The 72,089-nt window shown below is 33.3% G+C and overlaps 1 long non-coding RNA gene across 1 annotated transcript; it reads right to left on the reverse strand.

Annotated features, from left to right (window-relative positions):
- Positions 1–29,704: 29,704 nt before the first annotated feature.
- On the reverse strand, positions 29,705–32,892 carry LOC139856162 (uncharacterized). The gene is made up of 4 exons (XR_011761696.1): positions 32,676–32,892; positions 32,434–32,505; positions 31,656–31,992; positions 29,705–30,112 (listed from the first exon to the last, which is right to left on the reverse strand). It is a non-coding gene; the product is annotated as an uncharacterized lncRNA (long non-coding RNA).
- Between the last annotated feature and the right edge of the window lie 39,197 nt (positions 32,893–72,089).

The following is a 72,089-nucleotide window of genomic DNA, read 5'->3' on the forward strand; positions in this document are numbered from 1 at the left end:
GAACAAAAAGTCAAACGGGAGTTCATCGAGTAAATTGAAGTTTTTGAGATTGTTTCTGTGGAAATTGATGATTCATAGAGCTTCTATGAATCATTTACAACATAATTTATGTTATAATCTTTCCTTAAAATATCCTTAAAATTGAAATCAACTTTTGAGTTTTATTTTTTTTCGTTAAACAGTCAGGTCTGTTTCTTTATTTTTTTTTATGAATTCGTTTTCTATAAATACAAATGGTTAATCATGTTCCTACTGAACAATTTAATAAGTGAATTGAGAGAGTATCGATCTCTGATAGATTTATGGATTGAAGAAGAAGGAAACAGTTGAAAAGGATAAAATAAATATAGGTGAAAATAAATACAGATAAATGATTACAGAGGGATGGTTGAGTACTTGATGGGTGTTCGAGGGGTCGCGGGTTCGAGTCCCGATCTGGTTGCTATTTTTTTTTTAAAAAAGGCCTATTTTGAGGTAGTTCCATGTTTTATTATTATTATTATTATTATTATTATTATTATTATTATTATTATTATTATTATTATTATTATTATTATTATTATTATTATTATTATTATTATTATTATTATTATTATTATTATTATTATTATTATTATTATTATTATTATTATTATGACTATTGTATTAGTGTTATTAGTGTTATTATTATCATTGCTGTTATTATTATTATTACTATTATAAGTATTATGATAATTATTATTAGTATCATAATAAGTGATATAACAATTGTTATTATTATTATCACTATAAGTATTATTAATGTCATTCTCATTAATAAATTATTATTTTAGTACCACTATTATTATTATGATTATGATTAGGATTATTAGTATTATTATTATTCCTAGTACTATAAGTATTAGTTATTATTATTATTAATAGCACTATTATTACCATTACTATTATTGTAAGCATTATTATTGTTATCAATATCATTCTTATTATCATTGTTAGTAAAAGTATTATTACTATAGATACTATGGTTATTGCTATTATTATTACCATTATTATTATTATTATTTTCATATTAACAATATTATTATTACAAATAAATATTTTCTATATAAGAGTATATTTATTACAACTACCATAATATTACATATAATTACATATATTAAAATTATTTATATAAAGATTTACATATACCAAATTATTGATTTTTAACATAATATTAATCATATACATATATATAAAACTATATAAATATTAAATATTTTAAATATATGTACAAATTAAATATATAAGATCTAAGATATAATATATAAATTGTTCGACTATCATTATAGGTGTTAATATATATATATATATATATATATATATATATATATATATATATATATATATATATATATATATATATATATATATATATATATATATATATATAATGATATAGGTTCGTGAATTCGAGGACAACCTTGCACTTGTTCAATGCCATCATATGCATAATTACTACGAAATACAGTATTGTGAGTTTATTTGATTCCCTTTTACTCTTTACATTTTTGAGACTGAGAATTCAGGCGCTGTTTTTTTTACAACTGCTTTATTAAATGCTTTTGAAATATATTTTGAACTGCGAATACATGAACTACTTTTATAACTGTTTTACGAAATAGACACAAGTAATCGAAACTACATTCTATGGTTGAATTATCGAAATCGAATATGCCCTATTTATCATGTCCGATGTTTTCCCGGAATGATGGCGAATTTATCATGTCCGATGTTTTCCCGGAATGATGGCGAATTTATCATGTCCAATGTTTTCCCGGAATGATGGCGAATTTATCATGTCCGATGTTTTCCCGGAATGATGGCGAATTTATCATGTCCGAAGTTTTCCCGGAATGATGGCGAATTTATCATGTCCGAAGTTTTCCCGGAATGATGGCAAATTTATCATGTCCGAAGTTGTCTCGGAATGATGAGAATATTCTATATGCAACTTGTTAAGGTCGATTACCAGGTGTTCAATCCATATGAATGAATTTTATGCATGATGTTTATGGGAAATGGGAATATTAAATCTTGTGGTCTATTAAAATGATGAATTTTATTATTTTTGATAAACCTATAAACTCACCAACCTTTTGGTTGACACTTTAAAGCATGTTTATTCTCAGGTATTAAGGAAATCTTCCGCTGTGCATTTGCTCATTTTAGAGATATTACTTGGAGTCATTCATGACATATTTCAAAAGACGTTGCATTCGACTCGTTGAGTTCATCAAGATTATTATTAAGTCAATTATAGTTGGATATATTATGAAATGGTATGCATATCGTTAACTGTCGATGAAATGAAAGATTGTCTTTTAAAAACGAATGCAATGTTTGTAAAATGTATCATATAGAGGTCAAATACCTCGCGATGAAATCAACTATTGTGAATCATTTATAATGTATATGAACGGGTCTTTTCAGTTGGTATCAGAGCAGTGGTCTTAGCGAACCATGTCTTACATTAGTGTGTCTAACTGATAGTTGTTTAGATGCATTAGTTGGTCTGGACTTCGACCGGGTCTGCATGTCAAAAGTTTTGCTTATCATTTCGTGTCAAAAATTACTTGCTTATCATCCTTAAAGTCTAGACACGTCTTACTGCATTTAGTGCATCGATAGTGTATAGACAAAATTCATATCTTAGCGTATCTGTTACTATAGACTTTGCCTGACAGCTTCCATAGATTCCTCTGTAACTTATGGGATTTTAGTATTATATATGCATATGTAAATTATGTATTGCAGGATACTAATCTACATCCTATAACCTATTTCATATCGAAAATCCTTCATTTGATCGTACGAGATGGATCCCTCAACCAGTTCGAGTTCCTCGGATTTCGACAGCTATTCCGACATGGATATTCACCTAAGCTCTGAAAGCAGTGTAAACGAACTGGATCAACCAATTAGCCATCATCAATTCTGGATGAATTGGGGATGAGTTCGTAGTCGACTCAATCAATGGAGATGAGAAGAAGGCGATACTTTCGATCAACCAAATTTCCCTCTTGACGAAGAACCTGAAGCACTTACCGGCGAACCAATTCGAAACACCATTTTCACTCTCATTTCCCAAATATCTTGCTACGAACATATCATATCTCAGATTCTAAACTTTATTCATTCGCTCGTTCCGACCGATAATCATCCCGGAGTAATCGAAGAAGTCAACGAGCTTCGCGCCTGAGAAATGATTTTGGAGAATATGGTGCAAAACTTATCAGTTTCAGCAACATCACCGACACCAACAGAACCACTAGCAACAGAACCCGTACCATCAACACCACACGCCACAATATCATCTATACCCCTAGCATGATCTTCGTTCTACATACCGTTCTACATCATTTATTTTCGTTCTACATGGAGATTATGTAATCTTTAATGTTTTAGAGATTATGTATTCTAATTCTAACCGTAAATCAGATGAGTTTAATATCATATTAACTCATTAAATCCATGATTACATATAAAGAAAATATATATATGTAAGTATATTTTCATAAAGATTGTAATTAAAAATTCTTTCGTACAAAATGTTAATGGTGAAAATATTTTAACGGGTAGGTAATACCCGAGGAATATTTAGATTTCACATTAATAAGTTACACTGTACATTCTTCGAATCTGATTCAACAGTCATTTACTATCCTACTTACATCCACAGATACACGTATCTTTTCACCACAGAATAACCATTTTCATTCAATTTCATATTTGGATTTTGACTTATCAGAATCCAACAAGTGGCATAATGAAGAAAACATTGGACAAAAATAAAATTTGTTAGAAACAAACAAATTAACTATGAGAAATTTTGTTAAGAAACCATGCTAACAAAATACTAGCTAACTGTTAATTCCTTATTACAATTTATTTATCGCAATTTATTTATCGCAAGTTTTAATTCTCTCAATTTTATTTATCGTCATTTAATTTCTGTTATTTATTTTACGCACTTTAAATATCGTCGGATAAATCGGGACACATATACAATGTTTTGACATATCATATCGACGCATATATATATATATATATATATATATATATATATATATATATATATATATATATATATATATATATATATATATATATATATATTATTTGGAATAACCATAGACACTCTATATGCAGTAATACTGGATTTAGCTATACAAGGTTGAGGTTGATTCTCAAATAATATATATACTTTGAGTTGTGATCGAGTCTGAGACATGTATACGGGTCACGATACGTATTAATTAATTCGAATATTATATATTAAACTATAAATGAATTATTGAATTACTAATTGTGGACTATCGAATGTGGACTAATAACATTGGAAAATTAAAATGAATTAAAATATTGATTATAACATATGAAACTAAATATTTCTTCAAGTTTTCCACTTAATTTCATCTTAAACCTCAATTGTATCTTGACGGTTACAATCTGCGTTCAAGCCTTTCATGATTCTTGAAAACACCTCAATCGAGAGGATGAACCAACCGCACTTCATCTACAGAAGGAAAGATTTATGCATATAGTATGCACCTGAAAAACTCTCGGAAACTGAGTAAACATTTAACACGTATCTGTGCTAGCTCCTTTGGCATTGCTATTACCGAAAATAACATTGCAATTCTTTTTCAAATTAGCCAAATTTGTCACAGCTCCAACAAGTCAACATTGACCTTTCATTCGAATAAGTCTTATTATAACTTTGATATATACGTTTGCCCCTTCATCATCGTTACCGGAGAACCGTTTATATTCCACCACATTAGCAGTAAACTTACCAGCAACTTCATTACTCATTAGCTTAAGTCTCTCCGAAGAACCCTTTATATTTGTTCGTTAAAACCTATTCATATACTCATTCACATCTTATAACGAGAGTTACCACATCAATTACCAAGAAATCAGCAATCAATATTTTAAATTTCGTAACGTTTCTTCATCAACAATTATATGTATACATATAACATTTATCTCTTAGAATTATGATCTTCCATTCTGAAATTCTAAAAAGCACCTAACCGACGAATCAATACTCTAAATGTTGAAAAAGTTGAATGAAGCAGGAAAAACTGTAAACGACCTTAATCGTCGGAAGTTTGATGATAAAGGATAGTATGTTGGCAAAGCTCAGAAAAGTTTGAACTAGAAAACAGATTGAGCAAACTATAATGGAGACTGTGGACAAATCACAAGGACTAAACCTGTACTTAACGAATTCAGATGATTCTATATCTGATGAACTCTTCAGCGAATACCTTGCTCTTTATTTATTCTAAATCCTTGCGAAAGGATTTTCTTCATCAACCTTCGATCTTAGAAATTCCAAAATATCGTCATAAATATCTTCGATATTTCTGAAGATATTTTTATAACTATCCTTATCTGAAATCAGTTATCTTTTCACGCTATCTGTATTATACCATAAAGGAAACTGTTTAGTTTCTATATTCTGTAAACCTTCAAGTTTAAATTATGAATGATTTTGAAGCAGTGTTGGGAACTGAAGCATGAGTTAGTATAATATAATGACACTTGATCAACGTGATTATATTACAGTAAGTCATGCTGAGTTTCTAATGAAACGTGATGATTCACAGACCTTAACGTCATCAGGTGCCATGTTACACGACTCTTACATTCTATCTAATCTATAAACATATCGAGAACATAATTTCTTGATAGTTCTATCTTTTCTCTTAAATTCTGGTAATTTAACCAATCAAGATCGTGCTATTACAATCTCTCTCTTAGAACATTAATTATGTTCATTTCGAAACTTTATACCTACGAATTCTGGACCATTATCCACTTGACTTAAAGTCGGGAAGAGAAAACAAAAGGATAGAACTCCAAAATATAAAGGAAATGAAGCGGGTGGATTTATATAGAAATATCAGACAGAACAATCGAGATAGATTACCGCATTTAATCAAAGAGAATCCTCATTTTCTTAAATCCTGAGGAATCAGATTTTTTTCAGATTTCAACGATTTCTTTAAATCCCTTGAATTCAAGAAATTTACTGTGACTATGTCAAAAGTTAAATTTCTATCTCAATCTTTTGTGACAACTTCGCTCGTACACCTCACATAATCGAATCGTTTTATCTATATTAGTCAATAATGATGAAACTCTATTTATCAACTCATATGCGTCAAGAAAGCATACTTATTGTCAGCCATGACCATCCCAATCAAATTTCGGGACGAAATTTCTTTAACGGGTAGGTACTGTGACGTCCCAGAAATTTCCGACCAAATTTAAACTTGGTCTTAATATGAAATCGACATGATAAGCAAAGTCTGTAATGTTGAATTCTCAAAAACTTTGAACTGTGTTCATGTATACATTATACCTTTGACTATTCCCGACGATTCACGAACACCGATGTATAAATAAATATGTAAATATATATGAAATCTATACATATGTAATATTGTAATAAATACATATAATTAATTAATAAATAATAAGGAATCAATAAAATTATATAGTAAAAGGTATTATAAAAAATAATAAACTTAATTACAAGCTGAATATAATTATTATATTATTATCATTATTGGTATTATTGTTAAGTAACATTATCAATTATATTATTAAATAGATTGTTATTATATATATATATATATATATATATATATATATATATATATATATATATATATATATATATATATATATATATATATATATATATATATATATATATATATATATATATATATATATATATATATATATATATATATATATATATATATTGTAATGTATAGATATTAAATATTAAATATATGTTATTATAGATATAACTATTAAATATTACATAACTAATAAATTGTAATAATAAATGTAACTACAAGTTAAAACATAAATATTATATTAACAATGTATTATTACTTTCATCAATATAAATAGTAATATTAAAATCTATTAAGAAGATTATATATATGGAAGTAAAATACATGTAAATTGTTATGTTAATGTTATTTATTATTATGATTATCATTAATCACATTGTTATCATTATTTTATTTTTAGTATCATTATTATTTACTATTATGAATGTAATTATTATTATTATTAGTAATATAATTACTATTAGAATAGAAATATAAGTCTTATTTATATAAGTGTTATTAGTATTATCATAATTAATATCATTTTTATTAATAATATTATTATTGTTATAAATTTTATAATTATCATTATCATATTAATAATAATATTATTATTATTATTACTATTATATTATTATTATTTATAATATTAAGTGTATTATTATTATAGTTATGGTTATTAAATATTAAAATTTTATAAAATATATAGATATATATAAATACTTATATATAAAATTCAGTTATATATTATATATAAAAATAGTTATACATACATATATATATATATATATATATATATATATATATATATATATATATATGGTTATACGGTTATATACAGTTGTTATTATTATTAATAAATTTATTTATTATTAATACTAATTTATACAAAATATAAAATACAGATATATAGATATAAACTACGAGGATATATACAGATTATATACATATACTGAATAATACACTCATATATAAATATAATTGTCGTATATAAACACTCAAATACAGGTATGTTACGTATTCTGTTTACTATCGTTTTCAAACTTAATGAAAACTTTGTCCTCTGTCTCTTGAATCGTACGAATTAGGAACCTGATTAACATGAACAACCAAAAATCTGCTAAAGTCGATCTGCTTTTGCATTCTGACAGAATATTTCCTTTGTCGAGCCAATCAACTACAAAACTATTGTTAATTGATTCATTATAGTGGTAATAATATCTCTTATCCTCATTTAAACCTCTAATAATGCAGTACGATGGAAATCAGATCATTTAAACAAAGTTTTTTTTCGAAAAACCATCGACTGCCCTGTTTTCATAACTTTTTGCTCATAAATCGAATTCTAATAAATTGTCAAAAAATAAAAATGCAGTCACGATATGATTCAATCATGTAAACTATCTGCAAAGTTTGAGGATTCAATTCCTTTTCTTGATTTTTAATTTTGGAGTCAAAGGGTTATGAACAAAAAGTCAAACGGGAGTGCATCGAGTAAATTGAAGTTTTTGAGATTGTTTCTGTGGAAATTGATGATTCATAGAGCTTCTATGAATCATTTACAACATAATTTATGTTATAATCTATCCTTAAAACAGCCTTAAAATCGAAATCAACTTTTGAGTTTTATTTATTTTTTCGTTAAACAGTCAGGTCTGTTTCTTTATTTTTTTTATGAATTCATTTTCTATAAATACAAACAAATATAAATGGTTAATCATGTTCCTACTGAACAATTGAATAAGTGAATTGAGAGAGTATCGATCTCTGATAGATTTATGGATTGAAGAAGAAGGAAACAGTTGAAAAGGGTAAAATAAATATAGGTGAAAATAAATACAGATAAACGATTGCAGAGGGATGGTTGAGTACTTGATGGGTGTTCGAGGGGTCGCGGGTTCGAGTCCCAGCCTGGTTGCTATTTTTTTTTTAAAAAGGCCTATTTTGAGGTAGTTCCAAGTTTTATTATTATTATTATTATTATTATTATTATTATTATTATTATTATTATTATTATTATTATTATTATTATTATTATTATTATTATTATTATTATTATGACTATTGTATTAGTGTTATTATTATCATTGCTGTTATTATTATTGTTACTATTATAAGTATTATGATAATTATTATTAGTATCATAATAAGTGATATAACAATTGTTATTATTATTATCACTATAAGTATTATTAATGTTATTCTCATTAATAAATTATTATTTTAGTACCACTATTATTATTATTATGATTAGGATTATTAGTATTATTATTATTCCTAGTACTATAAGTATTATTAGTATTAGTTATTATTATTATTAATAGCACTATTATTACCATTACTATTATTGTAAGCATTATTATTGTTATCAATATCATTCTTATTATCATTGTTAGTAAAAGTATTATTACTATAGATACTATAGTTATTGCTATTATTATTACCATTATTATTATTATTATTTTTATATTAATAATATTATTATTACAAATAAATATTTTCTATATAAGAGTATATATATTACAACTACCATAATATTACATATAATTACATATATTAAAATTATTTATATAAAGATTTACATATACCAAATTATTGATTTTTAACATAATATTAATCATATATATATATATAACTATATAAATATTAAATATTTTAAATATATGTACAAATTAAATATATAAGATCTAAGATATAATATATAAATTGTTCGACTATCATTATAGGTGTTAATATATATATATATATATATATATATATATATATATATATATATATATATATATATATATATATATATATATATGTATATATATATATATATATATATATAAATGATATAGGTTCGTGAATTCGAGGCCAACCTTGCACTTGTTAATGCCATCATATGCATAATTACTACGAAATACCGTATTGTGAGTTCATTTGATTCCCTTTTACTCTTTACATTTTTGGGACTGAGAATACATGTGCTGTTTTTTTTACAACTGCTTTACTGAATGCTTTTGAAATATATTTTGAACTGAAAATACATGAACTATTTTTAAAACTGTTTTATGAAATAGACACAAGTAATCGAAACTACATTCTATGGTTGAATTATCGAAATCGAATATGCCCTATTTATCATGTCCGATGTTTTCCCGTAATGATGGCGAATTTATCATGTCCGATGCTTTCCCAGAATGATGGCGAATTTATCATGTCCGATGTTTTCCCGGAATGATGGCGAATTTATCATGTCCGAAGTTTTCTCAGAATGATGGCGAATTTATCATGTCCGAAGTTTTCCAGCAATGATGGCAAATTTATCATGTCCGAAGTTGTCCCAGAATGATGAGAATATTCTATATGCAACTTGTTAAGGTCGATTACCAGGTGTTCAATCCATATGAATGAATTTTATGCATGATGTTTATGGGAAATGGGAATATTAAATCTTGTGGTCTATTAAAATGATGAATTTTATTATTTTTGATAAACCTATGAACTCACCAACCTTTTGGTTGACACTTTAAAGCATGTTTATTCTCAGGTATTAAGAAAATCTTCCGCTGTGCATTTTCTCATTTTAGAGATATTACTTGGAGTCATTCATGACATATTTCAAAAGACGTTGCATTCGAGTCGTTGAGTTCATCAAGATTATTATTAAGTCAATTATAGTTGGATATATTATGAAATGGTATGCATATCGTCAACTGTCGATGAAATGAAAGATTGTCTTTTAAAAACGAATGCAATGTTTGTAAAATGTATCATATAGAGGTCAAATACCTCGCGATGAAATCAACTATTGTGAATCGTTTATAATGTATATGAACGGGTCCTTTCAGCTAGCTTTGCGCTTCGTTCCTAGCTGTGGTCGGCAGTCGACCATTGAATGCATTTATTTTTTCGCGACAGGTGCCTGTATAGAAAAAATAAATGAAAAGTGGACATATAGAAAAAAGATCAAATCAAAACCTTTTAACATGTATGTCCCACGGATGGCATCAAATGATCAAGCATAGAATGATCGGGTCGGGTTCGATCTATGCTTGACATCATTAACAGGGGATTTAAGGGTCAATTGAGTTTAACCCTCCGGTCCGGAGTACCGTGAATAACCCCTTGCGAGATGATGATCTCAACAGGGGTGGTTAAACGTAGACCCACCATCGGTAGGTAGTCCGGTCATTGATGGCTCGCACTAGGTGGTAGGATTTATGTTCTTGGAACGTTACCTGTATATCAAGGATGTCTAGTGAAATGCTATAAGTCCGGTAGTGCGGGTGAGAGAGAGGGCGATGTACAGACAGCGCGACTGGTCCGTACGAATATGCTAAAAATAGTATGTGTGTAATTTCCAAAAGAACCAGTCCTTTGCCTTGTGATTTGAGTCCGTTATTTATATCTACAGTGCTGTCCATTCATTGGAGCCATGTGTTCTACGTTACTTTTTGTCTGCACTGCCTGGTAACTTCGTGGAGGGGACCAGGGAACAGTACTATTACCTTTTTTGTTACCTGTCGGCTCTTTGTACAGAGACCGTGATAAGTACAGGACACGTCATCTTTTTCTAGCGCACCATCATCAAGTTGGCGCCCTTAGCGCACATTTACTTGCGCCAGTAGTGCTATAGCGCGCTTGATATGCACATGGTGCAAGTGTGATGCGCAACACGAGCCAATCGGGTATGCGTATCATTAACAACAATAACTGATGAAGTATTGATTCATAACTTCGTTGGAGAAACATTCGGCGGTGATTATGTAATCTCTAAAGTCTTAGAGATTATCTATTCTAGCCATAAATCAGATGTGTGGACCGAAATGATTGAAGGAAGAATAGAAACCCTGACAAGAATGGTATGTGATTTACAAGCTAGACTTGTTATACAAGTGCCACCGGTAGTATCACCAGCATCACCATCAGTATTACCAACACCAGCAACACTTATAACACTACAAGCTCCACCAGTTACATAACCACCAACGATATCAACACCACAATCACCTATGGATATATTGAAATAACGAGTTATGAAGTATTAACTCATTATTTCCAAAGAGTTTATATATTATATAAATTTTGGAAACATAATATATCTTTTCATACTAAGCTATTATGTATGAATTGAAAAAGGAGTAGATACTACTCGGTTAATTCATATTCATATGACTAATATGCTATAATGTACATCATTCGTTAACAACTTAACCATTGTTAATTACGATCTCTGTCTCAACTCAATGAATTCCATTTCATAATAAATCAAGTATACTATTCAAATACATGTTTGATAATACACTTTCATTTTTGATATACTCGAAAATTTCTAGAAAATATCATTCGTACCTTGCGAAGTTAACAAGAGTTCTATGAGCATCAACATGATTCACTGAGAAAATATCAATAAGAATAAATAATGAAGTATTGATCGCAATAGTGAAATACTCTGTGAAGATTATGTAATCTCTAATGTTAGAGACTACTCATTTCTAGTTCCAGCCGAAAATCAAATGAGTTTAATTTAATATTAACTCATTAAATCTGTATTACATCCGAAGAAAATATACATATATTTTCATAAAGACTGTGATAAAATTCTCTGGTACAAAATATTACTTGTAATTTTAACGGGTAGGTAATACCCGAGAGATATATAAATTCACAATTAATATGTTACATTCTTCGATTCTGATTCAGTAATCATCAACTATACTCACTACCTTCACAACGATATACATTCCCTCATAAAAACCAGAACAACCATTTTCATCCAAATTCGATTACATATTCTGATTTTGACAGATCAGAATTCAAGTCAAGATTTAACAGAAAACATCACTCTTAGATTCTTACATCTTGCAAAGCCATGCATTGAATATAGAACTGTGCTAGAACATCACATTTATTCATAAAACTCATAAAGATATTGGAATCATTCGAAATTCATGACAATTTCATCATTTGGATATTGACGATGACAACCTGCATTTAAACCCTTCAAAATTCGTAAAGACACTTCAAATATGAACAATCATGAAGATGAACCAACCACACGTTATCTACAGAAAGAAAGATTTATGCATATAGTTATGCACATAGAAAACTCTTGGAAGCTAAGTAAAAATTAACATGTATCCGTGCTAAAATCCATTGGCGTTGTTATTACCAAAAATAACTTTACAATCCCTTTCCAAAGTAGTCAGTTTTGTCATAGCTCCAGCAAGTCGACTTCGATTTTTCAGTCGAAACAGTCTTATTATAACTTCGATATATACGTTTCCCTTTCGCCATCATTACCGGAGAACCTTTTACATTCCACCATATTAACAGTAAACGTATCAACAACTTCATTACCCTTTGACTTAAGCCTCTCCAAAACCCTATCATGTACTCATCTGCATCTTGTAACGGTAGTTCTCATACCAAAAAGCTTGAATCATTATTCTCGAATTTTACAGCAATTTTACGCCAACAGTTATATATATACATATAACGTCTACCTCCTAGACTTGCATACTGTGAATGTGAAGTTTCTGAAAAACACCCTTAACTACGAACTAGTTCTCCGAATTTTGAAAAAATGCTGATGAAGCAGCAAAAAATGTAAATGACCTTAACAGTCGAGAGTTTGTTGATAAAGAGTAGTGTGTTGAAAAAGTTCAGAAAATGAGAAAAAAATTGGTGCTGAAAAACGGTTGAGCAAACCATGAAGGAGGCTGTGGACAAATCACAAAGATGAAATCTACCTTCAAAGAATCCAAATAATTCAGTGTCTGGGGAAATCATTAGCAAACACTTTACTCCTTATTCTAAACCTTTGCAGACAAATTTTTTGCATCATCCTTTGATCCCAGATATTTTAAAATTCTAAAACATCATCGAATCTTTCAGTATAAATATCTTCGATATTTCTGAAGATATCATCATAACTATCATTGTCCGAGACTATTTATCTCTTTGCGCTATCTATATTACATCATAAAGGAAACTGTTTAGTTTCTATATTCTGTAAACCTTCGAGTTTAAATTATGGATGTTTTTGAAGTAGTGTTGGGAACTGAAGCATGAGTTAGTATAAAATAATGACACTTGATCAACGTGATTATATTACAGTAAGTCATGCTGAGTTCCTAATAGAACATGATGATTCACAGACTATAACGTCATCATGTGCCATATTACACGACTCTTACATTCTACCAAATCTCCAAACATATCTTCTTGATAGTTCTATTTTTTCGGATATTGTGGTAATTTGACAAATCAAATCGTGCTACTACCTTCCCTTTCTACCTTGTATATCATGATAATTCGAAACTCCATACCTACGAATTCTGGACCGTTACTTGCGAAAATAAAACAAAAGCATGAAGCTCCGAAATAGAAAGGGGAGTATAAATCGCAGCAAACAGAAAAGATCATTAACCGTAGATGTCAATAATTAGGGAAAGACAAATACAAGAAAGGATTATGAAAATCACCACCCCAAGAGTGAAGTAGAAGTAAACATATTCCTCCGGTGGGAGTTGGAATAGAAGGATGATTGTTGTGATAGTCAGAATAAGATCAAGGATCAGAACTGAATGGAGCATATTGACGAATATTTTAAAGTATGAATTGAGGAAGAAATGATAGAAGGTATGAGCTTTGGAAATAAGGAAATGAAGAGAGTGGATTTATAGCAAAATATCCGACAGAGCAATCGAGACAGATTGTCGCATTTAACCAAAGAGGATCCTAATTCCCTTAATTACCGAAGAATCAAATCTTATTACGAAGATTTTCTCCAAATCCCTTGAACTCTGGAAATCAATCCTATCTACGTCAAAAGATATGACGAAACTTTACCTTTCTCATTTCACTCTTTTGTGATAACTTCACTCGTACGCTTCACATAAACAAATTGTTTTATCCATATTTGATAAAACTCTAATTTTCAGCTCGTATGCGTCATGAAAACATACTTATTGTCAGCCATGACCATCCCAATCAAATTTCGGGACGAAATTTCTTTAACGGGTAGGTACTGTGACAACCTGGAAATTTCTAACCAAATTTAAACTTTATCTTCATATTATTCCGACACGATAAGCAAAGTTGTTAAGTTAAATCTCAAGAATTTTAAACTGTGTTCATACATTCATTTAACCTTGACCAAATTTCGACGATTCACGAGCCAATATATAAATGGATATGATTATATATATATATATATATATATATATATATATATATATATATATATATATATATATATATATATATATATATATATATTATAACTTGAGAATGTTAACAAAGTATTAAATGTATAATACTTTTCATGAACGTATTTGTTTCAATATATGTTTAACATATTTATTCACGGAATTAAAAGATAATATCAAAAGATTGAATTATCAGATACTTTATGATATGATCAAGGTCTCTGTTGTGAGGTCCACTGTGATTTGTGAAATCTATTCTTTTTAACGGTATTCGGAATAAATGGTTAAGTGATCTACAAGTAGAAACATATTATAAAACTTTAAGATTATTAAAGTTATTAATATTTGATAAGGCTAAAAAGGAACATATATTTCATAGCAATATCCCTTCTAAATAATAGGTTTTCATATGTAATTGTATTATATTTTCATTGTAATTGTTTAAATAAATAAGTGCGAAGACAAAAGGCGAAAACGAAGATTTGAAGACACAAACGTCCAAAAAGCTCAAATGTACAAGATACAATTCAAAAGGTTCAATTTATTGATGAGAAACGTCTAAAAATGACAAGAGTACAAGTTACAAAACGTAAAGTACAAGATATTAAATTATACGAAAGGACGTTCGAAAATCCGGAACCGGTACCCGAGCCAACTATCAACGCTCGACGCAACGGAGCTGAAAGTACAAGTCAACTATGCACAAAAATATAATATAATATTTAAATAATTCATAATAAGAATAATAATAAATAATAAAAAGTTGTTAATTGAGCATAGTTAAGGGGTCATAAGTGAAAATTTCAATTCAATATTTGCCTATAAAAGGCAATTCATTTGATCGATTTATGTACACCTTTCTTCATATTTCTTTCTCTCTTCTGTAATATGTAATATATATTTATATTATAATTTTAATATAAGGTAATTTTAATAATAAAGTTATGGTTTAGTTGGGTTATTGTAAGAAATATTTTACGGGTTTTAAGTCGAAATTCTGTCCGTGCAACGCTACGCGATTAATCACCACTGTAAGCTATGTTCTTCCTTTTTAATTTAATGTCTCGTAACTAAGTTATTATTATGCTTATTTAAAACGAAGTAATCGTGATGTTGGGCTAAAATATTAAGACGGGGTTATTGAACTTTGTACCATAATTAAGGTTTGGGCAAAAGACCGACACTTGTGGAAATTGGACTATTGACTATTAATAGATGGGGGGTATTGTCTAATTGAGTGACAACTCATTGGAGTCTGTCGAACCTATCTTCAAATTAATTATCCTAATAATTAATAATGATTATGATTGTCCTATTTAGTGACGTTCATATGGAATCTATTATAATCATTTAATTAATTATTCGGGTTGGGTAATTGATTATTCAAACTGATCAAGTGGGTAAATTAATATTCATATCTAATCAAAACAGGGGTGGATTACATACAGTGATAACTGGTGTAATTGTTGACAGAAGTGATAACTGCGTCACAGTTTAAATCCTTAATTAGTTGGAATATTTGACTTCGGGTATAAGGGTAATTTGACGAGGACACTCGCACTTTATATTTATGACCGATGGACTATTATGGACAAAAACCAGATAGGTATCAAATAAACCATGACAAAGGACAATTAACCCGAGTAACAATTAATTAAAATCAAAACGTTAAACATCATGATTACGGAAGTTTAAATAAGCATAATCCTTTTATTTCATATTCTATCGCAATTTTATTTATTGTTATTTTATTTATCGTCATTTATATATTTTACGCACTTTAATTATTGTCATTTATCTTTACGCTTAAAAATATAAAATCGACAAACCGGTCATTAAACGGTAAAAAACCCCTTTTATAATAATATTACTACTTATATATATATATATATATATATATATATATATATATATATATATATATATATATATATAGTACGTAATCACTAGCTCCCTGTGGAACGAACCGGACTTACTAAAAACTACACTACTCTACGATTAGGTACACTGTCTATAGTGTTGTAGCAAGGTTTAAGTATATCCCATCCGTAAATTAATAAAACTTGTGTCATATTTTGTAGTATTTTGTATTAAAAATAATACTATTTCGTACCCTCACGCTACATCATCAAGTTTTTGGCGCCGCTGCCGGGGAGCGCTAAAACGCTATATTTTTAATTTATATCTGTAAAAATATAGTTATAAAAAAAGTAATTTCGGGGACACTTTTTATGTTTTCACGGGGTATTTAAGTTTTTTTTTTTAGTTTTTGATTGATTAAAGATATATTAATTTAAATATAATAATTTAATAAATATAATAATATAATAATATTGAAATAAAATATAATAATATAATAATATTTTAGAATCAAATTTGATACGTAAAAGTTTTAAAAAGTCGTATTTATTAAATATTTCAGGGGTATATTATGTAACTTGCAATTAATAATTTCTATCATGTCGCTTTTATGTAAATAGTAAATTAATTAATTTCTTTTCATTTACTATTCATGAATAGTAAATGAGTTAAAAAAAAGTTTTGAAAAAAATAATAATAAAAAAAAAAATATTAATTCCTTTAAAAAAAAAATTGTGTAAAAAAAATCGTTTTTTTTAAGAAAAAAAATTCGTTTTAAAAAAAAATTGTAAAAAAAATCATTTTTTTAAAGAAAAAATTTTTTTTTTAAAAAAAAAGTTTTAAAAAAAAAATATATAAAAAAAAAAATTTTTTTTTTAAAATTTTAAAATCCTTAAAAAAATGAAATATAAAAAAAAAATAAAAAAATTTTTTTTTTTTTTACTACCTTTAGATTTTTAGACTCTAGTTACAATTTTTAGTATTAAGTTTAGTTTTGCCATAGTTATTTTTATTTCTAGAATTTTTAGGTTTGCCGTAAAATCCCTTAAGTGCTTATTCCTTAGACTAAGATTTATGTGCTTTAGAATTTTGTGACGCCGTTTTTCGCGCTACTTTCTTAGTTTTATTTTTCGACGCCTATTTTTCGACCTTTTATTTTTCGACGCGTTTTTTTTCTTTCTTATTTCTCGCTATTCTAGTTTTAGGATAAGATTTTTATTCTACTTCTTATCTAAATTTCTTAAAATTACGAAAATTTATTTTAAGTGGTTAAATTGATAGACATCAAAATTTTCTGGTTCGTAGTAATAGTTGGATTTGTACGTGGACCGGGTTATTGGAGCCAAACAGTCCTCAATTATATTGAGACCAAACGAATCCTGCCCCTCTGCTGCATCTTTTGGCTATTCGAAACGTGGGCAAAATCAGAAAAGTCTATTAATTGAATAACTTATAAAATTTTTCTTTCTTTTTAAAAACTAATAGGATATTCAGTGAATGCACCGAGTAAAACGTTCACCACCTTTCATACGTTCACCACCTATAACTCGATCAAGACATCTAGCCAATATTGTCGCCGTTGATTTTTCTTTAGAATCATCATCTAGTCGACCAAGAACTCCAACTCAAATTTTCGATAATCCATCTTTTGAACCCGACCTCACAATTGAGAATCCGGAGAATATTCAGGGACAATTTCAAGATCCAGAACCACTAATCATTCCTCCTGAACCACAAACCATTAAATCAGAATCTTCTAGTGATTCGTATTCAACAAATTCAATTATGGAAAATCTGGAAGCTCTAAGTATGGAAGACCGAATGAGAGCCACACGCACGGGCCAAGGTCACGCCATTATTAAGCCAGACATTAATGCGCCAGATTATGAAATCAAAGGACAAATCCTACACATGGTAACTAATCAGTGCCAATATAGTGGTGCGCCGAAGGAAGATCCAAACGAACATCTTCGTACGTTTAATAGGATCTGTACACTATTCAAAATCCGAGAATTTGAGGATGAACAGATCTATCTCATGTTGTTTCCCTGGACTTTAAAGGGAGAAGCCAAAGATTGGTTAGAATCGTTACCTGAAGGGGCGATTGACACATGGGATGTTTTAGTTGAGAAATTTCTTAAAAGATTCTTTCCGGCATCTAAAGCCGTGAGACTTCAAGGAGAAATTGTTACGTTTACACAAAAGTCAAATGAAACTCTATATGAGGCGTGGACAAGATTTGGAAAGTTGTTGAGAGGATGTCCTCAACACGGTTTAGACACTTATCAAATAGTACAAATATTCTACCAAGGTGTCAACGTTGCTACACGAAAAGACATCGACATAACAACTGGTGGTTCCATTATGAAGAAAACCGCAACTGAAGCTTACAAAATTATTGATAACACAGCCTCCCACTCTCATGAGTGGCACCAAGAGAAAGATATATATCGTTCATCTAAAGCGGCTAGAGCCGATTCTAGCCATAACTTTGATTCTGTTTCTGCAAAAATAGATGCTTTCGAGAGACGAATGGAAAAGATGAATAAAGATATTCACGCAATACGAATCAGTTGTGAGCAATGCGGTGGACCACACTTAATGAAAGACTGTCAAATTGAACAAACGATGGAACAACGTGAGAATGTTGTCTACATGAACCAAAGGCTGGAAAATAGTTATCAGAATAATTATCAACCGCCAAGGCCAAACTTCAATCGAAATCAAAACATTCTTTACAATCCAAAAGGACCCGACAATAACTCGTATAACCAACAAGGTCCGAATAACCAACCAACTCAAAACAACACTTTCAATCAACAAAGACCTGGCTTGTATAAACCACCACAACAAACCGAAGAGAAAAAGTCAAATCTGGAAGAAGTGGTATTTAAGCTAGTTTAATCTCAAACACAATTTATTGAAACTCAAACTCAAACGAATGAGAGGTTTGATCAGTCATTTAGAACTCAACAAGCTTCTATTTTGAATCTAGAAAAACAAGTAGGTACTCTTGTTAGATTGATGAGTGAAAGGGAACAAAGAAAGCTACCGAGTAATACTGAAGTAAATCCTCGGAATGAAAATGTTAATATGGTTTCAACAAATTCTGAAAAACCAGCATCAGAAGATGGGGAGGTTTTAGATGTAAGTAACAATGAAGAAGTTACACCACCACCACCACCACCACCTGAGTATGTAAAACAAGTGGTGACACCATACAAACCACCCATCCCGTTTTCAAGAAAAGGAGTTGAGTATGAGCAAGTGATAGGTAATAAAGATTGTGATACTTCTGGAAAGAAGAAGAAGAAGAAGAATAAGAAAGTACAAGAAACAAAAATCGTAAAGATAAACTCGGTGAAGACAGTTCCACCAAAACCTCCACCTAGGGTAGGTAATCCGGGTGAATTTATTGTTCCTTGTCTATTTAGCGATTGTGTCATGTATGATGCACTAGCAGATTTAGGTGCGAGTGTGAGTGTTATGCCTCTTTCATTATATAAAAGATTAGGAGTAGGTGAGTTAAGTCCAACGGATATGAGTGTTCGACTCCTTGATCAAACCATTAAACACCCAGTTGGAATTGCTGACAACCTACCCGTTCAAGTAGGTAATTTAACCTTTCTAGTCGAATTCATTGTCATTGACATAGAAGAGGACTCAAACGTTCCTCTAATTTTAGGTCGACCATTCTTAGCGTCCAACGAGGCGTTATTTGATGTAAGAAAGGGTAGAATGACACTTAGTAATGATGAGAAATCGATCACCTTTATGATTCAAAAGTCTAAATATCCACAAACCAAAACCGTTGAACCGACAAAAACAATTGGTAAGAACCATGTTATTTTACCAACTCCAACGGTAATGCTTAACAATAATAGAACGCCTAAGTGTGGGGAAAATGAAGTAACACCTAATGATGACTTGATAATAAAGAACCCCATAGTTGATACGAAATTAAATGACCCCGTTATTAACAGTTCAATGAAGAAACTTTTTAAACGGGTTATTGATGCTAAAAGTAAGGGGAACTTTAAGTTATATAACCGGTTAGTATCCAATCTATCGCCTAAAGAAAAGGCGAAGCTAGTTGAATTTGTGGATATTACGGAAAAAGCTGGTCACTGGCTTAAAGCAAAAGTCACAGATATGCAAGTTGATTATGGTCCAAGAGAAATTGACGATGAAGTTAATCACAATTTCGACACCACATCTACCTAAGTGTGAGGAGATTCAAATATTCTAAAAAGAAAATGCTGTTTGGAGTTAGTTGTTCTGTTCTCGTGTAGTTCCGAGAATGGAATCCGATTGGTCTTTTCCACTAGCAGACACTAAAGAACTAGTTTTCTCCCCCCATTCTGAATTTTTTTGTTTTTTAGGTTTTATATGAAATTAATATGTTTTCTTTTTAAGTTTTGTGTGAATTTAAAAACAAAAATTTACTTTATTTCATTAAGTTGAAAAAAATGATTTCTAAAATTCGTCGTGAGTTGAAGACTAGGTCGTTGAGCCGAAATTACTTTACCCGAGGGCGGGGCGAAAAATTTTGTCATCATTATTTTTAATTTTATTGATTTAAAGTATGCAAAAAAAAATATTTTATTTTATAAATTTTTGAACGTGGGGTAATATACCCAACTTTAAAAATATGTATATATGTTTGTATTTTATCATGTAAACAACAGGGTAAAACAACGCACTTTCAAATACTAACATTAAGTTCAGCAAAAGCTACTGATTTTGACGACAAGATGCAAAACAACAAATGTGATATAATAAATGAAGGAATGAACGATGAGGCGCGCCATCTATCATTCGACGAGCTTTGTAATTACAAACTGGGTATTTTTAATCACTTTTCTACACTAATCACCCTCATGAATTTATAATTATAGTCTGATTTCATGCAAATGAGGGCATTGCATGATCTCAAGTGTGGGGAAGGGTTATAAATTCTCTCGGGTTTATACTTGGCTTATTTTCTAAATATTATGAAAATTTTAAAATTTTTTAACTAAATGAATTCAAAATCATGTTTATACATATTTATGAACGATAAAACTAGGTGTTAATGCCGAAATTATTGTTACCTCGGAAAGGACATAAATTGAGAAACAACTAAAACGCTTGAATTTATTTATTAAGATATAAAAAGACGCATGAAAAAAGCCAAGTGTGGGGAGAATGTACCAAGTTATTCAATTAAAAACTATCTATCACATGTTTTTATAAAGTTATTGCAGGTGCTTTTACTTTGGACTAAATTAACTGGTTTACCCGATTTACTGTAAGAAAGTTATTGCAGGTGCTTTTTCTTGATTTAGGTCATGAAGTTGTCGTCCATACCAACTGTAGGTTGACGAAAAATCTAGAAAAGTCATCTCTAAAATCAGCAGGAAATCCACGGACCTCAGCATCAAACTGGGTCACCATGTGGTCAGATTTATCCTAACCATGAGAAGGATTTATCTCGCACAATGGGGGGCACCGTGCAAATTAGCTTGATAAGACTAATGAATCAGATCCCCAGAAAGGATAATCTCCTTAAAGATTAAAAATCAGCTTTTAAGACTGATATTACTCAATCCTAGAGATTGACCTTAAAGATTGAGAATTACAAACTCATGGAATTCAATGATATCTAAACTCGAGCTTGAACGAGAAAATATTTTGATCAAAAATAAAACCGATTTGTTTTCTGAAAACCTATTTTCAATGCGTTCATTACCATTGAACGTAAAATCCTGAGAATTCATCAGAATTCATTAGGTCACCTGAACCAAATCGGGTGTCAACCATAAGAAACGGTGGTTGCATAGCATGGTCGGAGACAGGACCTTGTGCCAGACCGAAAAATCATAGGATGATCTTTACTATTGCTCCTACAAAGGATAGTACTAGCATCCGACACGTTTTAAGACCATAATCATATGCATGTCATTAGACATTGCCTTAACAGTTTCTTGTTCATCGCTTTCCTTTACAACCGGACGGTAGTTTACCGAAAGGTAATATACGGAACAAGTAAACTGGACGTGTTGCTTTCCCAATACAAGGTTAGCAAGTGGGTAACACAAAACCACAAGTGTTGAGCTAAAATTTTCAAATTTGAAACCCACACAACCCACAAAAATATTTTGCAAACACCGGTGAAGGGTTATTCCGGAAAACTTATCTAGGATAAAAGCTAGATTAAATTTTCAAAAAGATCAAATGTTTTCATAAAGATCCAATTTCCTTAAGGATCTACATTTTCATAGTCATGTGGGACTATAAACCACCTTTCAAATGTGCACTTTGCTTTGGAAACCGAAAGTAAATCGGCTATTTGATTGCAAGTGTCGTTGACCTAAACCCGAGGCAACTGTGGATGACACACCCACCTTTAACCATGGTTCTATCGTTACTATCATTGTTTATACCACCATATCAAAATCACTAATGTACAAAGTGTGATGAATAAAAAAGTGATTCATGTATGTTTTTATTTCAAGTTCTGTATTGCTTGAGGACAAGCAACGCTCAAGTGTTGGGATATTTGATAAGGCTAAAAAGGAACATATATTTCATAGCAATATCCCTTCTAAATAATAGGTTTTCATATGTAATTGTATTATATTTTCATTGTAATTGTTTAAATAAATAAGTGCGAAGACAAAAGGCGAAAACGAAGATTTGAAGACACAAACGTCCAAAAAGCTCAAATGTAGAAGATACAATTCAAAAGGTTCAATTTATTGATGAGAAACGTCTAAAAATGACAAGAGTACAAGTTACAAAACGTAAAGTACAAGATATTAAATTATACGAAAGGACGTTCGAAAATCCGGAACCGGTACCCGAGCCAACTATCAACGCTCGACGCAACGGAGCTGAAAGTACAAGTCAACTATGCACAAGAATATAATATAATATTTAAATAATTCATAATAAGAATAATAATAAATAATAAAAAGTTGTTAATTGAACATAGTTAAGGGGTCATAAGTGAAAATTTCAATTCAATATTTGCCTATAAAAGGCAATTCATTTGATCGATTTATGTACACCTTTCTTCATATTTCTTTCTCTCTTCTGTAATATGTAATATATATTTATATTATAATTTTAATATAAGTTAATTTTAATAATAAAGTTATGGTTTAGTTGGGTTATTGTAAGAAATATTTTACGGTTTTTAAGTCGAAATTCTGTCCGTGCAACGCTACGCGATTAATCACCACTGTAAGCTATGTTCTTCCTTTTTAATTTAATGTCTCGTAACTAAGTTATTATTATGCTTATTTAAAATGAAGTAATCGTGATGTTGGGCTAAAATATTAAGACGGGGTTATTGAACTTTGTACCATAATTAAGGTTTGGGCAAAAGACCGACACTTGTGGAAATTGGACTATTGACTATTAATAGATGGGGGGTATTGTCTAATTGAGTGACAACTCATTGGAGTCTGTCGAACCTATCTTCAAATTAATTATCCTAATAATTAATAATGATTATGATTGTCCTATTTAGTGACGTTCATATGGAATCTATTATAATCATTTAATTAATTATTAGGGTTGGGTAATTGATTATTCAAACTGATCAAGTGGGTAAATTAATATTCATATCTAATCAAAACAGGGGTGGATTACATACAGTGATAACTGGTGTAATTGTTGACAGAAGTGATAACTGCGTCACAGTTTAAATCCTTAATTAGTTGGAATATTTGACTTCGGGTATAAGGGTAATTTGACGAGGACACTCGCACTTTATATTTATGACCGATGGACTATTATGGACAAAAACCAGATAGGTATCAAATAAACCATGACAAAAGACAATTAACCCGAGTAACAATTAATTAAAATCAAAACGTTAAACATCATGATTACGGAAGTTTAAATAAGCATAATCCTTTTATTTCATATTCTATCGCAATTTTATTTATTGTTATTTTATTTATCGTCATTTATATATTTTACGCACTTTAATTATTGTCATTTATCTTTACGCTTAAAAATATAAAATCGACAAACCGGTCATTAAACGGTAAAAAACCCCTTTTATAATAATATTACTACTTATATATATATATATATATATATATATATATATATATATATATATATATATATATATATATATATATATATATATATATATATATATATATATATATATATATTTATATTTATATAAATATAGTTTTATAAAAATATAGTACGTAATCACTAGCTCCCTGTGGAACGAACCGGACTTACTAAAAACTATACTACTCTACGATTAGGTACACTGCCTATAGTGTTGTAGCAAGGTTTAGGTATATCCCATCCGTAAATTAATAAAACTTGTGTCATATTTTGTAGTATTTTGTATTAAAAATAATACTATTTCGTACCCTCATGCTACATCATCAATATTTTTATTGTTATAAATTTTAGAAATTATATAAAACGATTTGAGTGTCACGTCCTCTTTAAAACGGATATAATTTTAAAATATCTAGGACCACTTTTGAAAATTTGTTATTGAATCATTATGATAAGGATAAAGTTTTTAACGGTATTCTAAACTTTAGAATCTTTCTAGAAACCTTTTGACAAAGTATAGATGATAACGGTTTATGATTCAATAAAATATAAATAAATATAAATAAGATTAAAAACGTGTTTTAAAACTTAAAGATTAGTAAAAATATTATTAATTTTCAATATAAGTATATATATGAAATTTCAAATCATTTTGTAAACAATAGTGGTACTCGTTTATTGATCCAATTGTTATTTCAATAAGTTGATTGAACTTGTGAAACGCTAGTACATAAATGAATAATATCAAATCAAGTTTTTGAAGTGTAAACGTTATGTGTTATAATATTTTCTTAACGATTTTAAAATGAACTTGAAATACAATTAACTTGAAAAAACTAAATATTATATTTCAATTACATATTATAAGTACATATTTATATTTCTAAATGAAAATATATATTTTACAATGTGATGAAATATAATATTAATCTAATTATAAGACGTGTCGATTTAAAATAATACTTTTATATATTAGAAAATAACGAGACGTTGATTTATTGAAGCAAATGACCATAACACTCAAACGTACAAGTTTTTGGAACTAATTTTACAAGTTAACTATGCACGTGAATATAATATTATATAATTAATTATTAAATTAAATATATTATATATATATATATATATATATATATATATATATATATATATATATATATATATATATTAAACGATAGCAGCCCACGTGGAAAACAATTCATTTCTGGACAGCTGGAGGCCGCCATCGCGGAACAGAAGCACTAAAAACCTCCGCAATCGCGGAGGTGTCTATGTCAGAAAATGGGTATAAATGTCGAGCGTGTTCTGCTAATTCCTCACCATTTTCATATCTCAATCTCTCGTATCTATATTCTATATATATATATATATATATATATATATATATATATATATATATATATATATATATATATATATATATATATATATATATATATATATATATATATATATATTAATAATAATATTATTATTATTAATTTTATTATTAATCGTATTATTATTATTAGTAGTATTAAGTATTAGTATTATTTATACATAAAATACTACGACGAGGGTATGCTCGGGTTATTTCAAAACGGATTTTTCGAGAGGGATAGAGCTAAGGAGATTATGGGTTATAGCTATGGAAGTTATGGGTATGGTTCGAGGGTATTGCTCGTGAGTCAAACTAGTGTTTATCTTCTCCGTTGCGTCTACGTACTTTCTTGCAATATTGAATCGCAATATTGATACGTGAGCATTCATATCTTATCTTTTATATAGTAATGGTCTATCCCTGACTAGTGCTCGAGTATATATAATTATGCATGCTTGTATGCTTAATATTGTCGTTATATACTTTATGATAAATCATGAATTTAATACATATGCTATTGAGATAAGATATATGATATGCATGTCGTTGAAAAGCTGTCGAAAAATTAATAACTTTTCATTTAGAAAGCGTATCGTTTCGATGAACGGATTAGAAGATATGACCAACTGAATTATTATTAATTTTAGTATTATTATTATTACTATCGTCGTTATTATCGTCGTTATTATTATCTAATAATTATTATTGTTATCATTATTAATATATGTATTATCATTAAAGAAAATTGTTATTGTTATTATTATTACTATCGTTATGATCATTAAGAATATTATAAATATTATCATTTTTATTATAATTATAGTTATTATTATTATTATTATTATTATTATTATTATTATTATTATTATTATCGTTATAATAATTAGTATTATCATTAGTATTATTATAATTATTAGTATCATTATCATAAAAACTAATATTAGTATCATCTAATTATTATGATTAATATTATTATTATTATGAATAGGATATAAAAAAAGACTAAGAGCTATTAAACAAACCGATTAGGAAATAATGAGTATAAGTATCATGATGAAATTAAAATATTGTAAAATATTGATTTAAATAAAAATATCGTATCATTAATATTAAAATTATAATTTTTTTATTAAAATTATCATTTTAATAGAAATATCATTGTTATTATAAAATATCATTAATATTATCATTTTAATATTATTATTATTAAAAATTATCATTTTTAAATAGAATTATTATTTTTATATAAAATATTATTATTATACTTATTATTAAAAAGTATCGTTATTATTAAAATTATCATGATTAGAATTATCATTTTATTATAATCATCTTTAGTAAATAAATATTGTTATTATCATTATTAGTAGAATAATAATTATTATTATTATTACAAAATACAACTTTTACTCATTATTGTTATTATCAATATTATTTTATCAAATAAATATGTAATACAAAGATATTTTTACCACACGTAATATAATTACATTAATAATACATACCACTATATTTTTATGATATCATGTGAACTTTATGAATTTTATTATTTAAAATATATAAAAGTATATTTTCGTCATATATAAATTTTAATGTAAATTTTTTTTAATAAATGACTTGTATTATTTTACTCTAATAAAATTTGATAAATATATTTAATATATAAAACGACTATATTTAAGTTATATAATAAACATGTATAGATTTTGGAAGTCATTTTGGGTCAAGTTGACTTTTGCATATCAATCTCGAGCATTAGGATTGTGATACACTACGACTTGACTTAAATTGTTAGACATATATTGACCAACATATAAATATATATACTTAATATAGGTTCGTGAATCCGAGGTCAACCTTGCACTTGTTCAGTGCCGTCATATGCATATTTACTACGAAATACAGTATTGTGAGTTTCATTTGATTCCTTTTTAAATGTTTTTCCAATATATATTTTGGGACTGAGAATACATGTGCTGCTTTTATAACTGTTTTACGAAATAGACACAAGTACTTGAAACTACATTCTATGGTTGAATTATTATACCGGATATCACCCTTTTTAGCTTGGTAACCTAAGAATTTGGGAATTGGCCCAAATTGACGCGAATTCTAAAGATAGATCTATGGGCACTAACGACCCCCATCCTGAGAGTTTGGATGCTTTAGTACTTCGATTTTTGTACAAATGTGTTAATCCTGTACGTATACAGATGTGTTAATCCTGTATTTTTGGTGATATTCTATATGCATTATGTTAATGTCGGTTACCAGGTGTTCAATCCATATGAATGATTTTTTATTTTTTTTATCTCTATGCAGTGCGAAATGCCTGATATGATATGATGTTTATGAGAAATGGAAATGAAAATCTTGTGTCTATTAAATTAATGGAAATGATTGTTTATGATAAACTAATGAACTCACCAACCTTTTGGTTGACACTTTTAAGCATGTTTATTCTCAGGTATTAAAGAAATCTTCCGCTGTGCATTTGCTCATTTTAGAGATATTACTTGAAGTCATTCATGGCATATTTCAAAAGACGTTGCATTCGAGTCAACAAGATTACTATTAAGTCATTTATAGTTTGGATATATTATAAAATGGTATACATGCTTATCAACTTTCGATGTAATGAAAGTTTGTCTTTTAAAAACGAATGCAATGTTTGTAAAATGTTTCATTTAGAGGTCAGAACCTCGCGATGTATCCATATGTAAATGTATTCGTCCTTATGGATTAGGATGAGTCACTTCACTAATGGACAAAAGTCAACAAGTATAAATAAGCGTAGCTTGAATAAATGAAGGGATCAGTCCAGAATTACATCACATTTCACCTACAAGAATACTCTCAAGATATTCACCTTCGATAACCCGCGCAACCGGCATAGCGCCCTCAAATACTTAGCGATTTCAGGTAGCACACAATACGTAAATCCTAATATCACCCTTGAGCCATCAACTCCGGTTAACCCGAATGATGGTGGGTTACGTTTAACAACCCTTTCTGAGATCTTCATCTCGTATGAGGGTTATTCACGGTGCTCTGGACCGGAGTGTTAAACTCAAAAAACCCTCAAACCCCCCCTTTTATTGTTGATCTCGCATGAACCGAACCTTTTGGACCATTTTATGCTTGATCAAATATACAAAGTTAAAAACTAATGAATAAGAGATTGTGCGAAATCTTGGAGAATAATGTCGTGAGATAGATTTTCAGTGCATTTTCTGCATAAGGGTATAAAATAGTTTTTGCCTTTTTATAACTGAAAAAATGGGTGGAGGACGGGTCAAAAAGTTATGTTGAAACCTTACTATTTTTGGTACAGGTGTCTAAAAAAACATCAAAACAAATAAACTAACAATTAAAACTCATAACAATAACTACAAACGCAATTGTAGTCACTGATGCCTCAGTTAAAATGTGACACACCTGAAGAATGATGAAGCGCCCTAGACTCGATCAAAAAAAATTTTAAACACAGTGCTTCTGCACAGCGCGCAAATCACACATGTGCGGTGCACAAATACACATGCCCGACGCACACAATGGAATAAAAGTTTCTGTTTCCAAATCTCGTTATACATTTTGGGCGACACGCACTCTGCTTGATCCAGGACCTGCACTTTTCAAACTTTATTTTGACTCATAACATCTAACCCAAAGTTTCCAATATGTAATTCAGAACCACGACAATCCCTTAACAGTTTTTGTAACTTCAAATATTCATAACCGACCTATAATTACAACAAAAGTTTGACCTTCAAATAACAAGTATACATATATTCAAGTTAAGACCACAGTTTAGATGACTATAAAAGGAAGGCGTTTTATACTTCAAGTGGCTATCTTCTTCACGGGGTCGGGATAGGAATCTCCACTTACCAAAAGAGTTCTTTCAACTTCAAACTACTCTTTCTTCTTTCCTTTCGCACTACTTTCACTATGACCTACAAAATTTAAACAATTACAAGAATAAGCTTTCGCTTAGTGAGGACATATATAAATAATATAAATATAATCTACTGCATGAAACTATCAACACGGACACACGAAGTATTCTGCTGCAAGGCATACGGATCCGTAGTCATACTACCGATATGAAGATTACATTACAATCTACCCTTGTTTTCCTGCCGCAACCCTCGACTACTTTTATAGTCTTAGCCAGTTTCTACCGCGTTGGGATTTCATTCCCAAGAGTCATATGTTCTTGTATACATGAATGTAAACAAAGACATATACCCATTTTTTTACATATGAACTCACCTTAATAAAGGATTCAAAGGAACAAGGCAAAGCAAACTAACATACAATTAACTTACTATGGCTACTTCCATTCTAACCCAACAAGTGTGATTATTACTTACTTCATTACTACCGACATCCTAATGACCCAAATATGACTACCCATTTTGACACTTCATGAGTTTTGACTAAATATACACATTTGATGTAACTATATATACATCATCTTCATTCTATCCAAATAAATAGATATTAAGACTACAATGGTGTCAAGATATCAACTTCAAAGTTTTGCTAATCTTCAAATTAGGGTTTGACTATCAAAATCAACATTTCAAGGCTTCCACTTCAAGACTCCACATAACAACAACTTCACTTTAAAATTCATGATTCACCAAAACAAAGATATTTTAACCACAAGGTTAGGGTTTTAAAACATTTGGTAAAGGAATATGATTGTGACATCCTTTATCATCCTAGGAACGTAAACATAGTTGCAGGTGCTCTCAGTAGAAAGACCGTTCACCCACCACTTAAGGAGAAATGTCTTACATTGAGAGTAACCCCAAATATTCTTACATTAATAAAGGATGCCCAGATTTTAAGCCTTGAGTCTGGAAATCTGAATCGAGAGAGACTGACAAGACAAGTTGGTTTATTAGAAGTAGATAGTCGGGGGTTGACAACCCGATACGGGAGAATTTGCGTTCCGAAGTCTTGTGAAGTAATGGAGAAATTGTTGGGGGTGGTTCATAAATTAAAATATTCAATTCACCCTGGCGCAACTAAAATGTATAAAGATCTGAAAAGAGATTATTTGTGGCCGGGAATGAAGCAGGATATTGTAAAGTTTGTGCATAAATGTTTGACATGTTTGCAGGTTAAAACAAAACACGAGATGCCATATGGTAAACTCCAACCTTTGGAGATACTTGTGTGGAAATGGGAGAATATCACTATGGATTTAATCACGAAATTACCGAGAATGCCGCATCATCATGATGCAATCTAGGTTATTGTAGATAGATTAACCAAGAGTGCTCTTTTCTTGCCAATTACGGAGGCTTCGTCTTCTAAAACCTTAGCAGAAGTTTATCTGGGTTATTGTAGATGGATTAACCAAGAGTGCTCTTATCACTTACTAAACTTAAATTACAACCTATTTCCCAATAACCATCCCAAAGTGGAAGAATTAACTAAAAACCTCCAAATTAATCTAAAGCGTAAAGTTAGGGCTTTGCTTACAAAGAGTGAAATGGAGATGGTAACAAGGATTAGCAGCTAAAGCAAGCTTCCTTCACTATGTATTGCTCCAATTTCGGGTTTAATCAACAAGAAGTGTTCCAATTGTTCAAACCCTAATTTCTGTCTCTTTCTATGACAGTAATCGTATGTGATAGTTTCTGTAATAAAATGAGCATCAAAACTGAGGAAGGTTGTATTGTTTATATAGGAGTTTACACAAAAGGTCCCTCCACTTCTCAAAATAAGGAAAAAAGTTTTTCAGACGATCTGCGCTACGCACAGAAGTAGTGCGGGACGCGCACTTATGTTGAAAATTCTGGGCTGTTACAAATGAGAACTGCAAACAAACATAAACTCAGATAAGCAAAACTAAGGCACACGATGTTTACATAATATATGAAGCAAGCAATCTTAAACAATGAGAATTGTCTTTTCAAATAGAGAACAACAACTTGAGCCTCAACAAACACTGGCAACCCAATATACGAACAATAACTACAATACAGATGGTATTTACTATGTAAAAAAAAAAAATAGAAAACACAACAGAAGCAATCACATAAAGAAAGAAGCAAAAACTCCTCTCACAATTGGATAACGACATGTTAAAGTTGCAGAAAATAACGCAGCATGTGAGACTAAAACTTGAAACAAAAAGCATATAAACGGAAATATCAAACAAAAAAACCAACAACCACAAAAGCTAAGAATTGAAAATGGTAAACATACATGAAAGGACTCAAAAGATTCCACAATGCGACGACATAAAAGGAAATACCTTTGGCCTTAGGCGACACAAAGAAGGCGGGGGTGAAGATCATTGAGAGCGTGCACTATTGGTATGAATTTACTGAAACCAACAAGTTATTCATATTTAGCACTAAACTATATATATATATATATATATATATATATATATATATATATATATATATATATATATATATATATATATATATATATATGAAGTTTTTATCTAAGAACATAAGCAAAAAAAATAAATAATTAAAGATTAGTAACCTGTTACACAATTAGGGTTTAAGAAAGAAGATTCATTTGGGGAACAAAAGAGAAAGAGACCAGCGATATTAAAATTTTAATTGTTTGGTGATGTAATTCCGACCTACATAACGCAGATGATAACACGCAATTAGGAAAAGAAGATAGGTTCGTGTGAATTTTATGAAAAAAAAACAAAAAAAAAAAATGAAAAATATTAGGCCGAAATCGAACTCAAATTTCTAGATGGTCACATTATCTCCTAATACCATACAGGCTACCACGCACATACTTATGAAATGATAAAACATACAATATAAAATGTATAAAACGACAATCTTACCTGTTGAGAAAAGTGACACCGAATTATAGCAAACCACTAGTAATAATATGAAAACGATAATAAAGGAACACCGAGATTTAACGTGGAAAACCTCAATAGGGTAAAAACCACGGGCAAGGAAAGAAACGTTTCACTAATAAGAATAATAGGAATTACAACTTCTCTCTAATTACAAGGATAATTACTAATGCTTATATCTCTTGTAATTAGGAGACTAAACTCAAACTCTCTATTACACTCTTAGAATATAAGAAGAAGAATGTGTTTTGGGATGATTTGAATGCTTGCTTATGGCTCTATTTATAGTAGTAAGGATTGGGATTTGGTGAGAGCTAGGCAAGTTAGGTAATGAAAAGTGTTACCTACAACTTACCAACAACCATCCACTTATTTTACCAACTACATCCACCAACAACATCTACCAACAACCATTTATATTTTCTATTTCAACAATCTCCCACTTGAAGATTCGATTGAAGCTCAATCAATCTTCACACGATAATCCTTCCTTGCCAATGATGTTGCTTACGTTTCCGCTAGGCCGCATGAGGAACGGCACCAAATAAACTTGTCACGGTTGATTGACTTTGTTAGAAAATCGGCCACATTGTCGTCAGTATGAATTTTCTGCACATCCACGGTTCCTTCTTCTACTTTCTCACGAACGAAGTGATACTGAACTCGTATATGCTTTGTCTTTGAATGAAATGCTGGATTCCTTGCAAGATGCAAGGCACTCTGGTTGTCACAAAATAGAGTGATATTCTCTTGTTTGTGCCCGAGTTCCTCCAACAACATCTTCAACCATACTGCCTCTTTAGTAGCGTGAGTAGCTGCTACATATTCTGCTTCTGTTGTTGATGTCGCCACAACTGACTGCAGTTTTGAAACCCAGCTTATTGTTCCACCACAAAGTGTAAAAACATATGCAGTGGTAGATTTACTTTTATCCATATCACCTGCATAATCTGAATCAACATACCCTTTGACAATAAATTCCGGTTCCCCATAACATAATGCAACATCTAAAGTACCCTTAATGTATTTTAGGATCCTCTTTACCGCATTCCAATACTCTTTACCAGGATTCGCCATGTACCGACTAACTACTCCCACTGCATGTGCAATGTCTGGTCTTGTACATATCATTGCGAACATTAAACTTTCCACTACTGATGCATACGGTACTCGAGACATCTCCTTCCTCTCGTATTCACTGCTAGGACACATAACGGAGGATAACTTGAGATTAGTAGGAAGTGGGGTTGAGATTGGCTTACTATCTTGCATATTGAAGCGCTGCAAGACTTTCTTCAAATAATTCTTTTGAGAAAGCCAAATCTTCCTATTATCTCTGTCTCGGTGAATTTGCATCCCTAGAATCTTGTTTGCGGCACCCAAGTCTTTTATTTCAAACTCCCTAGCCAATTGAGCCTTCAGCTTATTAACACGATCTTTGTTGGGGCCTGCAACCAACATGTCATCTACATATAACAGCAAAATGACAAAATCATTGTCCCCAAACCTCTTGAAATATGCACAAGGGTCTGCATAAAGTCTGTTATATTCAAGGCTCATTATGAAAGAATCAAATCTCTTGTACCAACATCTCGGCGCCTGTTTGAGACCATACAGAGATTTCTTTAACCTGCAAACCAAGTTCTTTTTTCCTTGTAGTTCAAAACCTTCTGGTTGAAGCATATAAATTTCTTCTTCAAGATTTCCATTAAAAAATGCAGTTTTCACATCTAGCTGCTCTAGATGCAAATCAAATGTAGCACACATCGCTAGAACTACTCGAATTGTTGTAAGTCGAACCACATGAGAAAATATTTCATTAAAGTCTGTACCTTCTTTCTGAGCATATCCTTTAACCACCAGTCTTGCACGATACCGCTCCACTTGATCATCACCATTTCGCTTGATCTTATACACCCATTTATTTCCAATAGGTTTTCTACCTTTCGGCAATGGCACAAGTTCCCATGTTTTATTTTTATGAAGAGCTTCAATTTCTTCCTGCATAGCCGTCATCCACTGAGATGCATCTGAATGATTTAGTGCCTCGCGAAGAGTTGTTGGCTCTCCTTCCTCTTTTAGAAGACAATATGCAACATTGCTTTCCATAATATAATCTGAGTACCACCCTGGACGTTTCCTTTCCCGATTAGAAATACGAGTCACTGGAGCTTCATCAACGACTACTTGATTTTCATCGTGCTCTGGTACTGCTTCAGAAGAATCTTTATGAAATTCATTACCCACCTGTATCGGTATAGTTTCTTTTGAAGTGCTAACATCTTCAAGATCTTTGTCTTCTGTAAAGACAACATCTCTGCTGATGACTACTTTGTGGGCAGTGGGGTCCCACAAGCGATACCCCTTAACTCCATCAGCATACCCCAAGAACAAACACTTTCTGGACTTCGGATCCAATTTTGTCGTTTCTTGAGAATTGTACATTGCGTATACAGGGCTTCCAAATATATGAAGGTCAGAATAATTAACTGATTTTCCAGTCCACATTTCCATCGGCGATTTCAACTCAATTGCAGTTGATGGTGACCGATTTATCACGTAACAGGCAGTACTTACTGCTTCTGCCCAGAATGATTTTCCCAAGCTTGCAGTTGCCAACATCGCCCTTGTTCTATCTAACAAGGTTCTGTTCATCCGCTCTGCCACTCCGTTTTGTTGAGGAGTGTATGCTGTTGTGAACTGCCTTTTGATACCTTCTTGTTTGCAAAACTTATCAAATTCATCACCAGTGTATTCTCCTCCATTATCTGTCCTCAAACACTTGATCTTTTTACCAGATTCAAGTTCAACCCGCGCTTTGTAAACTTTGAAAACTTCAAACACATCCGCCTTCCTCTTGATTGGGTACACCCAACATCTCCTAGTGTAATCATCAATAAATGATACAAAATACTTTGCTCCTCCTAGGGATTGAACTGGTGCTTGCCACACATCAGAGTGAACCAATTCTAGAACCAATTTACTTCTAGAATTTGATGTGTTAAACTTCAGACGATGCTGCTTACTGATTACACAATGCTCACAAAAAGGTAGCGATACCTTTGTAAGACCAGGAATAAGATTTCTTTCAACAAGAATCTTCATACCTTGTTCATACATGTGTCCAAGCTTTTGATGCCATGTCATAGCAAATTTATCACTTGAACTATTCGAAGCAACAGATGCTTCTGATTCCTGTACCGTCTCGCCTTTCAGAATGTATAAATTAGCACCCACCTTTTCTCCTTTCATATGTACAACCGCGCCTTTCTTGATTATCATGATCTTCTCATGTATCACCATCTTACAACCAAGATCATCCAATTGTCCTAAAGACAATAAGTTCTTCTTCAAACCTTCCACGTGTCGTACACCTTGAATAGTACGAACTGTACCATCGTGCATCTTCAGAATGATATCTCCAATTCCAATGATCTTTAGTTCATGATCATTGCAACTATATACAGATCCTCCTGAGATACGTTCATATTGTTTGAACCATTCTCTTCTAGGGGTCATGTGAAAAGTAGCTCCTGAGTCAAATAACCAGACATCAACAAATGTCTTTCTGCCTTCATTTGCTACCACTGCCTCACTAACCAAAGCAGTCCCATCATCTGAAGTGCTTGCAATATTTCCTTGAGGATTTGAGCTATTTAAACTTCGACAATCCTTCTTCAGGTGACCTTTCTTGCCACAATTGTAGCATGTATAGGTCCTCTTCTTTTTAGACTTCAGTTTACCATGATTGTGACTCCCACTTGAGCCATGTTCCGTTGATCTCCCTCCTGACACCAATAAGGCCTCCACTTATCGTGAACCGGCCTGTTTGTCTTCCTTGTTATTGCGCCGATTTTCTTCTTCTAGAATAGCAGCCGCAACTTCATCATAGACTAGATACTCCGAGAGAACATTATTGGTTAAGTTAATAATGAGTTGATCATACGAATCAGGAAGACTCTGAAGTAAAAGTTCAGCACGTTCTTTTGGCTCTATATTGCAGCTTAATGAAGCGAGTTGAGAAAATAGAGTATTCAAAGAATTAATGTGCTCATTAACTGAAGTAGATTCATTCATGCGTAGCGCATAAAGTTTCCTCTTAAGGAATATCTTGTTGTGGAGTGATTTGGTCTCGTACAATTTTACGAGGTGATCTCAAATCTCTTTCGCCGTCTTCTTTTCTTCAATGCTAGACAAAACGCCATCTTCTAGTGCCAGATGAAGATTTGCGATAGCCTGGCCGTCCATCTCTTCCCATTTTTCATCAGTGACTTCAGCGGAACGTCCACTGATGGCCGCCAAACACTTATCCTTTCTCAGGATAGCTTTCATCTTTAGTTTCCATAACGAGAAGTTACTCCCGTTGAACTTTTCAATTTCAAATTTCGTAGACATTGCTATAATTACAATCTTTTTTTTTCAACAATATTATTTTTTCTTGAAATAACACCCAAGGACTTTTACCGAGTGAAAATAATCTTACTTATTTTCTGATGTGGACGATCCACTCTCGTGGCAACCACAGAGCATACGATAAGTAGATTAACACATAAGATATTAGACCTTAGCTCTGATACCACTTGTTGAGAAAAGTGACACCGAATTATAGCAAACCACTAGTAATAATATGAAAACGATAATAAAGGAACACCGAGATTTAACGTGGAAAACCTCAATAGGGTAAAAACCACGGGCAAGGAAAGAAACACTAATAAGAATAATAGGAATTACAACTTCTCTCTAATTACAAGGATAATTACTAATGCTTATATCTCTTGTAATTAGGAGACTAAACTCAAACTCTCTATTACACTCTTAGAATATAAGAAGAAGAAGAATGTGTTTTGGGATGATTTGAATGCTTGCTTATGGCTCTATTTATAGTAGTAAGGATTGGGATTTGGTGAGAGTTAGGCAAGTTAGGTAATGAAAAGTGTTACCTACAACTTACCAACAACCATCCACTTATTTTACCAACTACATCCACCAACAACATCTACCAACAACCATTTATATTTTCTATTTCAACATTACCAACTCAAAACGACAACATTCTGAGCACCTACTAGTATATAAGATAAATTACTTGAAAACATAGTTTCTTGCTAAAAAAGTCTTTCAAAATTACTGATATTTACACAATTGATCCATTATTTTAGCCTTACCTACACACAGATCTGTAGCGTTTGTTGCATGAAAGACTTATGAAGTTATGATTTCAATAACTATTTAAGAGTTAATATTTACATCCTTCAAAATTTCCTAAACGATCCTTAAACATTTGCGAGACAAATTTCTTATTAGAATTTCTTTAAGGATGTTACTTAAAAATCGCAACAAATGTTGATGAATTTATAACTTTTGATATAAGTATCACTTCTCATATTTAAAAGATGATAACCATTTCATATACTCCAAGTAAAATTCACCCCTACACCAAAAGAATAAAAGAATAGTCTATTAAGTCAAAGTTTTTGATTTATTGGGTCTTATAAAGAAAAAGAAAAATAAAAAGAATAGGCCCAATCTCGTTCCATTCTAAACCAAATAAAAACTTAAAAAGTTTAACAAGATCCATTTAAACTCATTTCGAACTCATACAACATCTACCAGATCGATGACTTCTTTAAAAATCACCATTTATCAAAAGATTTCAATTTTCAGTTTCAAATTGTAGTTTTTAAGTTCAAGTTTCGCATTTTAGTTTCCGTTTAAGTTTTCAGTTTTAGTTAGCGTTTCAATTTTAGTTTCGTATTTCAGTTTGTAATTTCGCGTTTCATATTTCATTTTAGCGTTACAAATTTGCGTTTCACGTTTCTGTTTTCAGATTCGCGTATCAAATTTCAGTTTCACGTTTCAATTTTTCAATTTCGTGTTTCACTTTCAGTTTGTGTTTCACTTTCGCATTTTCAATTTTGTCTTTCAGTTTCGCATTTAAGTTTCTACTTTGCAATTCAGCTTTTAGTATTACATTTATGTTTTTTAGTTTTGTGTGTCAGTTTTTAATTTTGCGTTTCAATTTCCGTTTCGTGTTTAAGTTTTCTAGTTTCTTGTTTTGGTTTTGTGTTCTAGTTTTGCATTTTCGTTTCCCAGTTTAGTTTAAGATTCACATTTCAGGTTAAAGTTTCGCTTGTGCTAAAAGTTCCAGTTTTTCCTTCCACGATCCATCTTTAAGTTTTCAATTTTGCGTTCCATATTTCGTGTTTAAGTTTTCAGATTTGGGATGATTGGGAAGGAAAACTCAATTACATCTCTGTAATAACCACTGTGACTCTTTAACTCTATTATTGATTTATTATTACTTTTATTCTTACAATAGGTAGATCAAAAATATTGCTCTTACAATCAACTGCATGTTCGTCCTTTCCAATTTAACATAATTTTTTTTAATTCTGTATCGTTAGTTGTTCGACTTTTATTAGGTCTGCAACTACGGCGATTCTAGATTTAGATCAATGCAAAATAATACTCCTTAATAATAATGATAAGATACCTTCGGTATACATTTTTACGATTTCTCCATAATCCTATACAAATTACTGCTTTTAAAAGATTTAATTTTGATTTGTTAAATCGTAACCTAAAATAACTAGCTAAAAACACTTAAAAATTAACACACAATGCAAGCAACTAAACTTGATCGAGTAGTAATTAGTAAGCAAATAGACTAGTTCGTTCCACATAGAGAGGTTTAATTAAAATTCTAAAAACTAATAATTATCCTAAAGTAATAGGGGAGTTTTGATTATAAATTGAATTAAAATAAAATTAAGCAAAAATAACTAAATGAATTACCAAATAAGCGAAAACGATGTTCACTTGAGTGATTTACTATCGACATGGATTGTTCCTCTACAATTATTACAGATTATTGTCCGAATATATAGTCTCATGACTCTTCACAAAGCCTAAACCAACTAAAGTTGATTAACTCACGTAGATCTCCTTCAAAGATTTAACTATATTTGAATAACCTAATGAGACTTGATTTGGATAAAACTCATGTTAAACTCCAACTATAACAATCATTTAGAATAGTTACATTGTGACGATCGCTCCAAATTCATATGGACGAACACGTCATTCATCGATTTCATTGCGAGGTATTTGACCTCTATATGATACGTTTTGTAAACATTGCATTCTTTTTGAAAAGGCACACCATAAATGAATATTTAAATCAAAGGTTTTCGACATCTGATGATTTCTACATATAGACAATCACCGTAAATAATAGTTTACAATAGTACTTCCATTGACAATGCAGTCAAAATAAGATACGTGGTGATGATTTGGTGAATGCAACATTTCCTTGATAAATATGTCATGTAAGACTCCATGCACATAGCTTGTCTAACATATAAGCAAACAGCAGAAGACTTCTAGGGAACCTGAGAATAAATATGCTAACAAGTGTCAACACAAAGGTTGGTGAGTTCATAGTTTTAATGTTTTGCATAATCTGTACGTAAAGGTGGATCACAAGATTTCAGTTGTTTTAGCCAGAAACGTTTATCAAAATATTCTACAAGATTGAGCACCCTGGTAACTAAACTTAACGAATATATAATTTATACCCTTTGTATAATCATCTTAATAATATACGCAAACCAACGTGTACGCTTCTCAAATAGCATACGTCCGTTAAAAGGCTAGTGCTCTAGCTCGGACGGGGATGTCAAGCCCTATGGATCCATATACTGTTATTCGCGCCCACCAGTCCATATCCTATGTACTGGCAGCTACTAGTTACCAAAGCTAAGGGATTTTCGGTTCAAACTCAGTGTAGAATTTAGTATGTACTTGTATCCATTGCGTTTAAAATAAATTGCATGTATTCTCAGCCCAAAAATATAGATTGCAAAAGCAATTAAAAAGGGAGCAATGAAACTCACCTTAGCAGCACATAAAGTTGTTCATCGTAATGTGACCGAAACTCAGAATATCAAATAATCGTAGATCTCAACCTAGAGAACATATGTTGGTCAATAAATGTCTATCAAACTAGGTCAGGTCATAGTGTATCACAATCCTAATGCTCGAGATCGACATACAAAAGTTATCCAAAGTCGTTTCAAAAAGTCAATTTTGACATTAGTTCAATAAAACGAGACATATCTTATATAAGGAGTCATTTACTCGATTGGTAATATTCAAAAATTCATTTTATCAATCTCGTAAATAAGTTGTTTAAATCTTAATTGCAGATTCAAAAGCAATTTCAATTAACGTCAATCATAATTCGGTTAATCATATCTCTTAATCCGTTCTTCGAAACTATTCGATATCTAAATGAAAAGTCATTGATTTTTCGCCAGCTTTCCAAAAACATGCATATCATATACCTTTTACCAGTAACATATGTATTTAATTCGTGATTCATCATAAACTGTTTAACGACGAAATTTAGCATACAAGCATGTATAAATATATATACTCGAGCACTATACATGGATACACAATTAATATATAAAAGATAAAATATGAGTGCTTACGTATCAATATTGAGATTCAATATTGTAGGAAAGTACGTAGATGTAACGGAGATGATAAACACTAGATTTGATTCACAAATATACCCCCGAACATTACCCATAATCTCCTTGGCAATAACCCATAATTTCCTTAGCTTTAACCCGTTTGAAAATCCATTTTAAAAGTGACACGCTCATAACCTCGTCGTAGTAGTTTATGTATAATACTAATTAATAATACTAATAATAATAAGATTAATAATAATATTAATTTTAATAATAATAATAATAATAATAATAATAATAATAATAATAATAATAATAATAATAATATATAAATATATACATAGAGAAAGATATCGAGAGATATAGATTGATGAAACTGGACCAGATCGAACGAGCTTTTATAGGTGGCCTGAATTTCCCTGCCATGCGATCGCATGGCTGTTGTGAGGGGACTCCATGCGATCGCATGGACCCCTTTTCCAGCTCACATATGATTTTGTAATTTAGTTTGTCGACGTAATTAAATATTAATATATATAATATATATTTAATCTATATAATTAATTATATATTATTTTAAATTTACGTGCATAGTTGACTTGTAACTTTTGCTCCGATAAGTCGTACGTCGTCACTCGACTTATGTCCCGGTTCCGGTTTTTCGAACGTCCCTTCGTACGCTGAGAAAACTTGTAATTTACATTTTGGGACACGTACCTTTGTCAAAATATAGCCTTAAATTATCCCTAAATTATATCACTAGAATTGTAACTTATACACTTGAGTGTTTTGGTCATTTACTTCGATAAATCATCGTCTCGCTATTTGTTAATATATATATATATATATATATAATATATACATTTTCATTTTGAAATAGTGTTTTACGGTAGCAAAGTTACTGTAGCAAATAGTGATTTTCGAAAACACTGTAGTTTTTCGGGTACTGTAGCAATTCGAAAATACTGTAGCAAATTAGTGTTTTACTGGTTTATCTTAAACGTTTTAGTTAACCTATCTAAATATTAATCGAATCAATAATTGAATGTTAATATCGTTTACTAAATAACTTGAAATCATATATATATATATATATATATATATATATATATATATATATATATATATATATATATATATATATATATATATTGTTCGTGAATCTTCGAGAACAGTCAAAGAATAATTGATTACATGAATATAGTTCCAAAACTTTGAGAATCAACATTACAGACTTTGCTTATCGTGTCGAATATATTAAATCATTTAAAGATAAAGTTTAAATTTGGTCAGAAATTTCCGGGTCATCACATACATGATTATGTTGATCACATCTCTTTCAATTCTCAATTAAACTAATGACACAATCACTTGAAATCACTTATTTAATTGACTAAATCACCTAGATGTTAAGCATAAATTGCATCTCAAATTAACTCACATTAATAGATTAACAACTTATGTAAATAAATTTAAAGAATAGATCAAGCATAATAATGGATCTTTTAATCAAGCACAATTATATAAAATCATTCAAACATTAAATCAATAAGATAAGAACAATCCAATATCTCAAGATTCACATTCAAGCAAACACAATAAAGATCTTGCCTAGCATATTCAAAGTGTAAATAACTAAACAATAAAAGATAGCAAAATTTATGATTACAAAACTAAATTGATGAATTAATTAAACATACCAATTGTTATAAAAGATGAAAGCAATAAATTTGGTGAATTGATCTTCAGGAGCTAAGTTAAAATCTTCAAAAACATTAATTTTTCGTGTTTTTGGGGTTAGAATTGGTATGCTAATGAGCTGCCCCAACCCTTCTATTTATAAGGTGAAAACCGACTTTCTATCGCGATAGAATATATGTGTAATTGGCGTGATATCAAATGCTATGATAGAAAAGTAAGTGCTAGTAGCTTTAGTCACTATTTTTTTTTAACGGCAGCTTGCATCAGTCCGGACCGAAGCCTAGTCATCATTTGCACACACACACGCGTTCGGGCAGGAAACTCAAACCACACTCAGGGGATCCGACCCTTAAACCATCCCATACAGGGTAGGCGGGCCGGACCTTAGTCCTGGAGCGGGTCGGTAAAACCTTCCCTTTTGGGCCACCCTCAAGGAATTTCTTTCAAATAATATCCTTTGTAGGTGTCGAGGCTCGAACCTGAGACCTCTAGCCCGACGTGGGTGCTAGGCACCACCACATGTCCACTGAGCCAAAGCTACGGGGACTTTACTTTCAATGATAAGTTTATTACATTATTATCCTTTCTTTTCTTTTTTTGAAAAGTAATCAAATTCTATATATACATTTACTAATCAGAACAATCCCATACAGACCAGGAGCATCGGAGACAATCTACATATACATAAAATATTGCTCCGACACTTTATAATAACTGCAACACAGTTTTACAGACTAATTATACCACAAATTAGTTAGCCTACCCTCGTTCTATTGTTTGAACTAGCCACATAGAAGCACGGGTTAAGCATCCATTGGTGCCAATCCACGGTAAGCTTCTTGATGCGCTTAGAAATCCAACAAGTATCTCAGATAGAATATTTGAGGTATTCCACTCTTTTCTCTTAAAGATTTTGTTGTTCTTCGATTTCCATATCGTATAGCAACATACCCACTTTACCGCTTCCCATATTTTGCTCCCATATTTAGAGAAGGAAGTAAAGATCTGATCATTACCCAAAGGTTCTAATGCGCTTAGATTACCATTTGTGATGTTCCAACACCGTAGTAAACTTTTCCAAAGTTCATTTACTTTTTTGCATTTCATCGACAGGTGATCCACTGATTCGATTTATTTTTCATAAATAGGACATAAAATGGAATCTAGATCAATACCTCACTTATCAAGTTTTAGACGTACCGACAATCTTTTTTGTTTAGCTTTCCATACGAATCTTTCAACCTTTTGTGGAATTGCTTTATTTCAACTAGTTTCGATGACTATACCTCATGTTTCCAATTGTTTCCCATCAATCATTGATGCTAACTGTTTAGTGTTAAATATACCATCGACACTTAGCCTCTATTTCCAATTGTCTTGCGAGTTGTTTTGAAGATAAATCGAGGAGATTAAGTTAGATAGTTCTTCAGCTTCGTTTATAGCTCTTCCCCGAAGTTCTCTAGCCCACTGCCCATACATCTCACACCTTCCTCCATTCCAAAGGACTCTATCTTGCATCGTTTCTTCTATGTTCCTTTCGAGTGCATACAACCTGCTATATATGTCCTTAAGCGATGAGCTTCCGATCCATATATCCTACCAAAATTTGACCGTACTTCCATTTCCAATGTCTTTAACAAAAGAACTAGAGAACTCAATTCCCATTCCATCAACTGAAATGCATGTGTTGGTTGAATGTGGGTTAATACACTAAATGATAAACTTAAGTATAATTAACCAAAGTGTAATTAACCAAAGAATATGTTTTGATGATGACACACACACATACACATAAGTGATGACTGGCATCTTAACATAAAATACGCAAGGTCACTAATCCATACTTTATCTTGCAAATGACCAAGTCAAACATAGGTTAAAGAATGAAATTAAAAGTTCAGGCAAACACACGGTCGAGGTATGGTCGACCGCATAGTCAACCGTGAAACCCCAAACTGAATTGCAACGAAGTTTTATGAAAACAAGTTGCACGATCGCCACCACGGTCAACCGCAGTGCGACTGCAGTTTCTTCTGTCTTAAATTTTAACCAAATAAACTTTGACTAGTTCCCAGCATCTATAATTCATGAAACCTTTCTAAACATACTTAGGATAGATGTTCTCTCCATACTCAATTGAGTCTTGGTCATAAAAACACTAATTGTGATTAATTAAGCCTAATGACATCTTAATGACAAGTTAACCAAGATTAGGCATAACACATAAGTGTTAATCAACAACTTGTGATCTTAATTCTTATCTAGATATCTTTATTATGATCATCAAGTATCAACACACGCAAGCCAATATCACTAGAACAATGATTGCTATTAAAAAGGACTTAGTGATTAATTAAGGCTAAATGAAGAACAATGATCTCAAGGTTAAACTAGAAATGACTTGTAATCCTAAAACACAATTAGATACATTTAGGATGGTCACTAAGTCCCAACTAGAGATTGCTCTTCCCTTGTGCATGTGTTGGATATTAATGTGTGCTTACACATTAATCATGAAATGTGTTATATTGCACATTATAAGTGCTTAAATTATAAGTTGTACAAGTATCTATATGATTGATCTTAGAATAACTATCTCTTGCTATGTGAGTATTACTTGCTACTTACTAATATGCTTAATACTCATAAACTTGTCAACTTAATATGTTTGCCATGTGCTCATTAGTTAGAATTTAAGTAACTAACTTACTCCAATAGATTAAGTGTAAAATGGTTCACAATAGTTAATTGTCTATTTGGTCTAGTCTAAGTAACTAAGTATGATTGCTTGTTCAATAATAACTTAACCTTAATGTCTCTACATACTTCATGATTATCCTATAGAGACATTATTCAATTAATCCCTAACTAAACTCAAATAAAACATGACTTGAGATCAATTGGAACTAGGAAGTTAATGATATAGTGACTAGCCTTTAGAATTGAACCAAGAGCATTAAAGTGACTAACTAAGTCTTGACCAATCTGAAATTTCCCTAAATATCAATCAAGACACTTCTCCAAGAATGTTGGGTTTGCCACTTTTGGAATGATTAGTCACTTTCATGCAATAAGACCAAATCTCACACACTTAATGCATATAGTACTTGTATAGGATGTTTGGTGTCTTTTGCAGGTGCTAGAAGGAGTAAAGGTGCCAAAAAGTAGTGTTCAAATCTGAGTCAAACGGCTATACAACGGATACCAATTTTGGACTGGAGCACGCACGATCGCACCACGGTCGACCGTGCTGGGAACCATGTGTCAACAGCTATTTTTTGAATCTCACTATAAAAGGCAAACATTTGAGTTCATTTGAAGCTGACCCTCTTGCACATTTAAAAGGCATATCTCCAGTGATCACAAGTGCATCAATTACTACTCAAATGCGATCAAGCAAGAGAAGATTCTATGATCTTATAGATATAGAATTGGGTTGTTGTAAACTTACTAATCAAATTCATTTATCTTGTGAGTTTACTTAATGTAATGTATGTCCTAGTATTGTGTTAGGATCATCATTGCAGAGTGTATAAGTCTTGTAACTTCAATTAGTGGAAGCATAGGCTAGCTTAGTGATCTACTTCCTTAAAGGGACTTAGGAAGTTGATTAATCTTATTTGGAGATTAATACTTGTCCAAGGTGAAGACAAGTTGATCTAGGTTAGAGTTGATCTTTCGAAGGGATAGAAAGATTAGGTTTGTTATCTACTAAAGAAGATTGAAGACTTGTAAATCGGATCTCCACCGGATTTGGAGAAAAGTGCTTAGTGAAGCAACAAATCCCGATTAGTGTAGTCGGGGAGTGGATTAAGGTGGATTAGTTACATCCACCCGAACCACTATAAATCCTTGTGTCTATGTTCTTTACATTACTTCATTTATCATTTTGAACATATACACCACACACATCAAATTTGAGTTGAATTGGTTGATCAAAGTAAAATCGAATTTGGTGATCAATTGAAAAATTGTTAAAAACGTATTAAGTAACTATTCACCTCCCCCCTCTAGTTACTTACAATTGGTATCAGAGCGGTTGCTCAAATCATTGCGCTACAAATGATCACGAAAGCGTCACAATTCGTTTCGTGCAAAAACTTGAGTCAACGATTCTCGGATCAACTCAAACGATGGGATACTTGGAAGAATTGGTGAAAGAAGCATCAATCTTTGATAAGATGAATATTGATGTGTGGAAATCAAGATTTGAGTCTTACCTCAAATCTAAGGATTACTACTTGTGGAGAATAATCAAAGTAGGAGACTTTGTACCACAAGCTAGTTCAAGACTAGTGAAGCCAACTTTTCAAAACTATGATGTTTTGAAACAATTTGATGCAATTTTACTACTTCATGAAATTCTACCTAGTAAAGAAAGATTAAAGATAATCTCATGTGAAAGTGCAAAAGAATGTTGGGACTCACTATGTTCTTAAGAAGATTTAAACTCTAAGAGTTTAAAGGATAAAGGATTAGAGAAGGGCTTTGAAAGGGTTGGTGATTTTCTAGCAAAAGGGTTGAATGAAAATGAAGACTTTTGCCTCATGAGCTCTTGGAATGACATGGATCAAGATGGTCAAAGTGAAGAAGAGGTTGAATCTCCGTTCAAAGAAGACGATGTCTCCAACATGGATTGCAATGAGGTACATGTATTCTATCCTTCTAATTATGAAGAATTGTTAGATGATTACAAGACTATTAAATTTGTGTATGGTCGTAGTCGTGACAAAGTAAAAATTTTGGAGAAATAATTACACAAAGTTACACAACTTAACAAAGCTCTAATTGATGAAAATAACACTTTGAAAAGAAAACTTGATTCATCAAGAGGAAAACATGAAATGAATGTATGTCACGACTCTAGCAAACACAAATCTTGTAATCAAAGTCCATTATCTATTATTAGGAAAATTGAAAATATGGGAAAAATGGACCAAGCTAGCAATTCCATGGTAGGGATAAGTCAAGGATTGGGTAATCTTAAAATCAATCAAAATCAATGATCAAAATGCTAATGAGAATAACCTTCTCAAAAGATTTGTATAAAAGAAAGGTTTTTCTTACAAATACAAATTGTTTTTGAAAAATGATTTTAAAAGATTAAGTGTAGGAAGGTTACTTGCCTTAGGATTGTGTGTTTATGTGAAAACATGTATTGCATGCTAAATACTAGGTTGATGCGTTTTGTGTATTTTATGTGTGATTGAACATATATACATATATATATACGTATAGATATAGTATATTACGTGTCATTGATGATTAAACATTGGAAGGATGTAATCACTCAATGTTAGGAAAAGAAAACTTGTCCTCAAGTATTCTATAGAACCTAAGAATCTTCAAAACGTGCTTGAAGAAAGAAGAAGTGAAGAAACGAGTGATTAGAAGGATCCACGGCAGCACAACGGCTGACCGTGTACTCGACCGCAGACCCCTGCCCTGCTCGTGGAAAAATATCTACACGGCTAACACCACGGTCGACCGTGCTTCAACCGTGTGTGGTCTGATTCAGTTTTAATTTAAACTAAACCCTCACTCTTATTTCTTTTTAACCTACTTCAAAACACACACACCTACACACTGCTGAGGAGATCGACCGCACGAAGAAAAACGCGCATTCCTTCAAATTCAAATCCTACATTCGGTATGATTAATCCTTGCTTTCCTAACATTCAATTGTGTTTGTATAATGAATTAGGGTTATGAAGAAACCCTAACTAGAATGAATCAAAACCTAAATTGATGCAAACAATTGAAAATGCTCTTGAAGAACAATTTGAAAACAATTGTAGTAATGATTATCTTGTATCTATGCATTGATTTAACATTGAATGATTCTAGGGTTCACTATACATCTAGATTAGATTATCATAGAAGCATTGTTCATATGATATGAATAACATTGTTGCTAATTGAGTGTAATAATGTTGAATGTCAAAACATGTGTTGATGATGATTTCAAAAGTCTAGAACACATATGAACTTTGTGAAAAACCTAATCTAGTTGCAAACTCATTAACACTAATGAAGAGTGAAAATGTGAAGAATATTAACATCAAAACACCTAAGTATTGATGATAATTAAAGTTTGCAAAACATGTTGCCTATAATTGAATTATGCATCTTGAATTAATTTGAAGTGTCATTGTGTAGAAAATGGCAAGGACCCGAGATGCTCAATCTAGAGGAGGAGAGAATAGATATAATCCTCCAACTGATGCAAGACAACGCACAACATATAACAAGAAATGGCTCAAAACTAGAGCAATAGCAGAAGGAAGAATCGTAAGTCTTGAAGCATTCCCTGAAGTAGTTGACAAGCTATTTCAGAGGGATCTAGGTTCATTTGTTCTAATCAATGGGCCTATATATCCGGAGTTGATAAGAGAGTTCTATGCCAATTTTAGCTTCAACATAGAAACTAAGATGATAAGATTTCATCTCAACAAAAAGTGGTGGGATTATCCTCTCAGCACGTTTGGTGAAATTCTGGGTGTTCCCACTGAAGGAATTGAGTTCTACAGTAGACGACACAAACTAGAACATCTTCCTGGGTGTATTCAAGCTATCGAAGTACTAACCTTACTTTGCAATCCTAATGCCAATCACTCAGAAATCCTATCCAAAGGACTAACCGGAAAGGATCTCCGATTAGATTTAGATATCTTGAACAAAATCATTGACCACAACATCTACTGTAGGCTGGGAAACCATGCTAACATCCATGTCACCCAGATTTTTATCATGTGGGCAATTGAACTAGATGTGAAGGTTAATGTGGCATTTCTGATGGCATCTCAAATGAGCAATCTAATGACTGAATCAACCAGATCTCTTCCATATGGAATGCATCTGAATAGTTTGCTCACCTATCTCAAAGTGACTCATGCTATTGTTCAACAACCTTCATTCGAGCCATTGGATAAGTCAACCATCATCCGAAGTGGTCGTCAGGGAGAATCCTCTCGTGGAAGAAGATCAAGTCTTCAAGAGGATCTCGAAGAGATTGAGAACTATCAACCAGAGGAAGAATCGGATGAAGAGGAGATAGAAGATGAAGAAGCAATCTTGCAGGAACATCAAGAATTTGTTAATTCAAATTTTGAAACCAAGATTGACAGGATCCTGAAACGTGAGGAAGAGATCAGTGAAAATCATTCTAGGATCAAGAAAGCGTTGAAGGAATTTGTCAAAACAATTTCTTGTAACAGGTCATAACTTGCGTATTTGGGAAAATACTCTCTAGTTGTGTAATATGTGAAGTACTTAACTGCTGGCACCAAAACACTTATGTGTTAAATAACTAGTAATGTGATGTTTATTTTGTGCTTAAGTTGATCTTGCCTATGTGATGCCTATTGTGTGTCTAAATTGATTTTGCTTGCAAAAATATAAAATCTGTCACTGTATGGCTAAGTTTACGGTCGACCATGGTTCGACCGCAGAACACCTGACAAAATTAATTTGTTCTAGCACTCTTACACAAATTCAATGATCAATTGATTGCTAAATGACAAATTGATTTATCTGATAAAGTGATCACAATTCAGCCACCTACCCCATTAAAGGTTACTAGACATCATTCATCATTTGTCTATTAAAGCAAATGCCTTTAACTAATACACACACCCATTAACTACTCCAAAGATTTCTTTGCAAAGTAAAAATTCTTCTCAATGAGGTCCATTGTTGAAGGAAGAGAAGTTCTTACACATCATCTCACTACATACTCTCTTGAAAGCTTCACAAACATCAAGTGGGATCACTCTATCCTCTTCACATCAATGAATTATATGAGAATTTTCAATTCTCACACAATAATGAGAAAATCTCATTTTCACTTTATGGGAGAAGCTATTCATTGACGCTCAAGGAATTTGGAAATATTATGGATGTTCCAAGTGAAGGTCGAACATTCTTTCTAGAACCAAATTCGTTCAATGAATTTCCTAGATGGGTAAAGAAAGATAATGCACTAGACATTATGTGCAACGGAATTCTTAGACCCAAATTTAACAAAAAGGATGGATTCTTTTGTCAGCATCTTGTATCAACGTATGATCTTTGGCAACAGATCATTACTGCAAATGTTTACAGAAAGGGGGAGCTACTAGATCGATTGGATGCAAATGAAGTTACCTTCATTTGGTATCTTCTGAACTCCACAAAATTGAATGTTGCACACTTCATGGCGTCAAGAATGCAAGTCAACATTCCCACATATCACTTCCATACGGTCTCCATCTAACCAAGCTTTTCACATATGTTGGAATGACATCTCTGAAATGTCCCGTTCATATTGATTATAAACGTTCCATATTAATTGATTTCGTCGCGAGGTTTTGACCTCTATATGAGACGTTTTTCAAAGACTGCATACATTTTTTAAAACAAGCATAACCTTTATTTTATTGATAAAGGTTTAAAAAGCATTATGTAGATTATCAAATAATGATAATCTAAAATATACTGTTTACACACGACCATTACATAATGGTTTACAATAAGAATATATTACATCAAAAATAAATTTCTTGAATGCAGTTTTTACACAATATCATACAAGCATGGACTCCAAATCTTGTCCTTATTTTAGTATGCAACAGCGGAAGCTCTTAATAATCACCTGAGAATAAACATGCTTAAAACGACAACAAAAATGTTGGTGAGTTATAGGTTTAACCTATATATTATCAAATCATAATAATAGACCACAAGATTTCATATTTCAATACATCCCATACATAGAGATAAAAATCATTCATATGGTGAACACCTGGTAACCGACATTAACAAGATACATATAGAATATCCCCAAGATACATATAGAATATCCCCATCATTTCGGGACACCCATCAGACATGATAATTTCGAAGTACTAAAGAATTCCAAATTCCAGAATGGGGCTTGTTGGGTCCGATAGATCTATCTTTAGGATTCGCGTCAATTTGGGGGTCTGTTCCCAAATTCTTATGCTACCAAGCTAAAAGGGGCATATTCGGCTTCGATCATTCACCCATATAATGTAGTTTCATTTACTTGTGTCTATTTCGTAAAACATTTATAAAGTTGCATGTATTCTCATCCCAAAATATTAAATTTTAAAAGTGGGACTATAACTCACTTTCACATATTTTTACTTCGTCGGGAAGTAAGACTTGGCCACTGGTCGATTCACGAACCTATAATAAATAAGTACATATATATCAAAGTATGTTCAAAATATATTTACAACACTTTTTAATACGTTTTAATGTCTTAAGCTTATTAAGTCAGTTGTCCTCGTTAATAACCTACAACTAGTTGTCCATAGTTAGATGTACAGAAATAAATCAATATATATTATCTTGGATCAATCCACGACCCAGTGTATACACGTCTCAGGCTAGATCACAACTCAAAGCATATATATTTTTGGAATCAACCTCAACCCTGTATAGCTAACTCCAACATTACTGCATATAGAGTGTCTATGGTTGTTCCAAATAATATATATACATGGGTCGATATGATATGTCAAAACATTTGCATACGCGTCTATGGTATCCCAAGATTACATAATATATTAGAATACATGTATAATACAATATAAGTTAGCTAGGATATGATTTGTATAGAATTGTTACTGTAACGACCCGTCAAAATCGCTATTGACGCGGCACGTTAATCATTGATTCCACAGTGAGGTTTTGACCTCTATATGATACGTTTTGATAAAATATTGCATTCATTAAAATAAGTGACTTTTTAAACATAGAAAGTTATAAACATGTGGGCAAGTGCTTAGGTATAAGCAAAACCCCGAAATACATAAGTCTTTAATTTACAGGTTGACATCACAGTCCAATTATTTATTACACAACGCAGTTTTATTTTGAATGCAATAAACTTTGTACAAAGCATGAGAGACTCCATGCAGGCAACAAGCACATCACAGCGGAAGCATTCTAAGGACTTGAGAATAAAACATGCTAAAAAGTCAACACGAATGTTGGTGAGTTATTTGTTTAATTGCTCGAGTCATAAACATATATAAAGATAGACCACAAGATTTCATCAAAAGTTTATCAATAGATTCTACGTAACAGAGCACCCTGGTAACTAAACTTAACGCTATAGTGATAATTACCCCATTCGTTTTAATACACGCAAACCAACGTGTCTTAAACTCAAATAACATACGTCCGTTAAAAGGCTAGCGCTCTAGCTCGGACGGGGATGTCAAGCCCTATGGATCCATATACAATTATTCGCGCCCACCAGTCCATATCCTATGTACTGGCAGCTACTAGTTACCAAAGCTAAGGGATTTTCGGTTTAACTCAGTGTAGAATTTAGTATGTACTTGTGTCTTATCGCGTTTAAAATAAATTGCATGTATTCTCAGCCCAAAAATATTTAAAGTATTTAAAAAGGGAGACTATAAACTCACAGTTCAATATTGCGATTCAATATTGTAGGCAAATTGCGTAGACGTAATGATGGTAGACGACTGTATGGTTGGCCTTGGATTCAAGAACAATACCCCGAATAATACCTAATATTTCCTTAGCTTAAAGCGGTTTGAAACCCGAATTAAAAACACCCTCGTATATACCTTATTATTATTAAACTTAAATTTAAAATTATAATTATAATATAAATATAAATATTGAGAGTTAATGTGAAAGAGTTCGTCGAACAAACTGCGTATTTATATTACTTTTCGATTTACTGTAGGTCATGCGATCGCATGAGTTTTCAGTGTTTTTGCCATGCGATCGCATGGCCGCCTTTTCTGTTTTTGTTTGCTAGTTCGTCGACATCAAATAGTGTTACTGTAGCAAATAGTGTACTGTAGCAAATAGTGTTTTACTGTAGCAAATAGTGTTTAATGTAGCAAATAGTGTTACTGTAGCACTGTAGCACTAAAACGGTTTCACTGTAGCACTGTAGCAAAATACGGTTTCACTGTAGCAAATAGTGTTTTACTGTAGCAAAGTAATTTTTACTGTAGCAACTAGGGTTTTACTGTAGGAAAGTCGTTTTTACTTGTACATATATATATATATATATATATATATATATATATATATATATATACATACATATAATTGTTCATGAATCGTTGAGAGTAGTCAAAGGTAATTGTATATATGAAACAGTTCTAAAATTTTGAGACTCAATCTAACAGACTTTGTTTAACGTGCCAAAATAATAAATCGTATAGAGAATTGGTTTAAATTAGTCGAAATTTTTCGGGTCATCACAGTACCTCCCCGTTAAAGAAAATTTCGTCCCGAAATTTTGAGTAGTACCTGTTTCATGAGCGATATCAGTGAACAAATGTGGATACTTTTGCTTCATTTGATCTTCACGTTCCCAAGTAAACTCGGGTCCTCGTCTTGCGTTCCAACGAACTCTAACTATCGGTATTTTGCTTTGTTTTAATTGTTTGACCTCACGGTCCATGATTTCAACAGGTTCTTCGACAAAATGGAGTTTATCATTAATTCGTATTTCGTCAAGAGGAATTACGACATCCTCTTCAGCTAAACATTTCTTCAAATTTGACACGTGAAATGTGTCGTGAACACTACTAAGTTCTTGCGTTAGCTTTTATCGATAAGCAACTGCTCCAATTCTTTCGGTGATTTCAAAGGGTCCTACGTACCTAAGACTTAGCTTTCCTCGTTTACCGAATCGTACAACGCCTTTCCAGGGTGACACTTTCAACATGACTTTGTCGCCCACTTGAAATTCTAGCGGTTTTCTTCTTACATCAGCATAACTCTTTTGGCGACTCATGGCCGTTTTCAATCGCTGTTGTATTTGAATGATCTTTTCGGTGGTTTCGTGAATAATTTCTGGTCCAGTAAGTTGTCTTTCTCCTACTTCACTCCAACAGATAGGAGATCTGCACTTTCTACCGTAAAGTGCTTCAAATGGTGCTGCGTTGATGCTCGTATGATAGCTGTTATTGTATGAAAATTCTGCCAACGGTAAGTGTCGATCCCAACTGGTTCCAAAGTCAATCACGCATGCCCGTAACATGTCTTCCAATGTTTGTATTATTCTTTCACTTTGACCATCTGTCTGTGGGTGATAAGCGGTGCTCATATCTAATCGAGTTCCCAATGCTTTTTGTAATGATTGCCAAAAACGTGATGTGAATCGGGTGTCGCGATCAGATATGATGGAGATGGGTACACCATGCCTGGAAACTACTTCCTTCAAATATAGGCGTGCTAATTTCTCCATACTGTCTGTCTCCTTTATTGGTAGGAAGTGAGCTGATTTAGTTAGACGATCAACTATCACCCAAATAGTATCATGACTACTTGCAGTCCTTGGCAATTTCGTAATGAAATCCATGGTTATTCTTTCCCATTTCCACTGCGGAATTTCTAGTTGTTGCAGTAATCCTGACAAAATAATCTTGAGCTTGAATGGATCTTTGATGGCTTGGAAGTTCTTGAAGCAGAATCATGACACGAAAACAATTTCAAGTAAGATTATTACTCGAACCAAGATAGTTTATAGTTATAGAAATCGAATCAAAGTTTGGATATGAGTATTACCTTGAATAAGAAAGATAACCTACTGTAATTAACAAAGGTTTCTTGATCTTAGATGATTACCTGGAATGGATTTGCAAGATTAAAAGTAAACTAGCAAACTTGAAAGGATTTTCGAAGTGTTCTTGAAGTGTTCTTCCTATGATGATTATAGCTTGATTCTTGAAGTAATTTTTGATGAAGATGATGATTAGTTTACTGGAAATTTCGTTCCTAAGTGTGTGTGTGTGTTTAGAGAGAATTAGAAAGAGAATTGGAAGTGAAATGAATTGATTGGTGAGTGGTGAATGATGAGTGGTGAGTGGGGTTAAAAGGAGCTTTAGTTAGTTGACTAGTTCATGGTAAAAGTTAAATTTGATTAGTCATGCATGACATAATCAAGAGTGGAATCCCATGCTAGTTCCTATTGGTATATACTCATAGTGAGTACGTCTAGCAGCTGTGTATAATACGGGTACGAATACTGAATGACTACGAGTAGAATTGTTGATGAAAAATGAATGGAAATGTAATTGTAAGCATTTTTGCTAAGTAGAAGTACTTTGATATGTGTCTTAGTTAACGATCTTATTTAATGTTGTTGAAATCTTAAAATCAAAATTTTAACACATTTTTAATAAAGCGATATTAATCAAGATTAGTTCAAACAATTGTGCACTCCACACTTTCCCCAAACTTGTTCGATATTTAACAAGGTTATTTTGGTTAACAATTTAATCCCATTACAATTAAATCATATTAGTGACACAAATCACCAACAATGAATATATCTTGATATGATATATATACTTTAAAATGTTGTTACAACGATAATCGTTACATATATGTCCATATATATATCAACATATAGTGTTTACAAGTTTTAACGTTCGTGAATCGCCGGTCAACTTGGGTGGTCAATTGTCTACATGAAACTCATTTCAAATAATCAAGTCTTAACAAGTTTAACATGTTGGAAACATTTAATCATGCAAATATAGTTTTCATTTAATATATAATCATGGAATAATCATGGAAAAGTTCGAGTCACTACAGTACCTACCCGTTAAATAAATTTCGTCCCGAAATTTCAAGCTGCTGGAAGTGTTGACGCATCTTCTGGAAATAAGTGCGGGTATTTCTTCTTCATCTGATCTTCTCGTTCCCAGGTGAACTCAGGTCCTCTACGAGCATTCCATTTAACCTTAACAATTGGTATCTTGTTTTGCTTAAGTCTTTTAACCTCACGATCCATTATTTCGACGGGTTCTTCGATAAATTGAAGTTTTTCGTTGATTTGGATTTCGTTTAACGGAATAGTGAGATCTTCTTTAGCAAAACATTTCTTCAAATTTGAGACGTGGAAAGTGTTATGTACAGCCGCGAGTTGTTGAGGTAACTCAAGTCGGTAAGCTACTGGTCCGACGCTATCAATAACCTTGAATGGTCCAATATACATTGGGTTTAATTTCCCTCGTTTACCAAATCGAACAACGCCTTTCCAAGCTGCAACTTTAAGCATGACCATCTCTCCAATTTCAAATTCTATATCTTTTCTTTTAATGTCAGCATAGCTCTTTTGTCTACTTTGGGCGGTTTTCAACCGTTGTTGAATTTGGATGATCTTCTCGGTAGTTTCTTGTATTATCTCCGGACCTATAATCTGTCTACCCCCTCTTCACTCCAACAAATTGGAGACCTGCACTTTCTACATAAAGTGCTTCAAACGGCGCCATCTCAATGCTTGAATGGTAGCTGTTGTTGTAGGAAAATTCTGCTAATGGTAAGTGTCGATCCCAACTGTTTTCGAAATCAATAACACATGCTCGTAGCATGTCTTCAAGCGTTTGTATCCTCCTTTCGCTCTACCCATCAGTTTGTGGATGATAAGCAGTACTCATGTCTAGACGAGTTCCTAATGTCTGCTGTAATGTCTGCCAGAATCTTGAAATAAATCTGCCATCCCTATCAGAGATAACAGAGATTGGTATTCCATGTCTGGAGACGACTTCCTTCAAATACAATCGTGCTAACTTCTCCATATTGTCATCTTCTCTTATTGGCAGGAAGTGTGCTGCTTTGGTGAGACGATCAACTATTACCCAAATAGTATCAAAACCACTTGCAGTCCTTGGCAATTTAGTGATGAAATCCATGGTAATGTTTTCCCATTTCCATTCTGGGATTTTGGGTTGTTGAAGTAGACCTGATGGTTTCTGATGCTCCGCTTTGACCTTAGAACACGTCAAACACTCTCCTACATATTTAGCAACATCGGCTTTCATACCCGGCCACCAAAAATGTTTCTTGAGATCCTTGTACATCTTCCCCGTTCTAGGATGTATTGAGTATCTGGTTTTATGAGCTTCTCTAAGTACCATTTCTCTCACATCTCCAAATTTTGGTACCCAAATCCTTTCAGCCCGATACCGGGTTCCGTCTTCCCGAATATTAAGATGCTTCTCCGATCCTTTGGGTATTTCATCCTTTAAATGTCCCTCTTTTAAAACTCCTTGTTGCGCCTCCTTTATTTGAGTAGTAAGGTTATTGTGAATCATTATATTCATAGCTTTTACTCTAATGGGTTCTCTGTCCTTTCTGCTCAAGGCGTTGGCTACCACATTTGCCTTCCCCGGGTGGTAACGAATCTCAAAGTCGTAATCATTTAACAATTCAATCCACCTGCGCTGCCTCATGTTCAGTTGTTTCTGATTAAATATGTGTTGAAGACTTTTGTGGTCGGTATATATAATACTTTTTACCCCATATAAGTAGTGACTCTAAGTCTTTAATGCAAAAACAACCGCGCCTAATTCCAAATCATGCGTCGTATAATTCTGTTCGTGAATCTTCAATTGTCTAGACGCATAAGCAATTACTTTCGTTCATTGCATTAATACACAATTGAGACCTTGCTTTGAGGCGTCACAATATATCACAAAATCATCATTCCCTTCAGGTAATGACAAGATAGGTGTCGTAGTTAACTTTTTCTTTAACAATTGAAACGCTTTCTCTTGTTCATCTTTCCATTCAAATTTCTTCCCTTTATGTGTTAATGCAGTCAAGGGTTTTGCTATTTTGGAAAAATCTTGGATGAATCTTCTGTAGTAACCAGCTAGTCCTAAAAATTGGCGTATATGCTTCGGAGTTTTCTGGGTTTCCCACTTTTCAACGGTTTCAATCTATGCCGGATCCACTTGAATACCTTCTTTGTTCACTATGTGACCGAGGAATTGAACTTCTTCCAACCAAAATGCACACTTTGAAAACTTAGCGTACAGTTTTTCTTTCCTCAACAACTCTAGCACTTTTCTCAAATGTTTTTCGTGCTCTTGGTCATTCTTTGAGTAAATAAGTATGTCATCGATGAAAACAATGACAAACTTATCAAGGTATGGTCCACACACTCGGTTCATGAGGTCCATGAACACAGCTGGTGCGTTAGTCAACCCAAATGGCATAACCATAAATTCGTAATGACCGTAACACGTCTTAAAAGCAGTCTTTGGAATATCATCCTCCTTCACCCGCATTTGATGATACCCTGAACGTAAATCAATCATCGAATAAACCGATGAGCCTTGTAGTTGATCAAATAAGTCGTCGATTCTCGGTAGTGGGTAGCGGTTCTTAATGGTAAGTTTGTTCAACTCTCGGTAGTCGATACACAACCTAAATGTACCATCCTTCTTCTTGACAAACAAAACAGGAGCTCCCCACGGTGATATGCTTGGTCGAATGAAACCACGCTCTAAAAGTTCTTGTAATTGGCTCTGAAGTTCCTTCATTTCGCTGGGTGCAAGTCTGTATGGAGCACGAGCTATTGGTGCAGCTCCTGGTACAAGGTCTATTTGAAATTCAACGGGTCGATATGGGGGTAATCCCGATAATTCTTTCGGAAATACTTCGGGAAATTCTTTTGCGACGGGAACATCATTAATGTTCTTTTCTTCAGGTTTAACTTCCTTGATGTGTGCTAGAATGACGTAACAACCTTTTCTTATTAGTTTTTGCGCCTTCAAACTACTAATAAGATTTAATTTCGCATTGTTCTTTTCTCCGTACACCATTAAAGGTTTTCCCTTTTCACGCATAATGCGAATCGCATTTTTGTAACAAACGACCTCTGCTCTCACCTTCTTCAACCAGTCCATGCCAATTATTACATCAAAACTCCCTAACTCAACTGGTATTAAATCAATCATAAACGTTTCATCACCCAGTTTAATTTCTCTATCCCGACATATATTATCTGCTGAAATTAATTTACCGTTTGCTAATTCGAGTAAAAATTTACTATCCAAAGGCGTCAATGGGCAACTTAACTTAGCACAAAAATCTCTACTCATATAGCTTCTATCTGCACCCGAATCAAATAAAACATAAGCAGATTTATTATCAATAAGAAACGTACCCGTAACAAGCTCCGGGTCTTCCTGCACTTCTGCCGTATTAATATTGAAAACTCTTCCGCGGCCCTGCCCATTAGTATTCCCCTGATTCGGGCAATTATTTCTAATGTGGCCCGGTTTTCCACATCCATAACAAACAAATGCGTCATTACTTGTTTCGCTACTATTTGTTCCTTTAGTTCTATTAAACTTTGGTCCGTAGACCTCACACTTTTTCGCACCATGGCCAGTTCTTTTAAACTTGGTGCAAAATGTCGTGCAGAACCCATTCTGGTGGTACTCTTCACACCTTTGGCATTTTTGGTTTTTGTTGTCGTTGTTTTTATTGAGGTTGTTGTTGGGATTGTTATTGTTGTTGGAATGGTTGTTGTAGTTGTTGTTGTTGTTGGGACGTTTTTTGTAGTTATTGTTAGGATTGCAGTTATTGTTGCGATTGTTGTTGCGGTTGTGGTTGTAATTGTTGTTGTTGTTGTATTGGTGACCCTTGTCACTGGTTTCTTCCCACTTTCTCTTGAGTTGTTTCATGTTGGCTTCTTCGGCCGCCTACTCTTTAATTCTTCCCTCAATCTGATTTATGAGTTTATGAGCCATTCTACTTGCCTTTTGTATGGAAGTGGGCTCGTGTGAACTCACATCTTCTTGAATCCTTACTGGTAACCCTTTTACAAATGCGTCGATCTTCTCTTCTTCATCTTCGAACGCTCCCGGACACAATAGGCACAACTCTGTGAATCGTCGTTCATACGTGGTAACGTCGAACCCTTGTGTTCGTAACTCTCTAAGTTCTGCCTTGAGCTTATTGACTTCGTTTCTAGGACGGTACTGCTCGTTCATCAATTGCTTGAATGCCGACCACGGTAGTGCATAAGCAGCATTTTGTCCTAGCTGTTCAAGATACATGTTCCACCACGTTAACGCAGTACCTGTGAAGGTATGCGTAGCGTACTTAACTTTGTCCTCTTCAGTACACTTACTTATGGCAAACACCGATTCGACTTTCTCGGTCCACCGTTTCAATCCAATTGGTCCTTCGGTTCCATCAAATTCTAAAGGTTTGCAGGCAGTGAATTCTTTGTAGGTGCATCCTACACGATTTCTTGTGGAATTAGTTCCACTGCTAGATCCAGAGTTATTGTTATTTTGCATCGCAGCATGTACTGCGGCTATGTTTGCTACAAGGAAAACACGAAAGTCTTCCTCGCTAATGTTCAAATTCTGACGAGTCGCCGGTGCCATTTCCTTCAAAAAAATAGCCAAAAGAATTGAGTTAATCATATAGAATTTAAGAGTGGTCAATAGTATCTCGTAGCATTATATGAACTTATTTATAAAAGCTTTTTCTTCATATTAGCGTTTTATAAGTTTAAATTCGGGTACTACCTACCCGTTAATTTCATACTTAGTAGCTAATATACAATTCAACTACTACAGTTCCATATGAAAAACTGATTTTAATAATATATCACATACAAGTATTCTTCAAACTTACAACTTCGCTATATTACATATAACATGAAATATAGTACACTTTGATGCAGAACAGTTTTGAAGATAAAACTAGTTAATACGCAAGTTGTTCAGCAAAGGAAATAAAGACACGTAATTCATAAGTCCAGAAACAAGTCATGCATTCAGGTTTTACTAAGACGACTTCCCATCCTTGGTCTTGTGGAAAGTAACCGTTATGACCATTGACTAGGCAGCATGTTGTAATGTCGTCAAAAGGACGAGGGTTTCGTAATGTCCAACAGCCCCGTAATAATCTAAAAACCTTGTTTCTCACCCCAACTACTGAATCCGTCACTTGTGGGAAGGTTTTATTTAAAAGTTGTAACCCGATATTCTTTTTCTCACTTTGGTAAGAAGCGAACATCACTAACCCGTAAGTATAACATGCTTCTTTATGTTGCATGTTAGAAGCTCTTTCTAACTCACGAAATCCTATGTTGGGATATGTTGAGTCAAAATAGGTTCTTAACCCATAGCGTAAAATTACATTTGGGTTCCCCACATTTAACGCTTTAAAGAAAACACGGCGTAACTTACGGTCTCCCCAATGTGATACACCCCACATATCAAAGGAAAGCCCTTTATAAACTAAGGCATTTCTGGAAAGTCTTTCAAATGTTTGACAAGTTAATTTCGCAGTAACTAAATGTGCTGATGAATTCTGACCGACTCTAGACAAGATTTCCTCAATCATATCCTCTGGTAGGTCTTCTAAAATATTCGGTTGTCTACCCTTAACGTCCATTTTGTTTTTATGCTGTAAAATAGACAAGGATTAGATTCGTAAAAGATAATTAACAAACAATACAAGCAATTTTTACATAGAACATAAAAGTACAAGCACTACAATACATATAATACACAACATGATTACAACCCTCTAATCTGAATCACTGGTTTCTTCTTCTTCGAACTTGGTTCGCTTTCCTAATTTTCTAGGGATATATGGTGTTCCTCTAATACGAGCCGTCATTTTCCACAATGGTTTAGAAAAACCTGGTGGTTTAGAGGTTCCCGGGTTATTGTTACACTTTAGGAAATACGGATGTTGCCGATACATATAAACCTCATCGGGGTTAGAATCAGGTTTCTCTATTTTTATACCTTTTCCCTTATTATTTTCTTTTGCTATATTAAATTGGGTCTAGGTAATTTCTATAACATCTTTGGAATCCTCATCGGGATCTGATTCATCGGAAAATTGGTAATCTTCCCAATATTTTGCTTCCTCGGCGAAAACACCATTGACCATTTTTAACTTTGGTCCGTTGGTTGAGGATTTTCTTTTATTTAAACGATTTACTGTAGGTATCAATATTTCTTCCTCCGGAACCTCTTCTTCTTCCGGTTCCTCCTCTTCCGATTCCTCCTCTTCTGGTTCCTCTTCTTCCGGTTCCTCTTCTTCTGGTTCCTCCTCTTCCGGTTCCTCTTCGGGAATTTGTGAATCTTCCCAAAGTATATTCGACTCTTCATTATTATTAGGTGAGTCGATGGGATTTGTACTAGTGGTAGACATCTATCACACAATATCAAACACGTTAAGAGAATAATATATCACATAATATTTACATGTTAATAATATATATTTCCAACAAAAAGTGTTAAGCAATCATTTTTAAAGAAAACACGGTCGAAGTCCAGACTCACTAATGCATCCTAACAAACTCGGTAAGACACACTAATGCAATTTTCTGGTTCTCTAAGACCAACGCTCTGATATCAACTGAAATACAGTTGGGGACAACCACCGTCCCACCCAGTGCCTTCCCAGCTAACCGCCTGGTGACCACTGAGTGTACCTCAGACATTGATTTTAGGGCCTGCCTCTTGGCTACTGTCAACCCTCGTAAGGAATCGCAAGGAGTAAGAGCCAATGCTTCGTCACAGGTAACACTGTGAGAACCTCCTTTACGACTAACCCGCCACACATGGACGGCGTTATACCAGATCTGATACCAACTGAAATGTCCCGTTCATATTGATTATAAACGTTCCATATTAATTGATTTCGTCGCGAGGTTTTGACCTCTATATGAGACGTTTTTCAAAGACTGCATTCATTTTTTAAAACAAGCATAACCTTTATTTTATCGATAAAGGTTTAAAAAGCATTATGTAGATTATCAAATAATGATAATCTAAAATATACTGTTTACACACGACCATTACATAATGTTTACAATAAGAATATATTACATCAAAAATAAGTTTCTTGAATGCAGTTTTTACACAATATCATACACGCATGAACTCCAAATCTTGTTCTTATTTTAGTATGCAACAGCGGAAGCTCTTAATAATCACCTAAGAATAAACATGCTTAAAACGTCAACAAAAATGTTGGTGAGTTATAGGTTTAACCTATATATTATCAAATCATAATAATAGACCACAAGATTTCATATTTCAATACATCCCATAAATAGAGATAAAAATCATTCATATGGTGAACACCTGGTAACCGACATTAACAAGATGCATATAGAATATCCCCATCATTCCGGGACACCCATCGGACATGATAATTTCGAAGTACTAAAGCATTCCAAATTCCAGAATGGGGCTTGTTGGGACCGATAGATCTATCTTTAGGATTCGCGTCAATTTGGGGGTCTGTTCCCAAATTCTTAGGCTACCAAGCTAAAAGGGGCATATTCGGCTTCGATCATTCACCCATATAATGTAGTTTCATTTACTTGTGTCTATTTCGTAAAACATTTATAAAGTTGCTTGTATTCTCATCCCAAAATATTAGATTTTAAAAGTGAGACTATAACTCACTTTCACAGATTTTTACTTCGTCGGGAAGTAAGACTTGGCCACTGGTCGATTCACGAACCTATAATAAATATGTACATATATATCAAAGTATGTTCAAAATATATTTACAACACTTTTTAATACGTTTTAACGTTTTAAGCTTATTAAGTCAGCTGTCCTCGTTAATAACCTACAACTAGTTGTCCATAGTTAGATGTACAGAAATAAATCAATATATATTATCTTGGATCAATCCACGACCCAGTGTATACACGTCTCAGGCTAGATCACAACTCAAAGCATATATATTTTTGGAATCAACCTCAACCCTGTATAGCTAACTCCAACATTACTGCATGTAGAGTGTCTATGGTTGTTCCAAATAATATATATACATGGGTCGATATGATATATCAAAACATTTGCATACGTATCTATGGTATCCCAAGATTACATAATATATTAGAATAAATGTATAATACAATATAAGTTAGCTAGGATATGATTTGTATAGAATTGTTACAATATTTCCCGTAGCTACAACAATTAAAAAATATCCAATCTTGTTTTACCCATAACTTCTTCGTTTTAAATCCGTTTTGAGTGAATAAAATTGCTATGGTTTCATATTAAACTCTATTTTATGAATCTAAACATAAAAAGTATAGGTTTATAGTCGGAAATAGAAGTTACAAGTTGTTTTTGTAAGAGGTAGTCGTTTCAGTCGAAAGAACGACGTCTTGATGACCATTTTGAAAAACATACTTTCACTTTGAGTTTAACCATGATTTTTGGATATAGTTTCATGTTCATAAGAAAAATCATTTTCCTAGAAGAACAACTTTTAAATCAAAGTTTATCACAGTTTTTAATTATCAAACCCAAAACAGCCCGCGGTGTTACTACGACGGCGTATGTCCGGTTTTACGGTGTTTTTCGTGTTTTCCGGTTTTAAATCATTAAGTTAGCATATCATATAGATACAGAACATGTGTTTAGTTGATTTTAAAATTCAAGTTAGAAGGATTAACTTTGTTTGCGAACAAGTTTAGAATTAACTAAACTATGTTCTAGTGATTACGTTTTCAAATCTTCGAATAAGATAGTTATTTATATAAGAATCGAATGATGTTACGAACATCATTACTACCTCAAGTATAGTAGGTAAACCTACTGGAAATGACAAAAATAATCTTGAGCTTGAATGGATCTTTGATGGCTTGGAAGTTCTTGAAGCAGAATCATGACACGAAAACAATTTCAAGTAAGATTATTACTCGAACCAAGATAGTTTATAGTTATAGAAATCGAATCAAAGTTTGGATATGTGTATTACCTTGAATAAGAAAGATAATCTATTGTAATTAACAAAGGTTTCTTGATCTTAGATGATTACTTGAATGGATTTGCAAGATTAAAAGTAAACTAGCAAACTTGAAAGGATTTTCGAAGTGTTCTTGAAGTGTTCTTCCTATGATGATTATAGCTTGATTCTTGAAGTAATTTTTGATGAAGATTGTAGCGACCCCGACAAATCGTCAAATGACGGTGTCATCTACGTATGGTCCCATTACATGGTCGTAAGTCTTTATAACAAAGTTTGACCGAAAAGTATGTCGCATTCATTTCATAAATAAGGGTGTTTCAAAGTTTACAAAAGTAGTTTCCATAACAAGTACATAACAATGTTTAAAGTTTGTATGAAACACGTGCGACACGATTAAAAGTAGTTAAAAAGACGCTCCACGTATGCAAGTATACTCGACATCTAATGCAAGTATCAAAAAGTATGAGCGGAAGTATATATCACCTAAGTTCAAGGACCTGAGAAAAACATAGAGAATCTGTCAACGAAAACGTTGGTGAAATCATAGGTTTAAATAAGTAAGTGAGTAAAAGTAAGTTGAACCACAAGATTTGCAACATCGATAAAGTCATAGTACATTCTAAAAGTTAATATTCACGAGCACTCAATTATCAAAGCTTAACATTCCGTCCGTTGAACCCCGTAATAATAGTGTTAGAACATACACTGTTTCCCGAAAATATATTTCACCCGTAGACGGTAGCGAACCGTCCGAAGTGAGGGTTTGTCAAACCCATATGGCCATATAACATAAGTTCTCGCTTACACCATCTGATGTAACTAATGATAATCGAATTGAGGATTTGTGTTCAAACTCGTATGTAGAATGTTTGTTTTTCCTGTACTTGTGTTCACGTAGTTTAAAAGAACGTTTATGTTTTCTCATCCCAAAAGTAAGTTCAAAAAGAGTAAAAGTGGGACTATGATCTCACCTTGTATGCACGAACCAAAAAGTACTTCGACAAGTAACGTGTGCAAAGAACAATGCTAGTCTTGACCTAAACAAATAGGTTGCATCAATAACGATAGTCACGAAGGGTCAAAGATGTTCTATTAGTCCTATGGCTCAATACGACTCGATTATGTAGCATGTGCAATCAAATTGTCAAGTTTCATGCAAGGTACAAGTATATAAACAAGTTAGGAGGGTTGCATAATCATTTGGTTAAGTTTGACAAAAAGTCAAACTTTGGTCGGTCAAAGTCAACAAAAAGTCAACACGTTCGGGTCGGGTCTCGGACAAATTTTCTATGCTAGTTATTCATATATAAGCATTTTAAAACAAGTTACATGTAAATTGGAGGTCTAGAACATGCCAAACATTTTTCGTCAAAAGGTCAAGCAAACAGCCAGTTTTAGGCAAACGGGACGGCGTCCCATATAGCAAACAGCCAGTTTTAGTCAAAAACGAGCATACAAATCACATAAACAAACTAGACTCGAGCCATAGACACTAATTAACAACCTTATAACTTAAAAATCTCAAGAACACAAGAATTAGTGATTTTAGAAAGTTACCCAAAATTGATGAAATCGGTATGGAAACGAAGAGGAGATCACGAGGAGTTCAAATATGCAATTTGTTTTGATCGAATCCTTCTTGAACGAATTTGGATGATGATTGAAGGTTTGAGGGTTTTGAGAGAAAAGGTGAAGTAGTAAAATGAAAGAGATGAATGAATGGATGAGAATAAGGGTTGACTCTTTGACCTAGTCAAATGTTTCAACCTTTGGCAAGTTTGGTCCCTCAACTTTAAACCGGGTGCGGGAATTACCTAAACGAGATAATTCAACGCATATTAACGGGATGTGTTATAAACATATAACGGAACTTAAATAGTTAAACGGAAAAGTAAACGGAAAAAGGCGGGATGTTACATTACCTACACCTTAAAAGAAATTTCGTCCCGAAATTTAGGTAGGCGTAGTAGTCGTTGTTTCTTCCTCGGAATCTGACGTTTCCGAGACCGGGAATAGATGAGGGTGTTTCTTTCTCATTTGATCTTCTCTTTCCCAAGTAAACTCGGGTCCCCTTTTGGCGTTCCATCGGACCTTAACAATCGGGATCCGGCTTTGTTTTAATTCCTTCTCGACGTAGTCCACAATTTCAACCGGTTCCTCCACAAAATGGAGTTTGTCATTAATAGTAAGTTCCCCGAGAGGGACGACGATATCGGGCTCGGCGAGACACTTCTTCAAGTTAGATACATGAAAAGTAGGATGGACGGAGCTTAGTTGAGGCGGAAGGTTTAAACGATAAGCAACGGTTCCGATACGCTCTAAGATTTCGAAAGGACCAACGTACCGCGGATTTAGTTTTCCACGTTTCCCAAAACGGATGACACCTTTCCAAGGTGCGACTTTTAACATGACGCGGTCACCGACTTGAAATTCGAGGTCTTTGCGTCTTTTGTCGGTATAGCATTTTTGACGACTCCGGGCCGTCCGAAGCCTATCTCGAATTTGAAGAATCTTTTCGGTTGTTTCGTGGATGAGTTCGGGCCCGGAAATTTGCACGTCACCCACTTCGGCCCAACAAAGAGGAGAGCGACATTTTCGACCATATAACGCTTCAAAAGGTGCGGCCTTAATACTCGCGTGATAACTATTGTTGTAAGAGAATTCGGCGAGAGGTAAGTGATTGTCCCAAGCTTTTCCAAAATCAACAACGCAGGCTCGTAACATATCCTCTAAGGTTTGTATTGTACGTTCACTTTGCCCATCGGTTTGGGGATGATATGCGGTGCTCATGTCCAAACGCGTTCCCAACGCTTCTTGTAACGTACGCCAAAATCTAGAAACGAAACGACCATCTCGGTCGGAGATAATCGATAACGGTACTCCGTGTCGGGCTACAATCTCTTTAATGTAAAGTCGTGCAAGTTTCTCCATTTTGTCGGTTTCTTTCATGGCGAGAAAGTGCGCGGATTTGGTGAGACGGTCAACAATGACCCAAATTGTATCATAACCGCCCGACGTTTTCGGTAGTTTGGTGATAAAATCCATCGTGATCCTTTCCCACTTCCATTGCGGGATCTCGGGTTGTTGAAGTAACCCGGACGGTCTTCGGTGTTCGGCTTTGACTTTAGCGCAAGTCAAACAATTGGCGACGTATCTAGCAACCTCCTTTTTGATGTTCGGCCACCAATATTGTTCTTTAAGGTCATGGTACATCTTATTGGCGCCGGGATGAATCGAGTATCGCGATTTGTGGGCTTCGTCTAGGATGAGGTTTCGTAGATCGCCATATCTAGGCACCCAAATTTTTCCGGCGTAATATCGAAGTCCGGTCTCCTTAACTTCGAATCGGGAGACGAGAATGTTTAAAAGTTCGCGTGCGATGTTGTTGTCCTTAAGAGCTTCATCTTGGGCTACCCGAATTTGGCTATTAAGGTTGGAGTGGATGGTGATATTCAAAGCTCGGACACGAAGAGGCACCGCTCTTTCCTTTCGACTTAAGGCATCGGCCACTACATTTGCCTTCCCGGGGTGGTAACGAAGCTCGCAATTATAATCGTTCAAGGTCTCAATCCACCTTCGTTGTCTCATGTTTAGTTGCTTTTGATCGAAGATATGTTGGAGACTTTTGTGATCGGTAAAGATAGTACTCTTGGTACCAAGAAGATGATGTCTCCATAACTTAAGTGCAAAGATGACGGCACCGAGTTCAAGATCATGTGTCGTGTAGTTTCGTTCGTGGACTTTGAGTTGTCGAGAGGCATAAGCAATGACTTTCTTTCGTTGCATTAATACGCATCCATAACCGTTTTTCGAGGCATCACAATATACAACAAAATCATCATTGCCTTTGGGAAGTGACAAGATAGGAGCGGTGGTTAGCTTAGTTTTCAAGATTTGAAAAGCGGTTTCTTGTTCGGAGGTCCAAACGAATTTTCGTTCCTTGTGAGTTAACGCGGTTAAAGGACGAGCGATTAGGGAGAAATCCTTGATGAATTTACGATAGTATCCGGCGAGACCCAAGAATTGACGAATTTGAGTAGGAGTAGTAGGAGTCTCCCATTTACTAATGGCTTCGATTTTTGCGGGATCGACTTTAATGCCTTGATCACTTACAACATGACCAAGAAATTGAACTTCCTTTAACCAAAATTCACACTTGGAGAACTTGGCATATAGTTGCTCTTTTCTCAAGAGCTCGAGCACGAGTCGGAGATGTTCTTTGTGTTCCTCTTCGTTTTTAGAATAGATCAAAATATCATCGATGAACACGATAACGAATTTGTCGAGGTAAGGTTTGCACACGCGGTTCATGAGATCCATGAACACCGCCGGTGCGTTAGTGAGACCTAAAGGCATGACAAGGAATTCATAACTACCATAACGAGTCCGGAAAGCGGTTTTGGAGACATCTTCCCCTTTAACCCTTAGTTGATGATAACCCGAACGGAGATCGATTTTTGAGTATACACGAGAACCTTGTAGTTGATCAAAGAGGTCATCAATGCGAGGAAGAGGATATCGGTTCTTAACCGTCAATTTGTTTAGTTCACGATAATCAATGCACATTCGTAGGGATCCGTCTTTCTTCTTGACGAACAAAATCAAAGCGCCCCATGGTGAATGGCTAGGTTGAATGAAACCACGGTCAAGTAACTCTTAGATTTGACTTTGTAATTCTTGTAATTCGGATGGAGCGAGTCTATATGGTGCACGCGCTACGGGTGCGGCTCCTGGAATAAGATCGATTTGAAATTCAATCGGTCGATGAGGTGGAAGACCCGGTAATTCGTCGGGAAATACATCGGAAAAGTCACTAACAATTGGCACATCTTCGATGCGCTTTTCGTCGGCCTCGACTTTCTTAACGTGAGCAAGAATCGCGAAACAACCCTTGCGAAGTAGCTTTCGAACTTTAAGGCACGAAACGAGATTGAGTCTGGTGCAATTTTTGTCGCCATAGACAATCAATGGTTCACCATTCTCGATAGGAATTCGGATTGCGTGAAGATCGCAAAGAATGTGAGATTTATTTTTGACCATCCAATTCATACCGATTATTACATCAAAACTCCCTAATTCCATGGGTATCAAGTCAATTTCAAATTCCTTACCCAAAATGTTCAAAGTACACCCCCGGTAATATGTGTCTGCACTTAAGAGTTTTCCGTCGGCCACTTCGATGGAATAAGTAGTATCTAAAGGGTGTGGTGGAGTGCAAAGGGTAGGAGCCAAAGTCTTAGACACAAAACATTTATCGGCACCCGAATCGAATAAGCAAGTAACATAAGAGTTGTTGAGAAGAAACGTACCCGTGACTAGTTCATTGTCATCTCGGGCTTCCTCGGTGTTGATGTTAAAGGCTCGGCCTCGGTTGTTGGGGTTGGCTTTCTTTTTTCGGGCATTCGTTCTTATAATGGCCCGTTTGGCCACATTCGTAACAAGTGACCGTTTTTGGAGGATTGGGCCCCTTTCGAGCAACGGGGGCGGCGCTTGTGCAATTGTTGGCCCTATGACCAACACCTTGGCAACGGTGACAAACTAGCTTGTTACATTCGCTGTGATGATGCTTGTGGCATTTGTTGCAAAAAGGTAAGTTTCCGACATAACCCTTCTTGCCGTCGTTGTTGAAAGGCTTTTTGGTGAAGGTGTTGTTGTAGTTGGTTGATGGAGTGGCTTCCCATTTCCTTTTGTTGCCACCCGACTTGTCCTCTGCCTTAGGAGCCGGCACTACGATTTCGTCAACCGTTTCAATTAGTTGGCGAGCCATGTTCATAGCGGCTTGATGAGTAGTGGGTTTGGATGACATCACCCCTTGTTTGATGCTTTTTGGAAGACCGAGCATGTAGAGCTCAATCCTTTGAGATTCGGGGTTAACAAGATTAGGACACATCAAGGATAGTTCGGCGAAGCGTTGATTATAAGCTTTAAGATCGTTCCTGACCGCTTTCAAAGCTTTTAGTTCTTCCTCAAGCTTTCGGGTTTCTTCGCGCGGAAAATATTCAACAATCATCTTTTCCCTTAGATCGGCCCAAGAGAGGGCATGAGCTTCATCGGTACCCACCGATTGAACATAGGTGTTCCACCATGTTAGAGCAATTCCGGAGAAAGTGTGGGTGGAGTATTTGACCTTGTCTTGATCCCGACAACCGCTTATGCTAAAGACGGCCTCGGTTTGTTCAAACCAACGAGTAAGCACAACCGGTCCCCCGGTTCCATCATAAGTGTGAGGTTTGCACCCCATGAAAGCTTTGTAGGAGCATCCTTCGCTAGAGTTACCGGCTCCTTGGTTATTGTTGTTGTGGTTGGTGTTATTGTTGTTGTTAGACGAGTGACCGGCCA

Source organism: Rutidosis leptorrhynchoides, chromosome 6, assembly GCF_046630445.1.
Source record: "Rutidosis leptorrhynchoides isolate AG116_Rl617_1_P2 chromosome 6, CSIRO_AGI_Rlap_v1, whole genome shotgun sequence".
In the NCBI taxonomy this organism is placed as follows: Eukaryota; Viridiplantae; Streptophyta; class Magnoliopsida; order Asterales; family Asteraceae; genus Rutidosis; species Rutidosis leptorrhynchoides.